This window comes from Amborella trichopoda, chromosome 5 (assembly GCF_054954075.1).
Source record: "Amborella trichopoda isolate Santa Cruz 75 chromosome 5, AtrichopodaSantaCruz75HAP2 v2.0, whole genome shotgun sequence".
Taxonomy (NCBI): Eukaryota; Viridiplantae; Streptophyta; class Magnoliopsida; order Amborellales; family Amborellaceae; genus Amborella; species Amborella trichopoda.
In genome coordinates this window covers 40,547,791-40,619,879 of record NC_142340.1, presented here as the reverse complement: position 1 = coordinate 40,619,879, position 72,089 = coordinate 40,547,791, and the positions used below count along the sequence as shown (strand labels likewise).

The window sequence follows — 72,089 nt, the reverse complement described above, 5'->3', positions numbered from 1 at the left end:
ATCAGTAAACATCATTTGCTTAGTATGGTCCATGAATGACCACACTCTCACTGAGTTAATGTTCCACTATATCATTTCACTTTAGTAGCACTCATAAGACCTTTAATGGCCACACTCACCCAACAATGATCACTGGAACCTCACTGAGAAAGGGTATGCAAAGAGAATTGCAAAAGCCTTGTTAACGTGTTATTCTCGTATATGAAGAAGGACCCTTATTATAAAGCTATAAGGAGGCTGCACATTAATTGTAGTAATGGTTACATGCACCACCAACAATTATAAGTAATATGCATCCCCTTAATGATGTTGTTACAAGCCCCCATTCATCAATAGATGACTATTGCTAATTGACCATTGAATGTCCTACAAGAGCTGGGCTCACAAAAAGATATCGAGCCTCGAGCCTGACCCATACACGTGCTCTGGAGAGGAGCGCCTCCTACGTCTATGTGAGAGTGCACCATTGAGTGCCCTTGCACCTATACTCTCATACACGCACACGCATGTGCACCTCACATGCTCGGGGGAGGGGAGCCTCTTACGTCGATGCTAAGGACAAAGTGCGCCATCAAGCATCATTGTGCTCATGCCCACGCCCTCACACGTACATCTACGAGTTACATGCAACCCCTTAAGGCTGTTGTTACAAGCCCCCATTCATCAATAGATGACGATTGCTAGTTGATCATTGGATGTCCCACACGAGCTGAGTTCACAAAAAGATATTGAGCCCGAGCTCGACCCATACACGTGCTCAGGCGAGGAGTGCCTCTTACGTCGATGCGAGCGTGCACTATTGAGTGCCCTTTCACCTATACTCTCATACACGCACGAGCACGTGCTCGGGTGAGGGGTGCCTCTTACGTCAATGCAAGCATGCACCATCGAGCACCCTTTCACCTATATTCTCGCACATGTACGCACACATACACGTCGCACGCTTCCTATACAAGTGCTCGAGGGAAGGGTGCATGTACGTCGCACGCTTCCAATACAGGTACTAGTTGACCATTAGATGTTCCACACAAGCTGAGCTCATAAAAAGATATTGAGCCCAAGCCCAACTCATACACGTGCTCAGGCGAGGAGCTCCTCTTACGTCTATGTGAGCATGCACCATCGAGCGCCCTTGCACCTATACTCTTGTACACGCACGCGCACGTGCTTGGGGGAAGGGTGCTTCCCACGCCGATGCGAAGGACAATGTGCACCATCAAGCATCCTTGTGCTCATGCCCACGCCCTCGCACTCGCACGTACAGCTACAAGTTACATGCACCCCCTTAAAGCTGATGTTACAAGCCCCCATTCATCAATAGATGACCATTGCTAGTTAACCATTGGATGTTCCACACGAGCTGGGCTCACAAAAAGATATCGAGCCTTGAGTCCAACCCATACACATGCTCGGGTGAGGGGTGTCTCTTACGACGATACAAGTGTGCACCATCGAGTGCCCTTGCACGTATACTCTCGTACATGCATGCACACTTGCACATTACACGCTTCCTATACAAGTGCTCGGAGGAAGGGTGCATGCACGCACACGTGCACGTCGCAAGCTTGCTATACAAGTGCTAGGGGGATGGGATGCGTCACACGCTTCCAATACAGGTGCATGGGGAAAGGGGGCATCCCACGCCGATGCCAAGGATAAAGTGCGCCATCAAGCATCCTTGTGCTCATGCCCATGTGCTCCGCACATGTACCATCATTCTCTCGTATGTATTAAGAGCATATAGCATGAGAATGCCTACACTTAAATACAGCTCAAATAAATCTCTCCTCTTCAAACGAAAAACCTATATCTTTCTCTCTCTACCTAATACAGCTTAGAAAAAATACAAAAATGAATGATGTTATTTTGAATGCTTACAAATACGTTTCAAAACCAAAAATACTGATATCAGACGATCACTGCCTCATGCACACAAGGGACTAGGAGGAAACTTAGATCTTGTGTATTCTAGCTGTTGCCATTTTTATGGTTTTCTAAGATCCGAAGGATGTGTCTGCCGCATGTGTCGCCCTATGTAGTCTCTTCAAAAATCCAAAGCACTAGAGACATATTGTATTAGAATAGGCCTTCAAATTCGGACCATCATGCTCTCTGTCTCCTAAAAGTTAATGGATCCTTCGATGGGAGTGGGGCGGTGAACAAAAAAAAAAGAGCATGGCCCACGTCTGAAGAAATCTTTAGCATTGGCCATAAATGGCCACACAAGTCTCCTTGCAATTTTATTTCCCCAATACCCTAAACCACCTAATGACATAGGATCGTACCCCATTTTAGGCCCTACATCACACTCCCTGTCTTCCATTGTGATGACCATCATTTCCTCCTTGTGCCCCAACAACTTCCAAGCCAGAAGGACACTTGCCCATGATGCACTCATTGATTTTAGCCAAAAGAGTATGTGGGTTCCCACATGAGCATCTCCAAGATTCAATCACTAGAGAAAATCCTTACCTAGGGGTACTTTTTGGATCCATATTGTGAGAATGTAATCTCCACAACCTAGCAACCAATCTCAAAAAACACTTAAAAAAAATATATACTTTTTACATGTGAAATAAAGTTCGAGATTGAGAGTCTGCCCAAATTTTTTATTTTTTTGGGTAAATCAATAGGGAAGAAGGCCCCCTACCCGGTTTTCAATAATCCAAGTTAGAAAAAATTACATAATACAATTTTACAACCCTACAGTAGGGTAATTGCGCCACATCATGAGGTAAATTTTGAACAGTCAAAGCTAAGTTTTTTAGAACTCCAAAACTAATATGATTTCGATGAAAAGAGCTATTTGATGATTCTATAATGACTACAAATTTTCACACTTCTACATGTGAAATAAAGTTCTAAGATTGAGAGTCTGTCCAAATTTTGAACAGTCAAAGCTAAGGTTTTCAGAACTCCAAAACTAATTTGATTTTTATGAAAGGAGCTATTTGATGGTTCTAAAAAGAACACAAATTTTCAAAAAATTTTAAAAAAAATCCTCCTAAGTAGATAATTTACTCAAAGGGTAGACACGCAATATGGTATAATGGGACTACACTTCTCTTCTTAAAATACTGTGTTTTAGGGTAACATCTCTCAAAGAGCACATTGGCTTGTTAAAAACAAAAATGATTCGACATTTTTTTGCCTTTTTTGATCGCATGATTCTACATGATCTTCCGCTTTATTTTGGGGTAACATCTCTCAGCGAGCACATTGGCTTCTGTCCAATATCTGTCTCGAATAGAAGTGGAGACATTATTGAGAATAAGTGTAGGTATATGTTACAAGCCATGAGTACTCTTTTGAAAAGCAAGTCGCATACACTTTTTGCCAAGAAATAAATAAAAAGTCATATACACTTTTACATGTTCAACAAGTTTCGGTTCCTAGACCTTAAACAAGGAGGAATGATCCAAGAGGAGTCTAGGAAGATTCAGTATCATGACAGACTTTAACATCCCATTGGCCATCTTAGAGAAGCAGGGAGCAGTGTGAGGTTCTAGGAGCGTCTCTCTCTATCTCTCAGCATCCTCTCTCTGTGTTTCCTATTCTTTCTCTCATGAGTACACGTCTGCACCGTCAGACATGCTCGATGTATCCCACTCTCTAGTTCCAGTCAATGGTCATGATATGGGATCGCCGAAGTCGCCTCAGAATTGGCAAGTGGGCGATTCTGGTTTCTTAAACCCAGTAATCGCCTAGTTCTCATGGTTACCAAAATGTTTTCTATTTTTTGTTGTGTTAGTAAAATCCGATTCAGGAAAGTTTAGTTGACTGCAAAATAGTCCCCTAGGATCTGATTCCAATGCCCTAAAACCCTTCAAATAAAAATAGACAGTTGTCAAGGCTTCCCCAAATCCAAGAGATAAGCATCGTATTTTTACCAGCATCATTTTAAGTAGAAACGAAATTTGATAAATGAATCCACAAGAATATACTTGCACCGCCCCATCAGTTTATTTGTCAAAATGATTATGAGGATTGCTTTTAAACTACCTTCAGTTAATTTGTCACAATGATTATGAGAATTGCTTAGATTTTTTTGAGGGATTGACAAATCTTATTGTTTATCATTCTCAAGTATCTCAATAATCTGCTAGGTCCTACCGCATGAATGTTTTACACTTGTTTATAGAAATGCTCCCTTTTTCTTTTAGATCTTTTATTTAGCATTAAGTTCTCTATGAATCATATGCACTTGTACCTGAATAGGAAGGGGATCGTATGGGGTCTAAGTTCGCATTGACGACCATGGAGTTGTACTGAGATTTTTAGTTTAGTGAGCGTACTCTTTCGATTATGCATGGTTGAATGCTTCTGAAGGAAAGAGGCACAGGTGATTTATTTGGGTACTTGAATTACAGTTAGACTTAGTCTCAATATCAAACTAGTGATTTATAATGAGGTTATTCGGGTGCAGAATCGCCCGAGCCACTTGAAACGGTCCCTGGCACGATCTGGGTGGATCCCAATTCGCTATAATTGCGATCTTTGACCAAGGGCTCTTCGGATATCATCTCTAGCGATTGACAACTGTACAACTTTGAAATTTTGGGGTAAGTTATTTTGGGCTAAATTTTCATTTTCTAATGCTTTAAATGACTTTTTCTTGGATATATATAGTTTGGAGCCCGCCCCTTGTGGATGTAGGGACTTCCTTGAAATTTTCTACATCCTTAGTAGTTAATGGAGAAGATGGTATTCATAGAATTACTAGACTTGTTAGTAGTGACCAAAGATAAGAGAATCCTATGACATATTGGATTTCCAATTAGGGATAAGGTTGATTTGAGATAATATTATTAAAAAGAGCTAAGATAATTTCTTGCTGGATAGGACTCCCTCATAAAATATTTTCTTTAAAAGGCATTAATAGAGAAATATAAAGATAAGAGAACTTCATGAGGTGAATGTACTTCTCAAAAAGTAATTTCTATCTCTATACCTAAAGCTCCTCTCGATCTCTCCTAGTTTTCTCTCTATAAAAGCCATAAAATGAAATCCATAGGTGATCTAAGAACTATTAAGAATTCCATCATACACTCAAGATTTGTGTTAGTAGATAATGGTTGCTAGTTCTAGTAATTCATAGTTGGCATGGGCGTGCGAGCATCAAACTTTCGAACTGGAGGAAATAGAATGAGAAAAGATCGAAGGAACACATCAATTGCACAAGAAGAGTTGGATCGGGACAAATGTACATGATTTTTATCTGATCTAGTTATTTTTGTGTATTATTATTGTTTTCAGAATTTCTCCTTCAATCCAACATTGGTATTAAAACCATTACAGTAGAAATTTGCAATTGGATCTAATAACCAATGTGATTGATGTGCGAAAATACAAAAAATGTATTTTTATAGTGTTTTTCAGTTCCTTTTTTGTGCTTTTTGTTCTTTTTATGGAGATGTTCGAAGGCCCTTGTGGGAATGGTGTGTGATTTAGGGATGTGTTGTAGACACAGGCGTGGACAGAGTGTAGGATGCACAAACAAGCCAAATGTGCACTGGGCGCACAATGGATGTCATGGTCCCTTGACAGTCCACTGTGGAAGCACACAACGGTTCCTCACAGTATGTCATGGTCCCTTGTGTCCTCCACTGTGGTCCTTTGTGGAAGGTGGTGCATGCCTACACATGTGGATGCATAGTCGATAGCACGTGCACACATGGGGACTTGCAGGTCATGTGCGGGAGTGTACCCGCACAGTAGACGCATGGTGGAAAGTGGGGTACACCAAAGTGGCATGGAATGGTGGCCCCGTGGCTGACCTGCATGGGTGCACATTCGACACATGATTGTTCTTGCACATGTACGAGTGCACACATGTGGAATCCACACTTGCAGCATTTTTATTTTTCAGCTTCTTTACCATGGAGGCTGCGCGCACATAGGTGTGACTATGGATGCATAAGTTCTTGCGTAGATTGTATTGGAATTATGTCATTTCAAGGCCTTAAATTCATTCATTTTGAATAGCTCTTAACTTGAGTGGGACTATAAGAGCAATGACTTTGGTATCTTGACGCATTAGGATCAAGAGTCATGGAACCCAAATTAGGTCATGAGGAGGATTTATATAAAAGATACGGAGAATATTGATAGTGACCTTTAAGTCAGGGTCCGTTATTGTGTTTGTGCCTCATGAGTGAGAGATAGGCTAGGGCAATACGATGGTCATATGTGCATGATGACTGAAAGTTCTGTATGAAAGGATTAGGGCCAATAGAAAGCATTGGCCCAAATCCCTAACTACTCCAAACTTTCTCTTAGCATGTGTATATACAGTCGCAATGCTTGAGAAGCCTGCCCTTCCAGCGATTCAATGGCTTGACTTTGATAGACAAATATCTTGAGCCCTTAATTTAACATTTTGGGTCATGAGTCTACTGGGTCATTTTCTAGAAGGTGGCTTTAGATTTCAGGTCTAGCCGAATAGAATGTTCTATTTTTGTAATGCAACTCCAAGGATCCTAATTTATTTTATAAATATTTTTAATCGAATCCAAAAGTATTTGTATTGATGAAAAATCATTAAAATGATTTTGTAGATTTATGGGAATTTTTTTTAGATTTGTTTACACAAGAAAATCAATTTTCTAGAATTGTTTGAATGTACTGACAATAAAAGACAATCCCCCGGGACATGCATAGGATACCCAAATGGCCATGTGTCCACGTGCCAACCCCAAGAGGCCCTACTCTCCCTCACATGTAGATGACGTGGGGATGACATCAATTCTATGGGCGACGGTCTAGTCATTTCATATAAAGTTGTTTTATGTTCTATTGATAGTACACATAACCACTTGTTTTATGTAGCACATTCTTATTGATCCCACAAGCTCTGTTAAAAAGGAGGGAATTTTAAAAGATTCGATTTTATTGGAATTTTGATTAAATGACCATTAAGGCATACCCTCTATCATGATTTTAATGTTTATAAAAAATGAAGAGCATGGGCATTTTGATAACAAGAAAATCAAAGTGAATTAAAGGTGGAAAAGGGTGTTTAAATCCATACCACACATCTTGATAACTAATGGTGGACGATGGGCTAGGATCATGCCTCTCTTTGTAGCCTTGGGTAGATGACATGAAAGGCATTGACTCATCATCTACACTTGAGGCTTGAAAAAACTATAAATATCCCCCTTGAGTTCATTTTTCACACATGAGTTTCGCTGACAAAAATTTCCCTCCGATAGTGCCTCACCCCAATCTCTCTCCTCTCTCTTTGTCACGCCTAAGTTTCTCTTTCTTTCTCTCTCTCTCTCTCTCTCTCTCTCTCTCTTCAACCTTCATCTTCATATAATGAAAGAACCACTCCTTCAAAGTCCCATCAAGCTCCGTGAATTGTGGTCTAAAGTTCGAAGCTCATGCCATGGATGAACTAGTCATGAAGCCTTCATCATTAGAGTAAGGTTTTCAATTCTTCATTAGTTTGATTGTCTTTTGTCTACTGTAAATCTAGAATTACTGCAACATATTTTCCATTTTGTTGATCATTCTTTAGTCCTTTGATTATCTATTTGATCTCTTATAATCCATGTTGTTCTAAGCTTTATTTATGTGCAAATTGAAGTAGTTCTCCATGAGCTTTGTCAATTGATTTTTTTTGAATTTTTTTAATCGATTATCTCTGAGTTTTCAAACTCATATCAGTCTCTTAGATCACTTTCTAGCCTCATTGAATGATCCATTTTCCAAATAGAGACTATATCAATTTTCTATGAGCCACTATGCGAAGAAACTCGAGCCGGTTTTGTGTTCTAAGATGATGGATCTCTCCCACGTTTTTTCCTACTTGCAAGATCATTGAATCTCTGCAAAAACCTTCCATAATTAAAGTTTGTATTAGTAGATGCTTGGCATCCCATTTTATTAGATAATGAATTGACTCTAATTTGTGAGATGTCATCTCATGTCACCCATTGGCACATAGCTAAGACCCAAGACGGTAAACCAGGCTCCCAAGAGCTCCTATTGGCTTCCCATAGTTTTGATGCACTTTACACTTGATCATATGCATGTTGTTGTAATGGAGATCATGTTGTGATGAGTTTTGTGAATTGATTGATATATAATTTTGCTATGCAAATTTGAATAGTGCTGAATTTTTAAATGCATACTATACACATGTAATTTGATTATCTCCTTTTGTGTCTTGTTTGTTCATGTGAAAGGGATTACACTTGAGTTGTATCATCTCAATTGAGTGTTTTTGGAAGTCAATAATTCATTATTATCGCAATGATCTTGCTGTAATTTGTGTTTTCAAGTTGTAATTGCAAGGGTATTGTAGAATTTTCAAGTTGTATTGGATTGTTTTCAACTACATTGTAGTCCAATTCAAATATATTGGTTTCTATATACCCACAAACTAGGATTTCTCGTCCAAGATGCAATACAGTTTGTTGTGGCAGCATCCATACATTTGTTTTGTGTGGTTTCGGAGCTATTCTCTGAGCCCGCACCCAGTTTAGTACAAGTGAACCTTACCAATTTTTGTGTGCCCTTGGTCCCTATCCCATGAGGATGCACGTGTTTTTATATGACAGCAGATGTACAGTATTAAGTGGGATTATAACCTTACTGTAGAGGCACCTTTTCAATGCGGCCTTGGCAGCGTAACTTCCGAGGGGCATAACTTTGTGTCCACACGTCCATGTTTGGTAAACTTTATATATTCTTTAGGAAACTCAAAGAGCTAGATGCAACCAGTAGGGTCGAGCCTCTTATGTTATTTGTTGTGGCCCTTCAATGCTAGTATGGCCTAAGCAATCTGATTATAGGTCATATTGGATCATAGACTCCAATTATTTGTTGTTTCTAATGAGGGATTTTACGTCTAGGATGTGACCACTTCCTTGATGACAAGGATTAGGAGCCTTGCTCTCCAGATCTAATTTGATGTTGATTACAAGCCTTGGACGCTCTAAGAGTGATAGCAGCGCCCACTTGCTTGTCAAGGTGGGTGAGCCAAAGGTTAGCTAAGCCAAAGGGTAGCTAACCTAGTGGTTGCATTCCCCATAGGAAAGACGATATGGAACTTGAGGGTATTGGTCGCACATGGAAGTGAGGAAAGCATAACTCTCTAATATTAAAAGTCAACATTTACCTAATACAATCGCGGAATAGATCCGCCTCTTCACTTGTGTATGCACTGAGTTGAAAATTACATCAACCATCTACCTCATTATTTATGCTAGTGTCTACATGGGGTATTAGATACTCATTCACTTTTTTATTAGTTGGATTAGGGAGCATCAGAAGATAGCATGGAGGAAGATGGTTCATTTAGCTTCCCTTGTGCTAGTGTGACATGTGAGCATTGGATGAGGGACATCATCGCTAGGGGTGTGGTGTGAAAAGGGTCATCACTTGTTTTGGATAGGACCATCTTGCTTTATTACATAATCTCGATCCTTGGGGAAGGTGGAATCCACTTTTTAGTGTTTAGGTACTCTTATATAGGATAATCATATTGTTTTGAATGGATAGTGTTTTGAACAATTGCATGTGCGATTACTTATTTTTTAGGGGTTTTCTCATATATGCATTGTTAAACAAAAAATGAACCTTATTTAATAGTAAAATCTGAAGATGGTAATAACATTTTGGAGTTATCTAAATTTTTATTTTTTATCCCTTGGATGGAGGCGCTGTGACAAATCTCAATATCAATACGTCTGTCATCAATCAATATACTTAATCTCACTTGAATTAGAGGCGACTTACTGTTTCAATATTTAAGTTGGAGGTTCAGAATTAGTTAGGAAAGATGATTATGATTCTCATTACTGACAAGGAGAAAATTTCATAGTTAAATTCTCTAGGATAATTTTCCCAAGATTATGGGATTGCGCAGTAGGAAATTATATCATATACTTTGTAGCAATAGGGCGTTGCAAGAGAAGGAATCGCACCGTATTAGACATCGTGAATTTCATGATAGCATAAGTTTGTCTCGATGTGAGTTCTTACAAAATGCTCTATTGACTACCACGTGAATCTCAAATAGGTTGCATTCATGCACTGTCCTTAATGAAGTTATGAACAAGTCAAACATCCTTTATCTGCCATTTACAGTAGTGTAATCTCATTTGGAAATGAATTAAAAGTAAAGTTCTATAAGATAAACTATCGTTAGATATTTTAAGAACTCTAATGGGTATGTCCTGGTTTGTGAGTCTAAAGAGGGAGACCTAAGAAAATAGATACATGTGATGTAGACTTTGCTAAGAATAAATTCGTAAGAATTAAGGGGTCTTCGATGACTATTGACTCCTCCACTAAAGGATGATAGTGGGAGCATTCCCATGGTCATTATAGATAGTGGAAGAAATCATCATTATTTCTTGAGCCTCATACGAGTGTCTCAAGTAGAGTACCTTGGAGACTTTGGGATTAAAGAGGAAAGGTTTAGCTAACATCTCCATTCATGAAAATGAATCGGGTTAAGATAAAAAAAACTTTGAGATATTTTATTACTGACAATTCAATTGCTACAAATGACTAGAAGATAAAAAGTTGCATGAAGAAAATGAGTTTAGGAACTCGTGGATCTTCCACTTTGATAGAAAAGTTGATGAGACTACAAATAGAACTCAAAACATGAACAGTCGCAAAAAGATTCGTCTAGTTGAGCATATAGACAATATTGAAGACATTCTCCCTGGTGGTGAGAATAGAGTATCATTTCGCCTCAAATTTTCCATTGCTATATGTTAGGATCTGGAAGTTCACCATATGGTTGTTCAAGTGATATTTCTTGAAAAGGATCATTCATCGAGAACTATGGGAGTTCCATGATATCATTATAGGTTGGCGAGATCCTAAAGGCAAGGAATGACAAGGAGAAGATCGAGACCATTGAAGAGCGGATGTCCTCCAATTTTCGATATCAGGAGCTAAGTGCATCACATGCTTTGTACTAAAATCAAACATAATCACTCTAAAAAGCTCCCTTATATTTGTCTTTATTGACTTGCATTTGGAAAATCTTAGGAAGATTTAGGATGCATAATGTAGGTTCGATCAATCCTTTTGCTCGGAGAAAAGTCATGTGCTTAGTCTTAATCTTTGTCTAGAGAAAGCGACTAATATATGCAAAGATGATTTGTGTACCACATATGAGTATAATAGGCAGTTTTATGATGTCATGTTATGAACTTGACGAGAGGTGTTGTAGGGCTTGTCCACTTTCTACTAGAGTAATCTAGGTCCGAAACATTAGCATGTTGTGAACTTGGCACTTCTAGGAAATGATCCCCACCATATATTACTCATAGATCTTTTAGAAAGTGATCCCAACCATAACGATAGAGTAAGGATGGTGATATGGATTGTTGATGGTTGATATTAGGAAAGGAATCCACTTCCTAAGTGAGAGCAATTTCATGGTACGACAAGTTTAATGACATGATTGACATGTCTAATATAAAAGCGAAGTTTATGGATTGATGTGTAGCATTGCAAGAAAACGTAAGGCACATGAAAAACATACAAAGCTAACGATCATAGTGCGCATTGAAGATCATGTGAGCATGTTTTGGTGATAACAAGGCAGCACAAGCTTTCGCATCGGATCTCAAGCATCTCAGTACGACATAGCATGTAGATTGGGAATCACTATATGCGAGATTTTATTGAGAGGAAAGAAACAATCATGTCATGTAATCCCACTAGCAAACGCCGTGACTGAGCCTATAGCTATAGAGAGAAGTATAGAGATTGCGTCAAGGGATTGAGACCTAAGTGCCCTTAACTGGTTTTCTAGACCATCATAATTGTTAGACTCTTTGAGAACATAGGTATTACGTTTTGTTTGCTATTTATGTGAGTACTTTTTGGTACTAAAGTTTGTTTAGAACACACACACAGTTTGATTGCACATTCACAATAGCATATTAAAATGCTTGTTCAGTGCTCGATATACTGTATATAAGCTTCATTCTCTCTCTCTCATGACGTTAGCTGCTTTCAACGTTTAGGACATTGAAGGATGAGACACACACGAGGTATGTGAGTATCACCTCGATATGTGATCCAGATGAGACTTCATAGTTGTAAATCAACATGATCTGAGTATGTCATCCCACTAGATAATGTAGCCCATATGATAGTAAGATGTGAACATTGGGATGTTTAGGTTAGTTGCTTGTGTGCGACCCAAGGGGGCATAGGATGTGACGGGATGCATGGTTGTGATTGAACTAAGACATGCCTATTATAAATCCACATAGATCCTAGTATTACTTATTATTTATACTATGACGTTTGACTCATACCATACGTGTTTAGCGAGATTGCAAGTACTATAGAGGTAGACATGTATAAGATAATCCATGTTCCCTATTATACTGTGCAAGATATAGCTAGACCCTGAGTGTCGTTAGTGACCATGTAAATATATTAGGAAGACGAGATACTTTAGCATGCTCCCCCGATTCATGTATAATTCAGTTAGGTTGGGGGCAGATTAAGAAATCAGTTACGTCAAAACGGAATAATAATAAGGTTAGGGGAAAGAGGATATTGCATATCTTTACTCTTAAGTGCTTTGTGAGAGTGAGAGAGAGAGAGAGAGAGAAATTGGGTTCTGAGAGGAAACTTGGTGTCATGAAATAGTTGTACAAGTAGGTTGAAAGCTCTACACTGTCCATTTTATTTAGTGATACATCTTTTACGATAATGTGAAAGTTACACCTTGCAAATAAGGATGGCAATCGGTCAGGCCTGGGCTAGGCGTAAGCCTTGGCCCTAGCCTTACCATAGTCCCTACTGAACTGGCATGAGCTTGGCGTAGCCCTAATAGGGCCAAAGAGGTCGTGGCCGAGGCCCTTTCAGGGCCTAGTGAAATGCAATAAAAGTAAACCAAAGGAAAGCAATAAGAAAAGAAAAACAGAATGACCATGCCAAACATAGTTGGCCCTATCATCTACTTGGCCCAAGCCCTTGGACCACATTTTATGGCCCAAGTCCTTGGACCACATTTTATGGCCCAAGTCTTTGTTTTTTAGGGCCGAGTCAACAAGGCTAGGCATTTCTCGGTTGAAGGAATTTCAGGAAGATGAAACCCTAGGAAACTTAAAGTATAGGACTAGACCCTTCGTAGAGCAATCTTGAACCAAAAACATTAAATTCACACCCTTCAAAATCTCATTTTCCAGAGTAAAACTAGACTAGGGACCATACTATGACTACACAACCTAGGAAAATTGTTTTCATACATCATAGCCCATCCCGTGCACCATAGAAGTTAATGAATTCCCTCATTCAAAACCCACTAGTTCAGCCCATTAAACAACATTAAACTTTCCTAAGATGAACTAACCCACCCTTAAACAATACCATTTAGACCTAAGCTCCTTAAAACCTTCTCAAATAAGCTTAAACCTATTTAAAACGACCTAAACACACCTAAAACTTGCCTTAGTCAAACCTTGATGGTGATTTAATCCCTATTGAACCTTAGTTTGATCATACTTTTATGACTCTTAACCCTCACTTTAAGACCATTAACTCCACTAAAATGCACACGCCATGGCTCTTTAATCTTCTAAAATGCCCCACCAAACACAACAAGATAGGTAGCACAAAACTTCCGAATTGTGGGGTTCACTACCTTTTGTGAAACATCATTTAATGCTAACATTAATGCTGTGTTTTGTAGATAATCTTTGGCTCAGATTGAGCCACCACTCAGCTAGGGCCATTATCTTATGTTTGTCCTATATATACCTCAATTTCATACCATTTGAGTGTATGTAAGGTCTCCATTTTCCCTAACCCTATAATGCCACCAAAAATACCATTCTACGCCCACGTTCTAGAAACCCTAATTTCGACTCAGACCTAGCTCTAGGCTCCTTATGTTCCCCAGTACAAATAGAGAACTCATGCTACCTCAAACAAACGCTAGAATCCTCAAAACTCTCACCTAAGGACCACCCCAAACACTTTACTCCACCAGGATCCATATAGCCCTGATGGGCCAATCTCCAACTCCGATCCATTCCAACAGTGAGTGCCTCTGGCTAAGCTCTCAAAAAGACAATGAAATGGCCCCCTCGCACCGACAGCTTGGATTCGAGATGCCAACTCCGAGCATTGGGCCTTTGGACCCGACTTCGCTCCAAGTAGGCCTACATCTTCTCTCCTCTTTATTTTGTATTTTTTTTTAGAGAAATGATCCTATAGGACCCTCCCCCACCCATGTGTGTTGGACCCCAAAGGATCACCATTAAATTTGGCACAGATCTATAGAAAAGTCAAGTCCCACATCCATGTGATAACTTTTCTAGAGATCCATGTCAACTTTAATGGTGATCCTTTGGGGTCCTACACAAATGGGTGGCGGAGGGTCCTATAGGATCATTATTCTTTTTTTTATAGTTCTGCATTGCTCACTTCTTTTCTCTATTTCTAAAATTCTCTTCAAAACCCCCACTATTTTCCCCGAGTTTTTTAAGAAATTCTCTTATTGCAGATTTTCGATTTCATTGCCTCATAAACATGCACTGTCGATGGTCCACAAGAGAGTGGTCTTTAGACTGATCTCTCTCGTGAATCACAGTTTGGCGAAACCCTATTTTCTACCACTGGTTGACAAGTTTAAACAGAAAATGAGGTGGGGAACATATCTCTCTCTGCCAAAACTCTGTGTGTAAGCACCAGACCAACCAATCCATTGCTAGCCTTACTTTCAAATAAGATGAGTAGTGTAGGTTGATGCAACCTTGCTTATATTAACATTTTTTTATAGTCTATATAGTCACGAACCAAAGGTTATACCTTTTCTATTTACAATAATTATGTACTCCTACATGTTTAAGGTATTTATCAGGTAAAACGTTTTCCAGGAGCTTTAAAGATCCATGTGGATCTAACTTTCTCGAACTTGCCAGTGTTCTCTAAAAAACAAAGATTTAACTCAATTTCAGATTTAAAAAGACTACTTAGTTGTGTACCAATATGATACAATGGGTCGATGCTATAAAGCAAACTATCCTTGCCCAGCTCTTCAACCAAAGCTTTAAATAGGGTTGATATGAATATTTAATCCAACAATGTCATTCCTACCATAAATGTTGTTTTGCTATTCCAAACTTATCCATATTACATCAAACGACCCATACAATCTTTGGGACTATAAAATGCTTTATTATATTACTATAATTGTTCATTAATTTCATAATTTCTCTAAAAGAAGCACCTTATAGAAGGTGGAATTATAATGAAACACATAAGCTATTCTTCAAATTTAATAAGTATATTAATAGGTAAACTTTGTAAAGATGGTTAGATTTTTTAAAAAGAATAGTTAGAATAGTACTATTTTATGAGCATAATTTTAAAATATCAAATTCGGTAACATTTAATTAATAAATCTAATTAAGTATAAACTAAAATTGTAACACAGCAACTTTGTAATACAAATCAATAAAATCATAGAAAGCTTATGCTAATATCCCTTTATTTCAGCAGTACTTTGAATAATTTCTCCAAAATTTTCAATTTTATGCACATGCCCTTTTTTTTGTTTCTCCAAATTGCCCTTGGTTTAGAGCTTAACCTACGTATTTCATTAAAGTTATGAGTTCTTTCGTTTTAGTTTATTCTTAACTGAATTGTTAATTCGAATTCTTAACATATTTCTTCCGTTAATGGGCATTTTGATCAAGTTTTACCCGAGTTTGGTGTGTGTAGACCTTTGTTGTTGACACATGGTTAAAAAGACCAGTTTATTGGCAATAACAATGAAAAACTAATAATAAAAAACTCATAATAATTAGTTTTTGAGGGAAGGCTTATTTCTAGTAGTTACATTGTCGCTTCCAATAAGTGACCAATATTTTATTTTAATAAACTACTTTATTTATTTTAATAAACTACTTTATTTATTTTGTAACTCAATGAAGCAAATGTATAGAGAGAGACTTTTAAATCAAGAATATATATTAACAGCATACTAGATTTTTTTAAAAAAAAATGTTATTTTGGTTCGTAAGAGAGAGAGTGAATAGTTGAAATTTGAAAGAGAAAGAAGGCAGGGGGAGGGGTGTTAAGACTCAGAGAGAGAAAAGCTGAGAATTTGGGTATGGACTTTTCCAAATTATTCCATACATATTACCCTCCTACGGATTTTAGCACTGCAGATTGCTTGCCATTATATGGAAAACCTACAAAGTATTGTTTTCCCCTGGATCGGTATAATAACGTCTTATATAATCATTTGTGTACCTTTTTTTAAAAATTACATACATTACATGTTCTATTTTGCTTTATTGCACATATTCAAGCACTAATAAAGCTTAAGGGCAAGTTTGTTTAGTGTGAAATAGTTTTCTTGTAGGGAATTAATTTCTTAAGAAATAGTTTTCTTAGATTTAAATTTTACATGTTTTTTTTCTCATGTTTGGTAATACCATCTAGATTTCTTATCAAATTATTTTCTTTCGTTTGGTAAACTATTTGGGAATCTACCCAAATCTGGAATGTAAGGTATTCTCTCTCTAAAAATCTAATCTCTCTTTCTCTCTCTAAAAATCCAATCGCTTTCTCTAAAACCCATTCTCTCTCTCTAAAAATCCAATCTCTCTTTCTCTATTTAAAAACCTATAATCTCTCTCTAGAAACACAATCACTTGCCCTGACTAAAAATCCATTATTTCTCTCTCTAAAAACCCATTCTCTTTCTCTTGAAACTCAATCTCTCTTTCTCTTTCTAAAACCCATTTTCTCTTTCTCTTTCTAAAAACCCAATCTTTCTCTCTAAAAAGTCATCCTCGGTCTCTAAAAACCTACTCTCTCTCTAAAAATCATTATCTCTCTAGAAATCCAATCTTTCTTTCTCTCTCTAAATTTCTATTCTCTCTCTAAAAACTTATTCTCTCTCTCTTTCTCTCAAAAAGCTGATTCTATCTAGAAACTCACTCTTGTTCTCTCTCTAAAAATCTATTCTCTCTCTAAAAACTTATTCTCTCTCTAAAAACTCATTTCTATTTCTCTATAAAAACCTATTTTCTCTCTAGAAAACTAATATCTCTCTCTAAAAACCCATTCTCTCTCTAGAAACTCAATCTCTCTCTATCTAAAAACCATTCTCTCGCTCTAGAAATCCAATCTCTATTTCTCTCTCTAAAAACTCATTCTCTCTAGAAACTCAATCTCTCTAAAAACCAATTCTGTCTCTCTAGAAACCTCTCTCTTTCTAAACCCAATCTCTCTTTCTCACTCTAAAACCCATTCTCTCTCTCTAGAAACCCAATCTCTCTTTCTCACTCTAAAACCCATTCTCTCTCTCTAGAAACCCAATATCTCTTTCTCTTTCTGAAAACTCAATCTCTCTTTCTCTCTCTAAAAACCCAATCTCTTTTTCTTTCTAAAACTCATTCTCTCTCTAAAAAACCAATCTCTCTTTCTCTCTCTAAAAACTATTATCTCACTCTCCCATTATCTCTTTCTCTCTCTAAAAATTTGTTCTCTCTCTAAAAATCCAAACTATTTTTCTCTCTAAAAATCCATTCTGTCTCTATCTCTATTTCTCTCTCTAGAAACCCAATCTCTATTGCTCTCTCTAAAACTCATTCTCTCTCTCTCTCTCTAGAAACCCATTCTCTCTCTCTAGAAATCCATTCTCTCTCTCTAGAAACCCATTCTCTTTCTCTATCTAAAAACCTTGTCTCTCTAGAAACCCAATCTATTTTCTCTCTCTAAAAATCCAAGGTCTCTTTCTTTATGCAAACCCAATCTCTTTTTTTCTCTCTAGAAATCAATCTCTTTCTCTTTCTTTTTCTAAAAACTCAATATCTCCTCTCTCTCTCTAAAAACCTTTTACTTCTCTATTGAAACCAATATCTATTTCTCTCTCTAAAAATCCCAATCTCTCTTTCTCCTTTTAAAAATCCAATATTTTTTCTCTCTCTAGAAACCCAATTTTTAAAAAAAAATTCTAAAAAATATTTTACAAACACGAAAACTTTGAAGAGTGATATAAAAAAAAAAAATTAAGGGGCGAGGGGACAGGGGGCTTCTTAATGGGCCGGGCCCAAGCCCAATATTCTTTCATGGTTGCGTTGGGCTTGGTCGGGCTTTGATACTGCATATTCAGGGGTGGAGTAGGATTTTCGGTATACTTTTCGGCCCGGGCCTTACAGGGGCGGGCAAAAGTATTTTCGGGCTTTTCGAGCCTTGGGCCAGCCCGGCCTGATAGCAACCTTACTTACACCGCCTCTGATTATTTTGAAAGAAATTGGAATCATACTTATATAGATATGATTCCAATTTTTTAGATTTTGGACACTTTTTATAGAAACAAATTTTATAGGTAAAAAGATTTGTTACTCTTGTGACCAACCAATACTAAAAAATTAATTATTTTCTAGAAAAATCATTTCCAAAAAAATCGTTTTCACAGAAAACGTGCCCTAAAGCGTACCTCTATGTACTAGTTCTTTATTTATGCTTGATTTCGAGGCAGCACTTTAAGCATTGGACTTGACGTCAAACCAAAACTAAGTCACTTAGAGGTGGCTTTTGGGATTCCGTTGAATTGTAGTCCATGAGATAAACTAGTTATGAGACTATCATCTTTTTGACTACTGGCAATGCCGGGATGCCTGGCAATGAAACTGAAAATTAAAAAAGAAAAAATTCAAAAAAAGAACAGGTTTGCAAATAAAAGAGAGGGAGCTTTAGAAAACATACATTGGAAAAGCAATGAAACTAATTAAATACAATAAATAAAAACAAACAATATGGAGAGTAAAGAGAGTGTGGGCCTAGGCGCGATGCCGATTCCACAGGCCCAGCACTCGAAATCGAGGGCCCGACTGAGAATAGTCAGTGCAAGAGTACCATTCTCGTTGTCTTTTGAGTATCCTGAGCTAGAGATGTTTGATTAGAAGTTACGTTGAGGGAGAATTTGATTAATAACACAAACCGTTTAACTAACCTCCCTGAAAGGATAAGGCGTGTCAATCGGTGGATCGGACGAGCCAACCGATATTGTCTCAGCTTTGCGCCATGAAAACAAGGGATAAGTAATTCTTTTCAATAGGGAAGTAGTTGTGCTCAATTTCAATCATCGTGCAACTGAGGTAATATAGGGCTACCTCATCCTTTCATCATTGTGTTGAGCCTATAGGGCTTCCAAGGATTTCCCCGGATACGTACAAAATAAGTGGTTGAACTTTTGCCGGATTGGTTTGCACAGACAGATTCATGAGGACCAGATCTATATAGACATGTATTGTTTCTGAGCCTATAATTTGGGCGACCCCACTCTCTATACTATTTCATAAATTTAACTCGGTCTGCAAGAGATTTGAGTTGATCTCGCTATGATATCGAAGCAAATCTGAGAACAAACAAGTCGTCAGTTAAAGCATATTGTAGACGCCGATGAATTATGGATGATGAGCCAAACAATTTCCAATTTGTATGCTTCTTGGACTAAAAACATGTAATGCCTTATTGGGTATATATACGCAAGGGCACACCTCATCCTGATATGATTTGATGAGGTTTTTTTATGGTCTGGCTATGAAACTCCCCTTCTTTGACAAAACGATGAATCTGAAGAGATATCATACCGTATCTTTCCAATATCGTGTGGAGAGGCATATAGAGCTTTAGGGATATATGTCCTAGAACTTGTTTTGAATTGAAATAGTTAGACAGACATTTTCTATCATTGGCCACTAGCCAAGGTATATGAGTTGATCGACGATTAGGACTCTTAACGCGTATAGAAGCCTTTATATAATGAATCCTAAGTTCATCATAACCATTGTTATATTTGGGGCATACGTATGTAAATATATTTCAGGAATTACATCCACTAGCCTTGTATGGTGGCCCATCATCTACCAAGGTACATAGGCTTAGCATCCGTTAAATACAAGTTTCCTACATTACACCCATTGGTTCGCATCCAAATTTTCCAGACTGCCTTTAGTCATGTATCATGACTAAAAATACACCCAACACCAAGGCACAAATGGAAAACATATATAAAGTCCAAAACCAGGACATTCGAGGACTAAATGACCCTATCAACGCCATGCACCTCAATAGATACTGACCTTAATGGGCTATAAAAAAAAAAAATGACAAAGAATGACAGAAATGATGAAAACCCAAAAAGGTTCACTGGTAGAAATGTCAAAATAAATGACATGCTTAAAAGCCGAGAGGGCAGCACGGGTAAGAAAGGAAACGATAGACACAATGGAAACAGTAAGGGTCACAGACATTAGGAATAAAAAGGTTCTAGTAAAAATTCAAAAAAAGCCGCTCTGACCCAACATACTGTGAAAATCCAAGAAAGGATGCTTAAGGATCAACCGAAACATGGGTAATGACAAAAAGCTTAAACCAAACATTATCTCTCTCTCCCACTCCTACGGGACCTGATCGATCTAACTTGAACCTCAATGTGGACCTTTGATGGAATGTCATTGGGAACTGAATGACAATTCAATGAAACTCAACATCTGGTGTTCTCTAAGACCTCTTAAAGACTAGAAACCGAAGAAAGCAAAGGCTTGAAGGACTAGAAACATCTCAGATACCTCCAATCCTCTGGATCTCAAGTAGAAGTTAGTAGGATTCTTGACATTTCCACCAAGGAGCCAGGTGGTTAAACTATAGAGCTCAACCCCCAAAAAAATAAAGAAAAAAACGATGATGAATAAATGACCTCTTAATCTCAGTTTTTCCAACCAAAGGGCCACATGTGGTTAAATTGTAGGGCGCACCTTAATGAAAAAAATGATGTGTTATCCAAAATGTTTTTAAAAAAATCCTTTTGTAAAACTCTTTTCAAAACATCTCCAGCAGGAGGGTCACAGGAGGTACAACTGGAAGGCCAGCTCTTGTTTTGCTCTTATTCAAAACAAGTATGTGAAAACAATTTCAACCACCTTCTTCCTAAGTTTTCGAAAACTTATGTTTAAAAGTGGTTCCCTCTATCAGTGGACGAGGTTAAACTCCTTAGGGCCTCATTTTCCCTCTCTAAGGGAAGTGAACCTCCTAAGCTTAGTATGAGGTCAAAAAAGTAGACGGGCACTTCATGATTGCATGAGCCTGAATTTCTTGACTAATTTTTCAGATTTCATTTCCAAAAATTCTTTAAACTTTTTGAAATGCTTCATGGTTGTACGAGCCTAAACTGTAAAACCGTCTTTTAATATTTGAACTTAGAATTTTTCAAAAATTCTTATGAATCATAGTTAGGCTCCACCAGTCGCAAGAACCCAAACAGCTGGACGAAAATTTTGAAATTTTAATTTTCTAAGTTTCCAAATTTAATTCTTCTAATTTTTTGAATTTTCAAGAGTGGCTCTGTGGTCACAAGAGCCTAAACTATGTGACTATTCAATTTCATTTTTAAAATTCCATTTTTAAATCCCATTCTAGGGGGTTTTCAAAAATCTATTTGTCACCTTTCAATTTCCATGTTCAAAATTCCATTTATCTCATAATTTCTAAGTTCTAAAAATTTTCAAAATGCTGCACGTGCCCCATGGTTGCAAGGTCCTAAACTGCTAACCATCCTTCAAATTTTCATCTCTTTAAAATCCATAATTTCAAAACCATCATCACTACAACTCATTCTAAATTAAAACCATTGTCATTCTATTTTTATTTCAAATTTAAAATCATTTCATCATCATTTTAAAGTTGTTTCAAAAGCATTTCTGCTAGCTCGATGCATAAGCCTAACCGTTGTCTATTTTCAAACATCATTGCAAAAGCATCTAGCCTCATATGACATAAAAGGTCAAGTATACCTCCATTTCAAGATAAAAAACATGTAGCTCCATAAGACGTTAAAATCTAGTGTATCTCATGCCATTGCCCTTGATAAGACATTAAACTCCATGGTTGTCCATTATTGCACCATACAAAACTGCTTAAAGGGTTCTATAGTGCATTAATATCTTAAGTGGATCTTGTCTTAAGAGAGAAGCTTCACCTTTATAACTGTATATGCACATGCTGCGAGAAGGCTCCAAGTTTGAGATTTGGCTTGTGTCCTCTCAAAGCCTAGCTATCTCACATAGGGCTAACCTAAATATTAAAAAACACTCAAATTCAAGGAAGTATTGAGGGATAGATATCAACACTTGGAAATTACTCATGACCTTACTAATGGTCCAAAAACCCTTTAAGCAATTAGCACTTAGAATTTGGGGTTTTATCAAAATCCCAGTTTGCTAAGATTTTGGGAGATAGATGTTTCGATTTACTCCCACTATGACCAAGAAACATCACAGAGTGATGTGGTCCAAACCTTAAAAGGACATAACTCCAACAAGGTCTACATAAATAAATGTCAGACAGCTCACAAACCCACATATAAGAAATTTATGATATGTTAACCCACATATAAGAAATTTATGATATGTTAACCCACATATAAGAAATTTATGATATGTTAACTGCACATTTAGTTCATGTGAAAATATTTTTGTGAAAGCATTTTCACATGAAAGAACTCCTCTAAGTGATTAGATATGGGAACTTTTCTTATTTTTTACACCAACTAACTGCCAATATTGTGAAAAAATACGTTGGGACCAATTGGTGTGAAAAATCTCATACACTTAATCAAATCTGAGAGTTCTTTCATGTGAAAATATTTTTACAAAACTATTTTCAAACGAATAAAACTTGCTATAAAATTGGTTATTCTTTGAGAAAAATAGGGGGATTTTGTGGCCATTTAAAGGCCTTGTCAGAGCATATAACCAATTTTACTATAGTCGAACAATGAACTCTAATAGCAGTATGGTCTAGAGGGACCAAAGTTGGCAATATTGATGTCGAGACTCAAACCAAGCTTGACGAGCTAGGCCAGTTAAGTTGTAAAACCCTGTGATACCTGGGCATATAGCATAGTCAGTAAGGGTTAGCAGGGTTAGCCCTTGATGAAGCCCGAGATGGCTAGGGTTAGCAAGGTTAACTAAGGGACAGTATGATCATTAGGTATGATTTATAGGCCCGAAGAGACGAGGGTCAAATCCTCATCATGACTATCACACAGCATGTATATATGATAGCCATATCTGAAAGCAAAATCCTATTGAGAATGTTGCATATACATGTACGAGAGATAGCCCTCATGCATCAATTGCAATGTGTGTGCACGGATCTGTGTCCCTAGTCTTGTCCCTAGAGGGGAACCTATAATCCATAGACTAGAATTATATTCTCATCACCTATTGGATGACTTTTGTAGCCTAATCATGACCCTCTATAACAGACTGTAGGTCATGGGAAATACTGAGTCAGTTTGAGAAAGTGAGTGTGGTTCATGGTCTCTAGTAGACATGAACTGCCTCAATTTTTTCACATTTTTCTCAATAAAGTTGGATCTAAATCCCATCAAATTAATTTAGAAATAAGTAATTAATTATACATGATTTTTTGAATAATAATAATAATAATAATATTAATTTTAAAATTACTAATACGCATTGGGGTCCATAATTCTCCAAAGGCCCCACCAAAAGAAAACATGTGGGAAGGTGTGTGGGGCCCACTAGTGCTCATGGGTGGCACGCCCCACTTCTAGCACCCATGCCATTGGCCATTCAATTAATTGAAATGAAAAGATTTTGAAATGAAGGAAATTTGACTTTTCAAAGAGGCATGTGTAAAGAATAAATGGAAATAAAAGGAAAGATAACTATATTTTTCATGTATTAAATATATAGTGAGATTAGGTTAAAGAAGCTGACAGATAAAGTTCGAGCACCTTCTATTAGATCTTGATTACTTATCAATGGATTGCAAGGCTAAGATCTCTCACCTCACAGGTCTCATACGGTCAATAGTCTAGATCAAATCTCTATAAGGATGATTATCCCGAGAAACCCTAACCTTACCCACAAGTCTATATATAGTCTCATTGTTGGGGCTACAAATCTCTAGAACAAGTTACATCTCTCTCTCTCTTTTCAAAAGTGGCACGCCACTCTCTTAGGAAAGAGAATTATCTTTTCCATGTATTAAATATTTGATGGGATTAGGTTAAGGAAGTTAAGGGATAAGGTATGATCAATGGTTAAGATCAAATCTACATAAAGATAGCTAACTCTAGAAACCCTAACGTTAACCACAAGTCTATATATTGTCTCATTGTGGGGGGTCCAAATTTCAAGAACACAAGCCATATCTCTCTCTCCAAAAGTGGAGTGCCACTCTCTCATCTCTATAGCCTCATCTCAACCATCGCTCTCATACTTAGAATATAATAGAAAAAAGAAAACTGGGAACACCCCATACACGTAGATCAAAGGGCCAAGGCCCTAGCTTGTTCCATTGCTCTCATATTACTTAAGGGTTTTTAGCCAAGGCTTCTCATAACTATGAGAAAAAAGACCTTGATCCCATGCACCATCAGAGAAGGAGACTCGGAGTGGAGCGTATCAAGTCCAATTGAGGTATTATTTTACCACTTTATGTTATTTACTGCAATTTGTGTTTTTTGTTCCCAAGTCTATGTTTATGTAATTTCTTTAATGCAATAAAAAGTTGTATTAAGTAGTAGCAAATGATAATCCAATTTTGTGTTCTTACTTTGTTCTTTTGATTTTAGTTTGTAATCTTTGGACCTTTGTAAGTGTTATAGCCAGTTTAGAATATATATATATATATATATATATATAGGAAAAGTTTATATAGAGCCTAGGCTCTAAACAATCAAATTAGAGCCTAACTCAAAACATTCACTAGAAGAGGTTGTTTTGATGCCCAAATATCATAAAATTGATCATTTTGATATCAAGATGCATGGACATGAGAAAAAAAATAGATTTCAAAGTTTGGAAATAATGCATCTTGTAACGCAATTTTGGACCGTCAATTTTCAAGATTTTTAAGTTTTCATAGATTTCCTCTATTTACACTATTTTTTATGCTTCAAATTTTATAACTAAAGATGAAAATGTATTTTAAGGCTATCACAAAGCTTTCTACTATTGAAACATATTTCTCAACACTATTTAAAGATGCACTCTAATTTGATTGTTATACAACTGCACCCTATATATATATATATATATATATATATATATATATATATATATATATATATATATATATATATATATATATATATATATATATATATATATATATATATATATATATATATATATATATATATTAAACTACATAAACCGTGTTAGTTCACCATGTTCAACTTTTAATGGTATGCGAATGTGGGTTTCTTGCTACCAGTGTTTTATTTTATTTTATTGTTTGAATCTTTTTATTTATTTGGGACAAGAATACATGGATGCAAGAAGATTTATATATATTAAACTACATAAACCGTGTTAGTTCACCATATCCAATTTTTAATGGTATGCGAGTGTGGGTTTCTTGCTGCCAGTGTTTTATTTTATTTTGTTGTTTGAGTCTTTTTATTTATTTGGGACAAGAATACATGGCTCCTAGAAGATTTATTGCTGAAATTTTGAAGACCAAAAGGTTTAATGGCGCAAATTATGCCTCATGGAAGCACAAGATAGGCTATGTGCTCTATTATGAGGGTTTGCATAATATCCTCACTGAAGCTCCACCATCTCGGCCTAGAGGAAATGCATCTCAGGCTATGAGAGATGCATATGCCGAGCGGAGCATAAAAATATGTTCGCAAAGCATATCCTACTTGTATCCATCCGAATATGAACCGTTCAAAACTGCAAAAGTGATGCATGAAAAACTTGAGAAGGACTTTGATGATCTTTTTCTCATGAGGAAGACTTTGGCCATAAAAAAATATAATGATCTAAAGACGGTCGAAAGTGAAAAGATAACAGAGCATGTGCTAGTTCAAGAATTGGAGGCAATTGAGATGGGGCTCTTGAACCCATCCAAGAGGTTCACCTATTAAATGCTATTTGCACCTCTTGGGAGGTATGTGTATCTTTCCTTGTTGCTAAGGAGACTACTCTTAGGCTAGAGGAGCTCATCACTTTACTTAAAGTTGAGGAGCAAAGAAAGAATGCTCGCAATGCACCGGCACCCAAAGATATGGTGCATATGGTAAACTTTAAATATTATTTTAAACCAAATAAGGGAAAAGGGAGATTCAATAACAAAGAAAGGGGTGACGAAAAGAAAAAAGCAGAGAGAGAGCGAAAAAATAAGTTTTAAGGAAAAGAGAGAGAATAAGTAATGCTATGTATGCAAAAAGGTTGAGCATATTACTAAGAATTGTAGGTTCAATAGGAATCCTAGGGGAAATGTATGTGTTGTGTTTGAGAGCATGCTATCCAACCTCGAGGGCACATCTTGGTGTCTTGACTTGGGAGTTACAGCCCACGTGTCAAATACTAAAGATGGTTTCCACAACATTTAACCTATTGGGCTGGGTGAACATATTGTTATGAGATGAAACTAAAAAACCACAGTAAAGGAAGAAGTTGTTTATGTCTCGTCTCCCACTCATGAGATTGATGATTTCCTATGGCACATGCAATTAGGACATATAAGTTATAAAAGAATTAAGAGGTCAAGAAAATATGGAATTTTAGAAAACTACAAATGTGATTTACCAAAAGTGTGTGAATCAAGTGTGCAAAGAAAATTGATAAGGACAAATTCTACTGGGGCACAAAAAGATTTTGTAACGACATGTGCAATCTTATGAATGTGGGAACCAAAAGCCGCAAAAGATATTTCATAAATGTTATTGATGATCACTCGTGATATGTCCATGTTTACCCTATACACTCAAAATTCAAAGCCTTAGAGCGTTACAAATAATACAAAGCCGATGTAGAGAACCAAAAAATAAAAGTCCTAAGAATTGATAGGGGCGGTGAGTACTCCTCACATCTCTTTATGGACTTGTGTGTAGAGCATGGTATTATTCATCAATACATCATATGCCTTACACACCAAAGCAACATTGAGAGTTATCGAAAGATGGAATAGGAACTCAGTGGAAATGGTACGAAATATGATAGGGCATGAAAACCACTCACTTTACTTTTGAGAAGAAGTACTATTGGCAGTAGGATTTATCCTAAACCGTGCACCCATTGAGGCTGCTCCTCTTACTCCTCATGATATTTTCACTAGTCATACTCTATCCCTTGACCACCTAAGAATGTGGGGTTGTTCTACCCATGTCTTAATCCCATACCACAATAGGATCAAACTTGATCCCAAGACTAGCAAATGTATCTTCCAGGCTACCCTGACTATAAAAAGGGATATCGATTCTATAACCTTGAAAAGTATGACAGTCATAGAAAGTATGGATATCTACTTCTTTGAGGATGAGTTCCTTGAAGCAAAAGCGAGCCACAAACAAGTCAATCTCTATGAGATGGCTAGTAGCAAGGTTGAGCCATGAATAATCAAACCACAACTTAGGAGAAGTAATTGTATTAGAAGACTACTTGATTTCTTCAACTACCTGAGAGAACATTATGAAAGAGTTAGGGATGATCTAGACCATGAGCCTAACACATACCAAGACAGCCATAACCTATCTTGGAAAGAACCATAGGGTAGAAGCCATAAAAGATGAGTACAAATCTATTACCAAACCTAAGTCTGGGAGTTAGTACGTTTACCTCAAAATCAAAAGGCTATCGGATGCAAATGGGTCTTCAAGAAGAAACTAATCTCAAAAGGAAAACTAAAAAAATACAAGGCTAGACTAGTAGCTAAGGGGTTCACTTGCAAAGTTTCCATCCATTAGAATCCTCATAGCCATAATTGTCCGCTTTGACTTTGAGGTCCATCATATGGATGTGAAAACTACGTTTCTAAATGGGGAATTAGATGAAGAGATATACATGAAACAACCTAAGGGTTTCAAGGAGAAAGAAAAGGGGAACCTAGTATGAAAACTTAGAAAGTCATTTATGACCTAAAACAATCATCATGTCAGTGGTACATGAAATTTCAAGAGACCTTGTCTCAAGTGGGGTTAACCTCAAATGAGGAAATATATTTCATTTATAAAAGTTAGTGGAAGGTATGTTGTATTCATATATTAATACGTGGATGATATACTAATAGTTAGTAACTCGATGGCCATGGCATTGAAAACAAAAAAATTCCTTTCACACCCTTTGATATGAAAGATCTAGGGGAAGCTTTATATGTATTGGATATCAAGATAACAAGAAATAGAAAGAATCAAACCATTCAACTTTCTTATGTGATTTACTACGAAAGAGTACTGAAAGTATTTGAAATGGACAAGTGCAAGCCCATATCGACCCCTGTCGATAAGAAGATAAAACTTAACCTGCAAATGTGCCCTAGTGAGGATGACGAGGAAAATGCCATAGAAAGTATACTATATCACATAACAGTAGGATCTCTAATATATATCATGTTAGGAACAAGACCAAACTTGTCTTTTACCATGAGTATGATCAGTTGATTCCAATGCAACCCTAGGATTGAGCATTGGAAGGCGATCAAGAGAGTTCTCAGATACTTAAAAAGAACAAAGAACTATGCACTGACATAGAGGGGTGGTTCAAAAATTGAAGTGCAACGATATACAGATGTGAGTTACCAAGGGACCTCGACGACGTAAAATCTATATCTGGATATGTGTCCATTCTTAGCGGTGGAGTTGTTTCTTGGAAATCAAAGAAACAAGATATTGTGGCATTATCCATCATGGAATCAAAATATGTAACATGTTGTCTTACAGCCAAGGAGAATGTATAGATTACGAAGTTTCTTAATCAATTATAGCTTGAGCCGATACGATGTGCATGTGTGAGAATCTTCTGCGACAACCAAGTTGCAATACACGTGGCTAAGGAGCCACGATTTCACAATAAATCCAAGCACATAAAGTCGTATTGTTCTCACATTCACAATGAGTTATAGATTAGAGAAATCGAGATCAACTACATTCCTACAGAGGCAATACATACCCTTTGAAAAGGGGCTGGTTGCAAATGTTTTTTTTAAACATATACATGGGATGGGGCTGAGAAAGAGTGAGGAAGAGATATTGTAAGGTTTTCAAAGACCAAGTGGGAGATGTTGGGTTTTGTGATTATTTAAAGGCCTTATGAGAGCATGTAACCAATATTACTATAATAGAACAATGAACTCCATTGGGCATATGGAGCAGAGGGACCAAAGTTGGCTATATTGATGCCAAGACTCAAACGAGGTTTGACGAGCTAGACCAATTGAGTTATAAAAGTCTGACAGTCAAAACTGTGGTACGCCTCATTCGAGATAAGGAGGTTGCATGCTTTGAAGTCTTACAGTTTGAACTATGATATGCCTCTTTGGGAATATTGCTTTGTAGAGGCAGTTCACAAGCTTTGAAGTCTCACCGTAAAAACTGTGGTATGCCTCTTTGGAGATATTGCTTTGTAGAGGCGATGGCATGCTTTGAAGTCACACAGTCGAGAATTGTGGTACACCTTTATTAGGGACGTGATAGGGGCTATATGTAGGAGGGTGTCATGCGGCGATCCCATGGAGACATGTAGGAACAAGGAGCAGTTTATAGTCATGCAAATGGACTGTATGTCGTGCTGTTTAACATCTTGCTACAATGACGTAAGATTATGACATGTTTTACTCATGATGACTCATGGGATAGGATTAATACGCCCGTCATTTGAGAGTGAGTACCCCGAAGGGTTTTCATCACACCCCCTTTATTTTGACAATTTTGCCCATAGCGCCGGTGTGGGTTTTCACTATGACAGTCTTTTCTCTTTCTTTTCTTTTTGACATATTTTGCCCATGGTGGCTTTTGCAGTGTACACCATGTCCGATATTTCTTTTTCTTCTTCTTCTCTTTTTACCCATGATGCCCTTACGGGTTTCGTCATGTCCATTTTTTTTGGGGGCGTGTTTAAGGTCTTGCCGCCAGGACCTGGGCTATAGTTTAGGGTCGTATTGCTTGGACCATCGTGTGAAGCAATTCAACCTCATGTGGCCAGGATGTGTGCTATATTTTAGGGTCGTATAACATGGACCATTGTCCGAAGCTTGGACAGGATGTGTGTTATAGTTTAGGTTCGTATAGCTTGGACCATTGTATGAAGCAGTTTAACATCATGTGGCCAAGACATATTCTATAGTTTAAGGCCGTATAGCTTGGATTGTTGTGAGAAGAAATTTAATGTCATGCGGCCAGGACGTACGCTATAGTTTAGGGGTGTATAGCTTGGACCTAGCCAAGTAGCGTTTGGAGTCATCACCTGTATTTGACATATAGGGGCTTTTAACGTCTTCACTCTAATTGGACGTAATCGGGGATCTTTTATCGTATGGAGACCAGAAGAGTCTTAAGAGATCATATGTTCGGTGAGGAGCAAGTGCTCATTGATGCAGTGAAACGTGAAATAGATAAGACAAGTGGTGAAAGCGCCTTACAAGGTGTAGTGGTGTAGGGTCACATAGTTTAGACAGTGGTATACCTCGGTTGGGGATATTGCATTGTAGAGGCGGTGGCATGCTTTGAAGTCTCATAGTCAAGACTGTGGTGTGCCTCTTTTAGGATATTACATTGCTGAGGTGGTGGAATGCTTTGAAGTCCAACAGTCAAAATAATGGCACGCCTCATTAGGGATAAGGTGGTTGTATGCTTTGAAGTCACACAGTCGAAAAATGTGGTACACCTCTTTAGGGATATTGCTTTGTAGAGGCGATGACACGTTTTGAAGTCACACAGTCAAGACTGTGGTATGCTCTTTGGGGATATTGCTTTGTAGAGGCAGTTTGAATGCTTTAAGAAGGGTTAGCAGGGTTACCTATTAATAAGGTCAGGGATGCCCAGAGTAGTTAACCAAGGGATTATGTGACCCTTGTGTGTGACGAGTGCCAAATTTTTATCATAACAATCACACAGCATGTACATATGATAGTCATATCAAAAGCAAAACACAATTGAGGGTGCTGCAGGTACATGTGCAAGAGATAGCCACCTGCACTAATTACGATGTGTGTGTGCACAAGTCTATGTGACTTAGACTTGTATTTAGGGGAAACCTATAATCCATATAGAAATATTATTCTCATCACCTATTGGCTAACTTTGGTTGCCTAATCATGAACCTCTATGATGGACTGCGAGTCATGGGAACTACTAAGTCAGTTTGAGAAAGTGAGTACGGTTCATGGTCTCTAGTAGAAATGGAGTGCCTCAGTATTTTCGCTTTTTTCTTAACGAAGTTGCCTCAGAAATGGAATCCCATCAAGTTAATTTAGAAATAAATCATTTGATTCTATTTTTTTATAAAATAAATTTTTAGAATGGATATTTTATTTTCTCAAAATAGATTTATAAGAAGGCTTAAATTGCATTTTCAGGTATTTAATAATTTAGAGAGAAAAATAAAATAGTTAATGTTTTCTAAATATTTTTTATTAATTTTAAAATTGTTAATACACATGGGAGCCCATTATTTTCTATGGAACCCACCAAAAGACAACATGTGGGGAGGTGTGTGGGGCCCACTAGTGCCCACGGGTGGCATGCCCCGCTTTTAGTACCCTTCTTTCTTAATTTGATGGCGTGCAAGTTTGTCATTCAATCAATTGAAATGAAATAGGAAGGTTTTTTTAAATGAAGGATATTTGACTTTTCAAATAGGCATATGTAGAGAATGAATAGAAATAAAAGAAAGAGAATTATGTTTTCCATATAATAAATATTTAATGGGATTAGGTTAAGAAAGATGAGGGATAAGATTTTAACACTTTTCATTAGAATATGGTTGTTGATCTATGGATAGTAAGGTTAAAATATCTAACCCTACAGGTCTCCTATGATCAATGGTCTAGAAAAGATCTTCATAAGGATCGTTAATAACCTTAACCACAAGTCTATATATTGTCTCATTGTGGTGGGTTCAAATCTCTAGAACACAAGTCACATCTCTCTCTTGTGCTCTCTCTCTCTTGCTCTCTCTCTCTCTCTCTCTCTAAATTGCATGCCACTCTCTCATCTCTAGCCTCATCTCAACCCTCTCTCATACTTTAAGCATTTTAGAGAAAAGAAAATTCGGGCACGCTAAACACACATAGATCAAAGGGCCAATGCCCTAGCTTGTTCCATTGCTATCATGTTGTTTAAGGGTTTCAAGCCAAGGCTTCTTGTAGTTGTGAGATCTAAAAAAAACCTTGATCCCATGCATCATCGGAGGAGGAGACCTGAGTAGGATGTATCAAATCCAATTGAGGTAACCTTTTGGCACTTTATTTTATTTATTACAGTTTGTGTTTCTTGTTCCCAAGTCTATGTTTATGTAATTTTCTTTATGCAATAAATAGTTGTATTAAGTGGTTGCAAGTGAGAATCCAATTGTGTGTTCCTACTTGTTCTTTTGAGTATATATTGTAATCTTTGGACCTTTGCAAGTGTTCTAATCGGTTAAAGCAAAAAAATTTAAACTACATAAATCGTGTTATTCTCCTTGTCCAACTTTCAAAAATATCCCTCTAAATTCCTATTGTTTAAAAAATCCCATAAATTTTTATTTTTCCATTCATATCCCATTTTTTCAATTTTTTATTTTTGACCAAATGGCACCCTCCTGAAGGTCATAAATTTTTTTTTTTTTTTTTTTTCTCTCTTCTTGTAAGCTCCTTTCGAACCTTGAATGTCCAGAGTTGTCCCAAAGATCAACTTCGGACCTTCAAGTGTACCAAGTTGTTTTTTTTTTTTTCCACCTAAATCTATCACAAATCACCTTTAGACCATGCAAGTATCCATTCTAGTTTGTTTTTTTGGTTCATTACAATGCATGGATTTTATTATTTCATACTATACAATGAATGCCATTGTATAATCTTCATACATTGTATGACATTCACATAATATAATACGAAAATCAAATCAACTTCGGACCTAGCCCCAAGTTTATTTGAGATAGATCTAGGTGGGCAAAAAATTGTACCTTAAAGGTCCGAAGTTGATCTCTTCTGCAACGTGGGACCTTCAAGTCTGAAGTAAGTTTAGAGGCAATCTGGTCAAAAAAAATAAAAAAATAGTGTATGAATGTAATTTAGAAGGGATCTTTCAAATAACGATAATTTGGAGGGATATGTGTATAAAATTCTCTTGTTCTTTTTTTGTTGTGGTTTCTCTTTATTTGGTTTTTGACATCATATATTTATCCAAAGGAAAAAGATTATGGCAGACCATTGGTTAATGGAATAGTGTAAGCCCAGATTGAATTCGGGCCAATCTGACGGTCATTAGTGCATTAGTTTGCTTAGGAGTCTGTACAAGATAATTACTAAAGTGCTAGCAGAGAGGTTACAGTTAGTGCTTCCTTTGATTATTTCAAGCCCCAATTTGCTTTTGTACGTGATAGGATTATTATCGATTACGTATTGGTGGCACAACAATGCATTTACTCTAGAGTGAGAAGTGGAATGCCAGGTATTATTCTAAAGCTAGACATAGAAAAAGTATATGATAGGGTGGAAATGGCATATCTTATTGGAGATAATGAGAAAAATGGGCTTTTGGGAGAAGTGGATCACATGGATTTTGGGGTGCTTGGTTATTAGTAATGGTTCCTTGAAGGGTTTCTTCAAGGCCTCTAGAGGTCTTCGGCAAGGGGATCCACTTTTCCCTTTTCTGTTCACATTGGTTGCAAAGGCTTTCAGCATTATGTTTTCAAGAGTGGAGATTTAATGGCTTTGGGGTAGCTGCCTCCGGATTATTAGTTTCTCATCTTTAGTATGCAGATTACACAATCCTTTTTTGTGATGTGAGCTATATTGTCAACTTTTACGATGTTGTGAAGTAGCCCTGGGCTTGAAGGTTAATTTCAGCAAAACCTCATTGATGGGGTTATGTTGTGATTCTAATATGGAGTTGTCGCTGGCATCTTTAGTTAGGTGTAAGGTAGATTCTTTCCCAATTAAGTACATGGGATTACCTTTGACTGATTCCAGACTTCTGAGATCTGTGTGGGAACTTTTCATTAAAAGGTTTCATATCAAGCTTGATTTATGGAAACCTAAATTTCTCTCTATGGGAGGTGGAATCACTATGATACTTCGTCTCTAGCAAACATTCGTATTTACCAAATGTCTCTATTGCAAATGCCTAACGATATATGGGGATAAATTGAAAAGCTGATGAGGGAGTTCCATTAGAGAAGTGAAGATCAAAAGAAGTTCCACTTAGTTAGGTGGGATAAGGTGTGTGCACCTAAAATGGAAGGAGGCCTAGGGTTAGCGGCTAGAACTGGTTAATCAAGCACCCATGGCTAAATAGTGGTGGAGGGCCCTTGATTGCGAAAATATTCTATGGAAATAAGTTATTGTTGCAAAGCGTGGGATGGATACCAATTCAATCTTAAGTAGTTATGTGAGAAGGTCAACGGACACATCTTATGTGTGGAAGGAGATTATGGGGGTGAGGGAGATAATCACCAGGAATGTTAGGGGTACAGTTGGGAGAGGTGATGAGCTTAATTTTTGTTACCACAAGTGGATGAGCGGAAGTCCTCTAAAATTATCGTACTCCTAATTGTTTAAGAGAGTTACCCGATCTGAAGCTTTGATAAGTGAGGTTTACAACCTTTATAATGGTTCAGGGAGGGTATCATGGAATGTGGAATGCACTTATAATAGACATTCATATTTGGTGATTCAGTAATTTACCTTATTATTAGCAGAGCTTCATACTGTTTATATTTCTCAAAGTTGTGATGATGAGATTATTTGGGGGCTAGAGAGGTTATTTTCGATGAAGTATGCATATAGACTATTACACCATGATAGATTGAGATGGTCTTATCCAAATCTCAAACACATTTGGAAAGTACCAATTCTATATAACGTTCGAGGTTTTCTTTGGGTTTTGTTGCAGGGCAAGGCACTTACTGTGGACAAACTCATAAAAAGGGCAAGATCTTGGTGAATGTTTGCTTATTGTGTAAATAAGAAGAGGAAAACAGTGACCGCATCTTCCTTCACTGCCTGTATACATCTTCAATTTGGGATCAGTCCTTCAATTTTCTGGAGATCCTTTCAACGTTGCTTGGCAGGCACGTAGATATCTGTGGATGCAGCTGGAAATGCCTCATCTTAATGTGGATAGGTCATTTGGCGAATTTTTCATGCGGATTTACTATGAAAAATTTGGAAAGAGAGAAATAGACTGACTTTTGATAGCATATTTTCGAAGCACAAGGCAGTGAGGGATATGATTGTGCATAATTTATGGAGTTGGTTTTCCGCCTCAAAGGAAGGTGTCCATTTAACAAAAACTGATAGTGTTAAATCTTAAAGAGATGATAAAAAATAACTCTTTTCGTGTGAAACCAAAGATGATATGGATGTCGCATTTGCTTTAAATTAAATTTTCATGGGATATCATCAGGGAACCCAGAAATTGAAATTGGTGGTGTGATTAGAAATTCAGGTGGACAAGATTTATTTTCTTTTGCTGGACCATTTGGCTTTGGCACTGTGAATAAAACAAAATTTCAGGCAGCTTTACAAGGTTTAAAGATAAATTTTTGGGGAACCATTGTTTGGTTGAAGGGAACTCGCAAAATGTCTTAAATTGGTGTACCAAAACCTTGGCAACTTTTTCCCATAAGGGTGGAGATTGTTGAGTTATGTAGAGGGATGGAGGTATCATTCAATCATGTCTATAGATATGCAAATTCGTTAGCTAAAAGGGGTATTTATTTAAGCTATTTAGTAATTGTAGAGGGTTCTATATTACAATTTGTACTCTACTCAATTTTTTAATAAAGCTTCGAAATCTTGTTAACAAAAAAAAAACGATGATCGCGACTGTATTTTGTATTTGAATTTTAAATTTTTTCTTATAAGTCTAAATCATATGAAATTTGAAGATTCCACTCTTCTCATCAAGGCACACATAATAAAAATATTAAAATAATAATTCATAAAAAAATAAATTAACAAAAATACTCCAAAAAATTTTAGGAGAATTTTGATCAATTTATTTTTCAATCATGTTTTTTATATGTTTATTGGATTTGCTTTTTTTTAATAATAAACACTTCAAATTTCAAATGATTTAAATTTGTAGATAAAACATAAAATTTAAATACAAATTACAGTTGTAAGTATTGTATCAACCCATAATCCATCTGGGCCATTGAACGTTTACTATAGCTATCAACTAGCTGGCTGACCTCATACTCTCCATTATCCAAAGGGTGCAGTTGGCATACGGATGCATCCATAGGTGTAGAGGTAAGGTGCACCTTCAAATTTTATAATGGTATATAATTTTGATGTAAAATGTTCTTAGGATTATCTCAAAATCTATTTTTATATCTACTTATAAAATTTAAAATTTAAAAAATAGTTAAAATCAAGTAGATCTATAAACATATAAAAATCTTGAAAATGGACGATGGAGATAATATGTTGTAAAATGCACTATTTTTTAGACTTAAAATCTTTTTATTTTTCATAGCTATACATCTCGATATCCAAATGATCAATCAAAGGGTTTTTCAACATTAAAACTACCTTTCCCGATTGATTTTTTGGCGGCATCCGTAGTTCTACAATATGAGTTAGCATCCTCATATAAACGTTTTCCTTATCCTAAACACTTGATACACATTAGTGCGTGGCGACACACGTAAGGATTTTCCATAGTTATAATTGCCAGTTTTAAAACCTTGAGGGGAAGCAATAAGCTACTGATCTTCCAAAATAAATTGATGATACGTGCCCAAATTTTCCTTATTCATTGCAATGAATCTATACTTCACATCAAAACCGAAAGAAAAAGTATATGGTGCATCAGAAAATGTAACATAGTAGCCAAATAATTAGATAGTGCAAATTGCCCTGGCAAATCGACGCCGGCAACTACTAGTCTCAGTCCCGTCTTACTTTATCTCTTTCTCTTTTTTTTTCTTTTTTTTGTTATATATATATATATATATATATTTTTTTTTTTTTTTTTTTTTTTGATATTATCGCTCTTTAAACTCTCTAAATCCCCAACTTCTCTCTCTTCCTCTGCAATCCTCCCATGACCGCCTAATGATCCCCAAAACTGCCTCTCTTTAAACTCTCTAAATCCCTAATTTCTCTCTCGATTTCGAGTGTTCTCGACCGAATCTCATAACAATGTTTCAACTAAAATTTCATTTATTATTTTTAACCTTGTGGCTCTAGGTTGATTTGTCTAATTCATTGCGTAAACCGATCATGAATCGGTCTTCGAATTATGCAATCTCTCTCTCACACATGTGTCCCAGGAAAGGTGGAATTCAACCACAATTCTTCTTCTAAATGTACCATGTGAACCAGATGGCATACAGATTGATTGATTGCTACACGACAAACGGCATATTTGATTGATTGATATATTGTGGATGGAACAATTCCTTTGCACGTTTTACACGGCCAATAGTAGTTCAGGGAGAGAAAAAGTTTGTATAAGGTTGCAATCTTATATTGTAGAAATGAAGTGCACCTCAATCTAATAGAGAATAGTATTTTGAAACTATAAAACTTTTTAATAGATCATCTCGACCTCAAGATGTATAGACATACAGAAACAAAAAAATTTAAATCTCAAAATTGTACATCTTATAGTAAGTTATATAGACCGTCTATTTATAAATTTTAAAATGATTATAAATCTGCCCCATCCATACCAGTTTTCAAACTTTCAATTCTATAACTATGGTTGAATACAAAAGTTCTAACCATTATGAAGTTTCTGACACCGAAACTAAATCTTCATAAAAGCACCCGTCTTTATTCTATAATATACAGAGGAAACTTTATGTAAACCTCGCCCTTTAGAGAGAGAGAGCAACAATTCTAGAGAGAAAAACAACTCTCATCCAAGAGAAGAAATGGAGTAGATTCACCATTAGCACTGCTCTTAGAACGAGGAACATTGTTTGCAAAACCACCATGATTTGGTGCCCTGGGGAGGTTCTCAGGCACTATTCTCTCTAGAGAATTCATGTGCCACTGAGGACACTTTCTTCTCTCACTCCATCTCAATGTTTTTCCCTCCCCATTAGAAATTACATTTAATCTCTCTCTTGCATAGGCTGATACATTGTCTTGACCATCTGAAAACCCTAATCCGAACCCTACCAGAGCCACACATGCTAAGCTTGAAAATGCTCTCTTTGCCCAACAGATTTCATCCTTGGACCTGTAAATCATCCAAATTATATCAAACTGTAGCTTACAATACACTTATTATGGTGAGGTACATAGAAAAATGCATATTCCAAATTTTGAAGAGGTTAAACAAGAAAGTTATGAGTATTTGAATAATAAAAATGGATTGTTAGAGCACAAAATTTTAAAATGAGATCGAGAACCCTAAGATGTAGAGTAATCTCATTAATTGGAATCAGTGTTTTACATTTTGCCAAGCCAACTAGGAATAGAGCGCAAGGAAGCTCAAGATCGGTAAGTGGACAATCCAGTTCTAGGGAAATCATGGAATTGCCGAATTTTTTAATTATTTTTATTTTTTATATATCCATACGATGATCTAATTTGGGAATCACTCAAGTTGGATCAGTTGACTCAAAATTAGAAATGAATGGGAAATGTTTTTGTATGATCTCAACAACATATGAGTGATATGTGACTCCACTTCTTAGCAGTTGATCTTTAATCGAACGGCTACGATTGTTCATACCACAATGTCATGCCGAACACAATTTTATTTTTCCTTTTTTTTACAATGAATTTTGTATCAAATTTTGGGCATCTTATAATAAATTTAGGGCGAACCATAAAAATAAAGGACCAAAATACCCCTATAATTTTCAAGGGTATTTTGGTACTTTTTCATCACCAAAAATATTTTTTATTATTTTTATCATGTGCACCCCTATCAGATCTATGCCTCAAATTTTGCTTCAAAATTATTTATAGAATAAAAATAGAAAATAAAAAACTATGAGCCGTCTAATCAAGATCTGATAGTTAGACTCAAGCTATCTTAGCCATCTACTCAAATCTATGACTGAGAACCATGGGTCATATACACTAATAAATTCCCCTAAATTATGGACTATAAAGGAAATACCAATAATTGAAACATAGTAATATCATTTGAGTACCTCAAATCGTGTGTATTTCTCGATTCGTGAGAGGGAATGGAAGGCTTGGCTTTAAGAGAAAGATAAGGTATTGAAGGGGAGACATGAAGGGCAGAATTCATCATCATGGACCTCCTCTTCCCTTTGAGTTGGGCTTATGTTTCTAGATTTGAGCTATTTATATATAATTTTTGGAAATTGGGATTCAATGGTTGGTAGGAAGTGGGTTAGCATACGCATTCTAAAGAGGGAAAGATTCATGGAGTTATACATGACGTGTTGAGGACATGAAATGGACAAGGCGGCCACATTGCCTTGCTAGCTTTCCAAAATTAGATTTTTCAAGTTGGATTCGCTCGAGTAACTCGGACTCGCCAGGGGGTAAGTCTGAGTATCCATTGACGAGTTTGAGTATCCTCGAGTTGGCTCGTCTGACTTGGGGATCTTAAAAAAGATTTAAAAAATACAAAAAAATAAGATATTTATTTATAATATGTATTATTTTATGTTTTCTATCATTGTGGCAAAGATTGGACAGTGTATTGACCATAAATACCTATCCCATACTTTTTGGATTATTTCTAAAATTATTTTCTCTATTTTTTTAAACTCATTTAGATGTGTTTTGTTTAATTTTACTTTCAACATTTTTTTCTATTTTTTAAGATTTTTTTATTTTTAAATTTTTTTGGCTTGGCCAGACTCAGCCCGAGCTACTTGAATTGGGCATGGGCGGAGTCCGGGCCCCGATTTGTGGTTTTGTACACCGATTTTGATTAATGATTCAGATTTGTCATGAGAAGAGAGAGAGACTGTGTGTGTGCGAGTGTGTTTTTTTATTGATGATTGGTATTGAAAGGAATTTGTAAATTTAAGTAATAAAAGTCAAGAATTCTTATATCTTTCGAATATTCTGAGGTCAAGCTTAGACAGCATCGTTTTGGCAGTTCCTTCGAAAATGCGAACTTTCAAGGTCTTTAACAAAAATTTGAATGAAGTTTCATTTCATTTTCAAATTATAGTCATTTGACCAATAGTCTAACCTTTTAATGGTGTTTAAAATTTAGGGCTTAGGTAAATTACGATGTGTCATAAACCAAAATTACTAAGTAACTAGTAAATTATGCCCTAAGAATACAATATATTTGGATGTATCATTTAATTTGAGCAGCTTAAGTGGCCACATTATCCAAAATACTTTCATGTATTTAAGGGGCCACATTATCCAAAATACTTTCATATATTTAGTTTGACAAAGCTCGAACGAGGATATTTTTTTAAAAAAATTAGGTAGTCTTTCAGGTCGTACTTAAATGAAAAGACTTTTGAGGTGGTCTGACCATTTTAATGATGATAATATGTTTTTGCTAAAGGCTATACATTTTGAAACACGTGAAGGCATGTTTTATTGAAGCAAATATGAGAATCAATTTTTTCTCAACTATTTGGAGTCAGCACAACTTTTAATATCTCTCATCAAATAAATTAGTACAATCTACTATAGAAATAATTTTTGAACCCGCCCATTAACTTAAAACCAACAACTTCCTTCAATGGAATCCAGAGATGCTATTTTCTAAGCAATACCTCTGATCAACCAAAACATTTTCGGAAAATATTTGGTTCCCATAGAAGTTCTCTTTTAAAAAAAACTTCAACATTAGTTGGCAAAGGGGCTATATACTTCTTTAAGAATGCCTGCTCTTTCTTATAAAATGGTATCGAAGACATAGCATTGGTAAAGTGCTAACTAATTAAGCCTCGGGTCTTTTTCAAGCAAGTATGGTTGGGTTCATGTGGCCTTTAAAGGCTTATGAGTGCTTGTAAAATGAAATGATACAGTGGGAGTGTAGTCCCTCGTAGACTATACTAAGCAAACGATGGTTTGCAAATACTGATCTGTATTTATCGATCTAGACCAGTCGATTGGGAAAAACCCATGTTACTTGGGCATGAAGAACAAATCGATGAGGGTTTATGGGTTAGCTCTTGATGAGGTAGGAGAACATGTCCAGATGAGTGAGCCGAGAGACTGTGTAACCCTTATGTGTGATGGTGGCCTACAGAGACATGGGTCAAAACCTCATCCATGTACCATCACAAGGCATGCATATCGATAGATCGTTCGAGAAAGTTAGAAATCCAACTTTTAGGGTGAAGCGTATGTATATGCGAGAGATACCCCTATGCACCATAGGAGCTATGGTCGCATTAGGTCTAGGTGACATTGACTCGTCTCTAGGGAAGGACCTGAAATCTACAGACTGGGATTGTGATCCCTTGGCTCATCGGTCGGACTTTGGTGACCCGCTAATGAGCCCTTGCTTGGATTGTGAGTCGTGGGAAATACTCGGTCAATCTAATAAAGCAAGTGTGGTCTGTAGTCCACAGTTGAAGGTGGAGTGCTCCATGATTATTGATTCCTAAACCATATGGATCTCTTTCCCATCAAATTAATTTAATTGTGTTTGTTTTATGATGGAAATTATTTTAAGATTATTATTTGAATTTTTATGAACCCCTGGATAATTTTTGGATTTATACAATTACAGATATTGATTTTACATTTGTTTAAATATTCAAATAATATTATAAAATATTTATATTAATTTTATATATATATATATATATATATATATAAATATCATGGGGGCCTATTGTGTACATGGGGCCGCCATATTTTAGAAGGTGGAGACCATGAGTGCCTCCCTTGGGTGGCACGTCCCACCTTTATTCTCTTTCCTATTTTTTGGTGATATGACATGTGGTCATATAGTTGGAAGATATTGATTAAATATTGACTTGATAGATTTTGTAGAAAGATCGAGTAGTCTTGTGCTATTTTATGGTATGTACAATTTTTTTATTAGATTTAATTTATTTAATTTCTATTGATGGGGAAATGGTTTAGAAAATGGGGATACTGGTTCATGCACCTTCCACAATGTTGATGGCCCATCTATGTAATGGATGGCTCAGATCTCTCACCCCACAAGTCATCGTTGATCGACGGTCTATGTTCAATCTCACAAGAAGAGGCAAGCCAAAGAAAACCCTAAGAAACACTAATCTTATTCAAAGCTTATAAAAATGTATTGTCTCTACCAAAAAATCTCTACACCTTATCTTTCTATCTCTCTCTCTTAAAAAAGTTTATCTCTCTCATATTGATCTCTCTCTCCCATATTGTGAAAGAACCTAAGGGTTTAGGTTATGCAGTTTTTCTCTCCTATCTCTCAAATATGAATTTGTGGCTAAGGGTTTTAGGGTTTAACAAAAAGAGAATACATCTCTCTCAAACAAGGTTGTTAAGATAATGCACTTAGGGTTTGAGTTTGTGATCAAAGGGGTTTATGTTTCATTGGTGTGACTTGGCCAAAATTTGCTTTTCTGATTCGAGATTGAAGCTAGACTGTTGATCCCGCGCTTATCGAATGGTAGCGACTCGCTGTGGGGTGTAATAAGCCAGGTTGAGGTAATCTCTAACACTCTTCCTTTTGTTTATTGCAATCTTATCTTTTATTCTCAAGCATAGTGTGTAGTTGTTTCAATGGCATCAAGTTGTTAAGATTTTTGTTTTATTGTTATGTTGATTTTATTTTGAAATTTATCTTATTATAATGGAGACCATATATAAGTGATCTTTTGCCAAAATAAAGGGGTGAAGAAAAAAAATAAAAATAAAAATTTTATATATATATATATATATTTCTTTCCGGATATATTTCTTTCCGGTACTACTTTGACATGATTGGACTCACATTCTCATGAACCAAACATGATATTTGGTAGTCCACCATGGCCGTTCTTTCTCCAAAAAAAAAACCCTTTACCTTGAGCCTAACGGCCATTTATTGGTTGATTCCAACGCTTCACACAATGCATCGATAGTTAATAAGTGAAGAGAGCATGCACTACAGTTCCTTGGAGGATAATGTGGAGTTCAACCCAGGGACATTCGATGGTCCAACCAGCATAGATGCTGGACATTGGACCCTGGAGGATATGCTCCGAGCTTACACATGAATAGACTGCACAATCCCGATGAGATCTCCACCGTCGACAATGGACGATGGATGATCTATAGGAAGTATGCAATACTATAGACCCTAAGGTGCATGGGTATGTACTTTTCATTAACATCTTTTTTGCTCTAGTTTATAGGATTTGGAACCAATCACTACTCCTTTTGTCCTAGGTGGTGCTGTGGATCATCCGTCTCACCATATTAGACAGCCTTATTGCCAATTAAAGTCATCCCACACTGGTGATATAGAAAAATCTTAAAAATATAAATAAAAAATAAAATAGGGTTTATCATTTATTTATTTATTTTTTGGGGGTTTTGGAAGGGAAGGGAAGGGAAGGGAAGGGAAGGGGGGGGGGGGGGGACGGGTGATTTAGTAGGGATCTAAAAAAGTATTAGATATGCTCAAGTAAAAAGAAAATTTCCCTTTTTTTAAAAAGGCGATTTTAGAGGAGGGCTAAGGTAAGACCAATACTAATACTTTTTTCGAAACTAATTCATTCATGCTCAATTCCCAAATCGGATCAGCGGCTCCCGATTCAAATCACCGAGTTTTGTAACACTAGTGCTAGCCTCTAGCCACTACACCAAGAGGTATCCCAATATTTCGTTGTATACGTCAAATTTCACGAATAACAAAACCCTCTCACCAAATAGACCAGGCAAAATGACGTATGGACCAGGTTCTCCCTCAATATTATAGTTTGATTCATACATCGCCATAATTTACGCGAGACCATTCCCCAGTTTGGCCGGTATTTTTTTTTTGTTTTTTCTTATTTGAAAAAATTACAAAAAACGTCAAGACCACATTTTTTATACAACTTACGACAACCTAATTTTTTTTTCTCATTTTTTTTTCAAAATGAACTATTTATGCAAATAACCCCAAGGAAAAAAATTCATTTTTTTATACGGAAATGCCCGTCCTGTAAACAAAAATCATTTTGGCTAGATTTGACGTTGACTTTTAGACCCAGTAGCACATTGTCGGAACGCATAAGTGCCGAACGACTATAAGACAACTACCGAACCAAAATTGAGTACTGCTAGATCGTCTTTTACATATTATTGGAACCCTGAAATCCAGTAACATCTACTGTCGGACCGCCGTTTGTAACTGTTGGATTGCTCTTTGCAATTGCCCGACTGCACTTTAGACAGTGTCAGAGCTCTACTGTCGAATCGCACTTTACACCGTGCTCCTACTGCCAGACCGCATTTTACACAGCGCCATAGCCCTATTACCTGACCGCACTTACAAAGTGCTAGAGCTCCTATTTTGGTGGGATAAATGAGAGAAGCGTGTGGGTAAGGTAAAAATAAAAGAGGGTAGTTTAGGTATTTTTTTTATTTTTTATTTGGTTTGGGGGTATTTGTATTGAAAGTATACTTTGGGGAAAAAAATGAGAGAATAAATTAGGCTGGGTTAAGTTTTTATAATTTCCCCTTTTTTTTTTTTTTTTTTCTAGATTCTCCCCAATCTGGTATTTCCAAAATCGGATAGTTAGGTATTTACCTAATTTTTTTTTTGTGAAATTTCTTTAGTGTAAAAAAACTTAATTTTTGTATTTATTTTCTATTTTATTTTTAAGAATTCTCTATTTATTTTTGAATTTTGTAAAAAGAATGATGCTAAAAGATTGAAAATGAATAGAGAAGTATTTTGAATTTTAAAAATGTACTATTAAAAGAATGGTGCCAAACTATTTAAAAACAAATAGAGAATCTAATTTTTTAATTTATTTTAAAAATTCAAAAAAAATTCTCTATTTATATTTGAATATTTTGACATATTTTTTTAAATTTAAAATACATATAGGATTTTTTTTAAAAATAAAAAATAAATAGAAAACAAGGCCAGGCTGGGGAGTCGTCTATGGATAAAATTTGACAAAATGTGATATAAAGAAAAAAAAAAATCTCCGTACATAATTTTGACAAGAACCACCCAGCCACCGGATCATTAGAAGACATAAAAAAGTCAAACGCAAACTCAAACTCAAACTCAAACTCAAACTCAACATGTTCACATGCCTCGTAACCCCACATTTTAAACGGTTGGTACATGGAAACACACAGCTGTTACCCAAAAAGTTCCATCTTTTTTGGGAACACCTCTCCTCTGAAAACCAAAAAAAAAAAATTAGCTGGAAAGATACAAAGAAGAGCATTTGCCGTTCACAGTTGTCAAAAGGCCCCATAAAAACCTCATCTTTCAAAACACCTATTTAGAAAAGTTGTTTTATTCTAAAAATAATTTGAATTTTAAGGTTTATGATACTTAGATATAGCTCTACAAAAATTAGACGTCCCCTATTCAATGTTGAGGTATTTTTTTATCGCTTATATAATTTATTTCGAAAAATTCTCTATTCAATCTCAAGGCATTTTTTTTACTGCATATATGGTTTATTTCGGAATTTTTTTATTGATATTAGTTTATAGCTTGTAGAGATTATATTCCTAAAATTTGAGATCTAAATCGTATTCCTAGCATGTATTATATCCGAGGGAGTAAATGCATAGTATATTATGTGGGAATAGAAATTTTTATAGCTTTTTTTATGTCCAATTTAAGTAGTAAGTGTATACAAATAATTTTTTTTTGGAAAGTCTTTCCTGATTTTAGCGGCCATTGACTCGTCTTTAAAATAAATGTTGTAAAAGACTCACAAGGTTTATATGATGCAGAAAATTTTTCAAAAAAAATCAAATTTTAGATATCAAATTTTCTTTTCATGTTCACTGTCATTTTAACCTAGATCATGGATCCCTAAAATTTTAGATTCAAAATCCATTTCTAAGATAGTTTAAGAGGGGCCCGCATATGTATAGTATGAGTCGGCTGATTCATAGAAAACCCATGTTAAATATTACATGTTCTTAAAAAATAAGTCCAAAATCCATCTCAAAATAAATTTATTATTAGGCCCGTATTTCTGCATTTGCGGGCTTGCCGACATAGAAACCGGGTTCTATGTCCCAACCTTTTTGCAGTAGGAATTTCAAGCAAGTAGATGATGCAAAAAGCAATTCTTTTGACTGTGTAAAAAATTCAAATTTTACCATTTTTATGATTGTACTCTCTCATCAAATTTGAACGAACACATCAAACCAGCCCTCCCAAAAACTACTAAAAGAGACCTAGAGAGAGAGAGTGGAGAGACAATGCCTGTTTCTTTAGAGAGAGAAAGCCCGTTGTTGACACTAGAGAGGCAAGAAACCGGAGGCAAGATTTTAGGTAAGCCCACGTGGAACACACACTGGACCACCTTCGTAGCTTGTACGTGGGTGGCAACGTGGCTGAACCCTAGCTCTGAAACCCTAGCTTGCGTGTACCTGGAGAAAAATCCCAACCCCAATTTCCTATGCACTCTCTCTCTCTACTAATGGCGTAACCCTAAAATGTGAATACTTTGTTCGGAACAGGTTCAGCTTTTTCAGGTTTTTGGTACACGGGGTCTTTCTTTTTATTGGATTTGAGCTTTTCTAGGGTTTTGGGTACTTGAGTGCTGCTTTCCTTTCATGCATTTTGAGGGTTTTGGATTGTTGGGTTCCGGAGTTATTGCTGATTTGCATTTTCTGGGGTTCCGGGTTCTGAAGTTTCTGGTTTTTTGTTGGTTTTTGAAGGTATTTGGTACTTGTTTTTTAGGATACTAGGGCACTGGTATTTTTTTTTGGCGGGGTTTTTGAGGTTTGTTTTATGAACAATGAGTTAATGTTTTTTTAGTCCTTAGGGCACTGGGTTATTGGTTTTAGGGCTTCAGGGCTCTCATTTCTGTGGTACCCTCCAGTTCCTCTCCTTGTTCTTTTAGGGCTCTGGTTTCTTGTATCGAGGGTGATTTTATGGGTGAGGATGTATTGATGATGGAAGGAAGGAAAGATGTCGGGGAAAATGGTTACTCTATTAAGGAAAACGAGAAACCGCCTAATCCTCTTTCAAGTTCATATACACAAGGCTTTGGCCATGGCCATTTGACGCCTCCTTGTAGGCCCTCTCTCGTTCGCCATGCTTCGCTAGTAAGTTAATTTTCCTTTGCCTCTCTTTGTCTCTCTCTCTTCCTTTTCCTCTTTCCCTCCCTCTCTATTATAGTCCATGGATATTGCGATGCCATTTTTTTTTTTTTATTGTTTATTCCTTTTTTCCTGAACAATTGTACTGTTTCCCAAGAAATATGGTCCTTTTTGGAAGTTATTAGTTATATATTTATTGATTTGTTCTGTATGTCTGTTGACATTCTAATTTTTAATTTCTTTCAATTGAAACTGTACCTCTTTAATTAATGTTATAATAACAGTGCAGGCGTTTTGTGATAGTGGGGTGAACCTTTTTTTTGTTTTCTGAATATTCTAATTTTATCGTACTTTTTTTTGACTGATTAAAGGACCATTTCTAGCAATTGTTTGATCTTCTTAATCTACTCATGTATAATGAAGAGGCACACTTTTTGAACGTTCATTTGTTTATTATTGGCGCTAATTGATTTGGCTTGGAACCCCGGTCCTGGCAGCAAGGTTTTATCTGACTAGCTGAGGGAGAATTATCCTTTTCCTTTTCTGTTTTAATGTTTATGATGATGATGTGTAACTTATTGGAGTGATTTGGGGTGTGTTGGATTCGGGGTGTGAGTTTCAAAGTCTGATTTTATACTGACATTTTGTTTATTTTAATTTATTTTGAGTTTTTTCCGGGTCTGGTGGATATGTGGCGTTATGGTGAAGCTGGCCTTAATTTTGTTTTGTTTTTTTTGTTTTCTGTTACTTATTGGAAATATTTGGTTGTGGTGCGATGGGTTGGTTATGCTGATTAAGTCCTGCATGGTTGGTAGATCTCAGCTTCACATTGTTACTATTCAATGTTACTATTCCCGGAAGGCTGTAGTCATTAAATTTGCCATTTTATTGGGAGGTTGCATTACTGCTCAGTGTCAGTGAAACTGGATGAAAGACTACTGTCACTGAAATCGTCTATTTGCTGAGCCCTTTGGACCAACCAATTAAGTCTAATTTCAGTCATCTCTTAGTAACTATTCTTTTCATGTAAAGTAATTGTGCTGGCGTGTAGAAGTGTACAAAGCCTTGCTTGCAAATCATGTTACCCTGACACCAAACAAAATGATTTTAGGCATGTTTCTCATGACATGGCACTCTCAAATTCAAAAAAGGGAGAAGGGGCCTCCCCCTTTTTGGGTGGGTGGTGTGATGACGAATTGTATAATGTTCTTTATGAAATAAAAATATTTGAAAAATGAAAGTTGAAACAAAAAGAATATGAAAGCCTACATTAGAAGATGTAAAAAGCATGGGATTGAACCCATGTCATGAGATTGACAAGTTCAATGGCATTACCAATAGGCCAATGTTCAAGATATGTTCAAAACACTCTTGGAAGTGCTCTCATCACATGGTCTTAATATGGCTTTATGTTTGCTCCTTCTGTATTTAAGTCATGTATTTTCCTTTTCAGGTTCACTGGCTTCTGTAAAACATTGAATACAATCAATGGTATAGACTTGATAAAACTACATCAATCTAATATAAAGAATAGGGCACACCCACACACCTATGCATCATAAATGAAGCAATATACTTGGGCTTTCAAGTTTTATTTTCTAAACCTTTTAAAGTTGATATTCTCCACTCCCATGTCGCTCTTGCCGTGCTGTTGTTTGCTCATCTAGTTTCTGCTAGATTTGGCTGAAATTGCTTGCAATTGAAGAGGGTAGATATGCATATGTAATATATTTATGTCCCTATACTGGATTGTTGAAGAAAATGGGGAGCTTGGAAATTGATGACAGCAGGGGAGATCTAAGTAACTGTTAGATGCGGATCATGTGCTTGAGAACAGTGTGATATTTGAAGTAGGTGGGGGCAAGAATATGGTGAAAACGTGTACAGAAAGAATTGATCTTGCGCTTGGGATTATTCAGTGTTGATTAACATTCAAAGGGGTGTTTCTATAGTTTAGTCTTGCTGCATGTACATGCATGCAAAACAAGAGGCATGGTGACTGGTTGCTAGGGGATAAGCTATGAAGTATGGAATGGATTATGGGAAAGGCTTTTCCGTTTTACCCAGTACATATCATTTTACTTTAATCAATTCTCTGTGTCTTACATTAATGGGTGGCCTCTGCATCAATTTGACATGAAAACTTTTGTTTTGCATGGGAACTTGAAGTAGTAACTTCATATGTCCCTACCCCCATCAAAAAAAAAAAAAACTATCACTCCGGAGTTTTGCAATACAGAAGTTCATGCAACTCCTTGTGCTTGCTATGTTTTGTGTTGGGTGCAATGCATGAAATTCACTGTATAAAATATCTGGTGCACGAATTTAATGACAGGTTACTTCAATTAATCTCTCCTCCACAATGTATGGGGTTCTTGTGGTTACCTCCACACATATGGGCTGCTTGAGCTTCATAGGCGAAGTGGGTTTTCATTGGCATGATGATTATTTCTTTAGTTGATATGAATTGGATAATAGCTCCATTGGTACAAATAAGTTTCTTCAATTCATTGTATTAAAGTTTGGCTCTTGGCTCCATGTCAATACTTAACGGTTGACCTATCCTTGTATTAATTTTTTTAATTGTAGGTGCATATCCCTTTTATTTGGGCCACCCATAGTGAACAGTAGGCATCACATGCTAGTCAACTGCATGTTGCAGTACTTTGTCCTACTAGTAATGTATGGAGTAGCAAAGAATCATGAGTATAACATTTACACTCCTCCAGGGGAATACTGTCCTTTTATTCCCTGGGTAAAACCTAGTCTAAGAGTAATTTTAGGACCCCAAATGTTGCAGATGTGACCTCTTCAACCTAGCAATCTAACTGGAAATTTTTTTTTTTTTTCAATTGCACTTGTATGTGGCCAATTTTTTTTTTTTTTTTCGAAATCCAGATTAATGTAGTGAATAGAAAAAATGCAGATTTTTTTATTTTAGAAAATATTATGTGGTATTCTTAGGTGGAATCCAAAATTTCAGATTGGAAAAATCCTCCCAAGTAGCTCTTTTGCTTGAGGGAGTAATTTTACAGTCTGCTCTTTTGCCTGAGGGAATAACTGTACAGTATGCACCTGCAGGAGCATAGTATAAATGCCATAATTAATTAATTATCTAAGAAACTTGAATTTACTCCATTATTCTATTCTAGCATGACATACTGTTCTAATTTGCATTTCTTTTGATGTGTATGATTTTAATTTTACAGATCAAGATTAGAGAGGACTCCGGAGAGAGTAGAGGAGCCTCGAAAAGCGAATTCATCCCCATTGTTCGTTCTGGTGGTTGGGCTGACATAGGGTCCAGGCAGAGCATGGAGGATGTACATGTATGTGTGGATGATTTCCTGCATGATTATGATGGACGTGAGCATTTTGGAGAGGGGCCTGGTGCATTCTATGGGGTAAGTCAAATCTTGCTTTTTACTCCAAATCAATATCATTGCTAACTATGAGAAATTTCTGGTGATGGTCCAATGGAAAGGAGATGATTTTCTTGACTGCAATAAATGTTCCCGTTATGGAAATTTCCTTAGTTGTACTTTTTTAATTGTCCCTTGCAATGGGCTCAAATCGCTTATCTTTTCTGTACATTTAGTATCTGTGTTAAAAGAAGATTGATATGTAGATCAGACATAGCTCATAAAAAATAGTCACATTGGACACATCCATGCAGTGTAAACATGTATGGACATGGTATATTCATATATTTACATATAGGGTGTGGTTTCTATAAGGTTGCAGCCCTAAACAATCCAATTAAGGCGCACCTCCAAATTATATCATAACATGTAATTTTGGTGAAAAAAATTATTAGGATTATCTCAAAATCTATTTTCATACCTAATTATAAAATTTTGAACTTCAAAAATGGTTAAAATCAAGTAGATCTATAAACATATGAAAATCTTGAAAATGGATGGTCTAGATAATGTATTGCAAGATGCACTATTTTTTAGATTCAAAATCCTTTTTTTTCCATATTCATACATCTCGATGTTGGGATGACCAATTAAAGGCTTTTTCAATATTAAAACAACCTTTGCCGATGGATTTTTGAGGTGCATCTGTAATTCTACATTTTAAGGTTGCAACCTTATATAAACTTTTTCCTTACATATATAGTCAATATATAAATTAAATAGATTAAGAAACAAATTTGTTTCCTCAAAATTGGGACATGTGCTTTCAATTTAGGGGACTTGTCTAAGTTTTGGATAGAATATCCAGATGTACATGTTTAAAACCTGGGCCTGCCAATTCCCGTTAGGGCATTTTGAAGGACATGTTTTTTGGGAGTGTATCCGTTTATAGTTTATTGGTGCTTGAGCTCAGAAGTCATGATATGCTTGTTCAAGTCAAAAGGTTGTGTGGGGTTGATAAGTGGCATGAGACCAAAGAGTAGAAAAGCTGGAATCTATTATTGTACTTCTATATGTCATGATTAATTGAAATGTTCTTATTTAATTTAAAGTTGTAGAATAACTGTATTTTTTAATAAACTGTGAATGAGTGAACATACAAGGGGTTTTGGTTTTTTTTTTGGTTGGGATTTTAAGCCTAAGGTCTCTTTTGGATATTGGCATAATTGTTAAGAATCCTTTTGGTAAGACTGGAAGATTATTGGTGAATGATAGATAGAAGTCCCACCTTAAGAATAGAAGGGCTACATGATAGGATGGTTTATTAAAGCTCCATTTTGAGAATAGTTCCCAAGTAGGCCCCTTGAGTTGGCAGCCTTGGTTGGCCAATGTTAGCAGAATCATCTGGATCTTTGTGAGGCCTTTGGTTATTTGTAACTCTAATAAGGGATTAACAAAAGCCATGAAACCTGTTTCTATTTTTTCTATCTCGGCTTCATTTATTGCATATTTGCTTTATTTCATTAGGTGGATCTCTGGAGTTATGCAATATGCATTACCTTTTGCGATCTGTTAATCGAGAAAAATTTCGAAAGATAGAATGTGGTGTCTATCTTACATTTCTTTATCCTCAGAATAGCTACTTCCTGTGTGGACATGCTTGCTTCAAAGGCAGTTTTGGGTACTTGCTGTTGGTTTGGATACTTTCTTTTGCTATGAGCATTTATCTTGTGTTCCTTTGATTAATAACAAGGATTTATGTCAAGTTATGCAAGGATATAAGCATGAACCCAAAGAAGGGAAAGGAGAAGGGGTTAAAGAACAGGATGATAAAGGTGATGTGCACATAAACAAATCCCAAGATGGATGAGGAACTCCTCTTAACCAAGCAATTCCACCTTGCACCTGGCCTGTCTGAGAATATGGTTGCAGGAAATGGGCACCTCCTCCCATGTTGTGGGGATCTCCTTAAATATTAGCTGATCTCCAAGGTTCTCCTACATGTGGTTCCATCTATAAACATTGGGAAAATCACATTCCATATTCAGGGGGTCAAGAAAAAGGGGGAGCTGACTTTAATCATGATGAAAAGTATCTCTCTTTAGTTTGAGTGGGAATCATGCATCCAAAACTAAAGAGAGACTGTGTTGTTCCTATTTGAGTTACTATATTTGGCAGCCCTAGGTTCCCTTGGGAGCTATCATCCAAAATTCAGGTTGCTGCAACAAAATGTCCTATTTCTAGTCTTAGGGATGAGGCTTTTCACCATCGCCCATTCACAGGTCAAGTCAGTTATTCAGAAGCCAAATATTCTTTGAGGCTTAAGCCCATGAGATTACAAAACCTAGTATCTTACCAGAATATCATGTTATTTCTTTTACTTAAAAAAACAGCCATTGGTTACATCTTCTGGAGCAACTGGTGTATACTAGCAGTTGAGTGCAGGACCAAGGTCCTGTGCATATGTGAAGTAGATTTATAAGGCTTCTTTAGCCTCTTCCCTTGAACGTGGTTCATAGTGAGGGCCTTACTAGAGTTTGTATACCTCTTACTGATGTTTACATTTATACTAGTGATTCTCATTGCTAGGGCTGAGAATTTACCTGATTCGGATCCAAAACCCGAATTTCGGATGCGGGTATGGATCCAAGAATTGGATCTAAAATTCGGATCCGGATCCAAATTTTAGATCTAAATAAAAATCCGGATTGGATTCGGGTATAGGTGGATCCGATCCTGATCCGGATCCAACTCGATTTTGTTAAAATAGTATATTTTTAAAAATAATATACTTTTTTTAGTGAGAAATCAGCCCAAACTCTCTCTCCTCTTTTTCTCTTCACTCTACTTCGCTCTTCCTCTTTCTCTCTCTTCATTTGGCTCTACTTCTGCCCCTACATTTAGCCAATCATCTCTCTCTTCCTATCTCTTCACTTACCAAAGCTCTCGCCCCTTTCTTTCTCCTCATTTTCTTTCTACTTCTTGGCTATATTTTTCCAAAAGAGACTTTCTCCATTCTCTCTAAAGGTTAGAGTTTGCCAGCAAAAGAGAGGGGTTTTTCCGCAGTTGAGTAGGATTTTCTGGCAGTTGACGCCTTGCCTTTGAACATCCGACCGCCGTTAGAGGGGGAGGAGTTGCAGGTCAAGAGAGAAAAAGAGAATAGGAGGAGGTCAAAAATTGGACGAGAACTACTCTAGTATTGTTGGTCCAATTGGTGCAATAATCTTCCTGCAATTTCCAGAGTTAAAGGAAACAATAAAACATTCAACAACATTAATTGACTACTCCAGTATCCTTACCTAAACGATAGTCATGAACCCTAATTGCCAGATACCAAGTAAATAGATCTATAAATCCACATACTTGGATTACAAACACAAACAATCAAGCTGCAGCATTATCGAGGTTTTGAGTTCAAAAGAACCCTAATTCACCAAGAAATAAAACCCAGTTTACCATTTTAGCAAGAGTAAGAGCGGATTGCCGTGCCACTATCAAACTACCCTAATTTTATAGAACCAGAAGGAAAGTCACATAGAGGAAACCCTAATTTAAGCACTAAAATGAACATTAGAAGTAAAAGAAACCCTAATTTATCATTTTTGGTAAGGATCGTGATTAGATCTGAAGTGGAAAGGGATGATAGATCTAGTGAGATGGCTCTACATTTAAAATGTATCTGAAGTTGCAGTCTGCCTTCATGGTTTTTGGGATTTGGGTCTACTTAAATTTTAATTGGGTTTTAGAGAGTAAGAATAGGTGTGGTTTTGAAATACCTAGAAGCCATTAGCAAGACCTAGTGTTTTTCTCTTTCTCTCTCTAGAACTTCTTTGAGGAGACAATTTGGGTTGTTGGGTTTTGTTCGAGATGAGAGAGGAAACAGAGAATCACGTCGTTTTGAGGAACCAGATGCCATTAACAAGTATTCAGAACAAGAAAAAAGCTCATGAACCCCTTTCTCAGGTCAAGATCAAAAGGAGAAGAAGGCATTGGGGTAGAGCGAGAAAGGAAGGAAAACTCACAACAACAGAGTAATTCGGATCCCGATCCGGATCCAAATATCCAGGATCTGGTCAGATCCGGATTTGGATCCGATGTGTACTATTCGGATCTGGATCCAGATCTGGGTGGATCTGGACCCAATCTGGAAAATTCTCACCCCAAGTCACTTCAGCCAGCAAAAGGTTCACTCCATTTGTTTTTTGTTTGGGATAAACTTGAAGGATTGAGCCCTTGACCTTCCTCATGTGAGCTGGATGTATTACCAGTTGGCGAATATTTAAGGACAACACTCGTGACTTATTCTTTATAGAAACTCTCTCGGAATCCTCTAATCCTCTTCTGGTTGGGATTTGAAGAGAGTCCGGAAGTAGGAATATTGTTGACTTAGTCTTAATGAGGGTAATTTTCTTTTCAAGAGAGTGATTTTGGACTAAGATGCATGGCTCCTACACAAGTAGGTAAAAGGGGTGAGAGGCATGAAGCAAGGATGTTATCCTTGCTTGCCTTAATGATGAAGGTAGCTTTGTTTTCTAGCTAAAGTGATTAGGGCCGAGAAACTTGGCTCCTTCACATATAAAGTGGGCGATGGGCTAGGTTTGTGATTTTTTTTTTTTTTTGTGGGTAGTTCTGTGGCGTACGGGTTTCATTCCTACAATGGTAGGAATGAAATTCAAGACGTCACACTGTGGCGCCCGCCACTTGACCACCTTGCCTATTAGATTATGGTTGGGAACTTAGAGTTGGGGTTTGTGGAAGTATGCTTGGATTAATGGATTGTAAGGGCATGCTTGGATTAATGGATTGTAAGGGTTTGAAGCTTAGCCTAAGAACCATTGTTAGAGTTTGCAGATATTGGAAGGGAATCAGAAGGAATTTTGGTGAGAATTTAAGGTTTAATATAGTTAGTGGGTTCAATTGGTTTAGGTTAGGTTGATAACGGAGTGGGGCATTGGTGGAAGATGAAGTGTGTGAGAAAGGTGAAGAAGGGCCATAAATTCGAGAGGAATCTCTCTAATCAAATGTTAAAGCTTGTCACAGGTCACCACAAAGGAGGATAGGGCAATGTCTCCTGTAAAATTGACCTCTTACAACTAGTTCAAGAGAATGGTCTAAGAAGGGGACTTTAAACTTTCCCCAATGTCATCCCAAGCCCAGGTAAAGGAGGTGGGTTGTTTTAGATAGGCAGCCACCGTAAAATTTTATCAAAACATTCTATGAATTCGGAATCTACGTTAGATTGAGGAAGATGTCACAGACAAAATTAGAGCTGGATGGGCGAAGTGGAGATGTGCAACTGGAGTTATGTGATTGTCGCATACTACTGAAGTTGAAGGGGAAGTTCTATAGGATAATTGTTAGATCAGCTTTACTTTATGGGGGGAATGTTGGGCTGCCAAGCAACAATGTACTTATAGGATGATGTAGATAAGATGAGGATGTTGAGATGGATGAGTGGTGAGATTAGAAGGGATAGAGCTTGAATTGAATACATTCGGTAGAACTTAGGTATGGCTCTAATAGGTGATAAGATAAGAGAAAGTAGACTTAGGTTGGCTGGCCATAGCACAGACCTAGTATGATACCTGTTAGGAGGTGTGAGTTGGTTCAAGTGGAAGGCTCAAAATTGGTGAGGGGTAAGCCCAAAAGGACATGGTTGGGAGAAATGAGAAAAGATATGGGACTTATGGCCTCATGAAGGGTATGGCCTTTGATAGAGCAGAATGGCGGATCAGGATTCATGTACCCGACTCCAAATAGTTGGAAAAAGGATATGATGATTGTGATGATGATGACAAAAACCAGTTCAAGAGAAACATTGTTTGTGTTATGTCAGGAAACTTGTTTGGTTTGACCATAAGCCTAGTAGGGGTATGTATGGTGCCTAAATCCTTTAATCCTACCAAATTTTGGCTTCAAGTCATTTGGTTACTTGGACATCAGTCTTAATAAAAAAGGTGAGCATGACATAATTAGAAAAAAAGACGTTTAGAAATAAGATCTGGTAAATATCTAAACAAACTCATAACAAATAAAGAATGTTCAAATCTACCGGGTACCACCATGTAGGCTAGATTTAGACTTCTAAAGAAACTTGTTAACTTGTTGGCGCGTATTTTTGATGCACCTTTACCCCCATGCAAGTAAAAGAGGAGGTGGCTGCAGCCAGAACTTTTAGGTGCTGGATATGCCCTAGGGACTACAGAAACCCGTGCAGAATAAGCCCAGATTTTGAAGTTATTGCGAGGAGATCATCTCAGCCTCAAAAGGTGTGTAAGAGTGGCCTTTGACATCCCAAAGTCATCCCCCAAATTTTGCCCCAATCGGGCAAAGATGCAAAAAGACAAGAAGAAGATACGGTTATGAGGATTGTGCTCTATGCGTGTACAATGTGCACCATGGCAAAACTCCATGAAGGTGATCTCAGATGGTCTCCAGACCATTGCAGACAGCTTTAGAAGGCTAAAAATCCTTGACTACCAAGTTTCATGCCAAACAGATCTCTCTAGGTCCTACTTTCCTACGGGCAGGCCATTTACTATTCAAGGACGGGCTAGCGAATCCAATTTCCTAAAATAGTAAAAAACTGATACCCTCTCCCAAAAATAAGGCAAACTTGCCACACTCATATCTCATGATCCGTAAGGCGGATCAAGCCCAAATTCAAAGATGTCATCCTCGGCGAGCATTAAATTTTGACATACGCCATAGACAAAGCCGAAAATCGGAGCGAGAGAAATCTTAGAGAGAAGGTCGCATGAAAACGGTTTATGCAAAAAATCTGTGTGTGTGACCTACCCTCGCTCCAATGATTGTAATGCGAAGCTTGGAGGCCGGATCGACCCAAAAACGGATGCGTTTCCATCGTAGCTCGATAAGCTTCGTTTTGAGATAGAAATGCGAAGATTAAGATCCGAGAAGATGCCCTTCTGGGCTTGCAAGTCGTCACGAATTTTGAGATGTCAGAAAAGTGGAAGCCCAAAATGGCCAATTGGAAGCTATTTTGCATAGTTCTTGATGCAAAACAACCGTGACGATGTCCCCTTCAATTTGTTGGCAAAAAACAAAGCATTAAACGCAACATTTTTGACAAGATCGAGCGGTAAAGAAGAAACAAGTTTGAACGAAGACTAGGAAAGTGAAAAATTGCAAGAACACCATCAAAACTCTAAGATACCCGGCAAATCTTAAACCAACGTGATCACCTTGGCACGATCTACGTTTTCAAGGCGATAGATCTTCTGAAATGTTGCTGAAATAGCTGAAAAGAAGGCCCCAAGCAATGTGGATGGGAAGAGGTCCCTTTTTGGGGACCTATGTGGCATTTGTATGTTTTGTTGATGTCCTTTTTGGGTCATTTTTCCATCATTTGGAATTTTCTTGTTATTTTTCTTAGTTATATTTTATAAGAATTATTATGGATTTTGAGTGTACACCCTTGTTTCAAGGTGACCTGTATACAAAACCATGGTATGTAATGTTAAAAAGGTTGGACAAAGTTGGACCATCATGCAAAATGGGCTTAAACTTAGGAGAAAGAAAGAGAGTGAGTTTCTTTTTGCATTATGCTTTCTTGAAAATTCTTTACCCTTGAGAGCGGAGAGAGAAATTTTCTGCAAAAGTGAGACTACCCCTCCCCTATCCATACTCCCTACCTAGACCATACTCCCCCTCTCCATACTCCATCACTATCCATACTCCCTACCTAGACCATACTGCCCCCCATCCATACTCCCTACCTAGACCATACTGCCCCCATCCATACTTCATACTTATCCATACTCCCTACCTAAACCATACTCCATACCTAGACCATATTCCCCCAAATATTCCCCCACGTAGACCACTCTCTAAGGAGGCTTTCGCCTAAGGTTACATTGATTGGTTCCATCTTGGGTAATTACCTTGGCCAAGTCTCTGAGGTACTTAGGTCGTGTGCCTAATACCTTTCCTCCATCATCGGAATTACCTCCAAGGGGAGGTGACGTCGGAGGGCCGTTGGATTTTGGTCATCTCATCCTGACACCAACCCTACCCCTAACCAAGCTCACCCAACCTACACCCAATGAAGCCTACACTTGAGTTTTTCCAAACCGAAATGACAAGCCTAGGAGTTTATAGGAGACCCGGACTACATGTGTGCCTCAAAGGAGAATATCGAGCCAAGGAGAGCAAAGGGGTTGAGTCCAAACCGTTTTGATGGACGACCGAGGGGCTTTTTGCAGGCGCATACAAGCACTGAAATTTAAGAGGGCAATCCACCGGGTGCATCTGACCCTTCACCTCGAGGTAAGCCTTACCTCGTTCTTTTGTTTTGTTGGTTTGAACCGCTCACTGTGCCTCCCACCCTTATCCTCACGGGCACACATACTGGGGACGCCCGCATGCGCACACACGCACGCCCTCAAAGGGCATTGTTCAAAAAAGCAAACCGCCCAGCGCTTAGGCGGTACAGAAATTGCTTACGCGGCCGCCCAGCTCCTAGGCAGTACGGAAACCGCCTAGGCGGCCGCCCAGCTCCTAGGCGGTACAGAAACCGCCTAGGCGGCCGCTCAGCGCTCGGCCTTGGGCCTGCCCAGGGCTTGAGCCCCGCCTAGAGGTGGAAAAATATTTGTTTTTTTTTTTTTTCTCCTTTTTTGCAAGATATAAAAGTTTAGAAAGATGGGTGTTAGGTTCATTTGAAACCTAAACCCCCAAGAAACCCTTTTAGAGAGAAAGAAACCTCCAAAAAATTACATTTCATTGGATCGAATCATCGAAGTGTTTCTTAAAGTTTGGAGTTAGAGCAATCAAAGTAAGTGTAACTTTTAGATTGCTTGTTTTATTTTGAGATGTCTTCTTCAGGAGTTAGTCGGAGTGAAGATCCGGGTTGGAAATGTGGATACAACTCGAATCCAAATGACAAAAATTGCGTTAAATGCATTTTTTGTGAAAAAGATACAAAAGGAGGCATAAACCGGTTTAAGAAACATCTTGCCGGTATTAAGGGGGATGTTGCCCCTTGTAAAAATTTTCTTGAAGCTATCAAAGAGGAGATTAAACAATTTATAAGTTATGTAAAACAAAAACAAGAACAAAATTCTTGTCATAGATCTATTTCGGCAAATCTTAAAAAAAGTGATCCGGGTTGGAAGTATGGTTACAACCCAAAACCAAATGATAAAATTGTATAAGGTGTAATTTTTGTGAAAAAGATACCAATGAGGGTATCAGCCGATTCAAAAAACACCTTGCTAGTGTTAGAGGTAATGTTGCTTCTTGTACAAAGGTTCCTGAAGCAGTTCGGGAAGAGATTAGACATCTTCTGAATTTTGAAGAACCAGAAAAGGATGAAAATAAGCCTTGTTCTATGGAAGTATCTTCTTCAGGTTGTAGACGGAGTGGTGATCCGGGTTGGAAGTATGGTTATACCCGAATTCAAGTGATAAAAATGTAATTCTTGTGGACAAGATATTAATGGGGGCATTTATCGGTTTAAAAAACACCTTACCGGTATTAAGGGGATGTTGCCCCTTGTAAAATGTTCCTAAGGCTACCAAGGAGGAAATTATACAATATTTGAGTTCAGATAAGCACAAAGAAAACGGTAGAGTAGCCAAGACTCCTAGGGCCTCATCTGCACAGACAAGTAAGAGGAAGGTAGAAGAAGAGGAGGAAGAAGATGCAGATTCAGAAGAAACAGAGGAGGACGAGCGTTATATTGAAGAGGGAGATGACTCTGATGATGGCCTCGACTCTGATGTATATGATGAGGCTTGCTCTATTGATATTCCTTCTGATAATGATGATGATGATGATGACGCTGACTGAAGACTCTTGCCTCTAGGTGCTGAGTGTTGAGTCTATTGACTGTTGAGTTGAGTCATGAGTGTTGACTTTTGTTATACTGTATATTTTCTAAATTTTTGTTGTGTTGAATATTGACTTTCATATCCTACTTACACATGTATGGTTTTACAGTTTACTGTTTTAACAATATGGATTATCAAAATTCTCTTCTCAACGTCTATCTTTTTTTATTTTCAACTTGGAATATGGTATTATATTAGTATTTAGTCATAATTTGGTATGCTTTTTATTTTTTTTCAAATTTCAACTGGCAACCGCCCATGTTCTAGGTGCCCGCCTAGGCGTTGGCGACCTGGATCCCCTAGGCCGCCTAGGACCCGCCTAACGCTTTTTGATACACTACCAAAGGGCACATAACATTTCTAAAAATTGCGGGTAGCCGACCAAAACTAAAACCTTGGGGCCTTTTTGGATGATAATTAATCTTATCAAGATTAGACAATCTTATTGGAGTGGACTATCTTATTTGCATAATATTATTTTTGTTATATGTTTGGTATATACCTTGGATAATATGTAATGTTATTTAATTACTTATTTTTTTGTAATTTTTTGCTATTTTTAGTTGTTTTTGACTAAAACATGTGATTTTCAGTAAATTACTTTGAATAAAGTGAAACCAACATTTTAGAAAGATGAACTTATTTCTAAAACTGATATTGATGATGATGAATTTTGTGAGGGACACTACCAAACAACTGACAATTCATTTTCGGGAATTTGTTTTTTTGTGAAACAAGTGAATTATCAGTGATAGCACATACATTCAAACAAACCCTTATTAAACCTAAAATTCGGTACTAATTTTGCCACTAGGCTTTTAGCTGAGATTGAAGCCCAAAACAAACGATTATGAAAAAATAAATATTATTGTTGTAGCCCCTGAAATGATCTTAGAAGTGAGTTTTGGATCAAACCAAATGAACATAGGGCTGAAAAGTTGGATGGTTGTGCCTTATGGAAGTGGTTTGCATCAAAAAGCGACACATTCTTCTTTTGCCTAAGCCTTTCTTAGCTTCTTGAGGACTGCAGTGTATAGTTACGCGAATTGCCTATGAGGGTATCGATTCCATTTTGGAATCTTGATTCAGCGTTTCCCCGGGCGAAAGTCAATTCTAAAAGAAAGGAATCACGTTTCCATTTTTTGCGAAATGCGATTCCACCTAGTTTAGGAATCTTGATTCATGGATTGCCAGAATTAAGATTCCATGTCGAGGACTTTATGATTCTTAGCTACACAAAAGTGCGATTTGCTTGTGAGAAATGTTGATTCCAAATTTTTTGGAATTTTGAATCCATGTTGTTTGGAATCAAGTTTTTATATTGCAGACATCGTGATTCCTTGCTATCAACAATGCGATTCTATTTATGCTAAAAGTTGATTCAACGTATTAAGGAATTGTGAATCCATGTTGCCAGGAAGCAATGTGAGCATAGGGAGAGCAGAAACCCTTCGATGTGTGTTCAATCATGAGTGAGCGCGACATGTATGAGAGCGTGAGAATATTAAGTTGTTGCACACAGCAATAAAATCAAACTTTAAAATATGAGTAATATGAGCATAGGGAGAGCAGAAACCCTTCGATGTGTGCTCAATCATGAGTGAGCACGACATGTATGAGAGCGTGAGAGAATTTGAAGTTGTTGCACACGACAATAAAATCAAAATTTTAAATATAAGTAACGTGTTAAATTTTTTATTTTCTTATATAGTAATTTCCATCCTTCACTCCATGTTACTTTTTAAGAACTCTTACCAAGAATAAATAATACTAAAAAAATATGTTATTTCAAATTTAATAATGTTTGGTAAATGGTGTGGGTACTAAACTGCTAATGTAATAATGTTTAATATATGATCGGCACCGTCATTTCGTCAAGTTGAATAAGACGATAAACATGCTTTTCTTTAAGTAAAATAAGAAGATAATAAGGATATGAACGAAGTGACATGTGTGGTGTTGTAGGTTAAATTAATCATTAAATATAAGAGAGATAGACTAAAAATTGAATAACTCAATTTTCAAAAGTTAAAAGACTCAAAACTACATGCTTAACAAAGAAGAATTACTATTTCATGAACTTGTTTTATAATTCAAGGAAAGGAGATAAAGGGAGCTTGCCCCGGTTCTCACTCCTTGTATGCCATAGACTAGCTCGAGACCTTGTAGGCATAATACGGTTATCGGTCGACCGAGTCTATTGTATGAGATTGTTCACAAAGATATCATAAATGTTGACATTAGTACTTGGAGTCTTGGATTGAGTATATACCGACTAAAATTCGATCTTGTAGTAATGGGTAAATTTATATATTTTCTGAATACTTCTCTCATTTATTGTAGGGAATTGGTTCGCAATTCTAGTAAGGAGAGAATCTCGATTTCAATATGGGGAGAATCATGATTCTAGAATTGTGAGAATGTTGATTCCAAGTTGATGGGGACAACGATTCTAGAATTTTAAGAATCATGATTCCTTATTTTTAGGAATCACGATTTTAGCAACCACCGGAACAAGTGGGGTCATGTGTGATTCTATATAGGTATGAAACACGATTCCAACATGAAGGGACATCGATTCTTGCAAATAGGAAACACAATTCTTAATTTTTTGAATCGCAATTCCGAAATAGTGAGAATCATTTTTCTCAAATCCGAATCGTACGGACAACGATTCCTAGATTCCGAAACTTTTGATACATGAGATTCCGTGATTCCGATTCCAGAAACGATTCGGAATCAAGACGTTTCCATCAACTATACTTAGTGTAAAGTTTTCTCTTGAGTTTGCCTAGACATAGGAGCGGTCTGTGGTAACCTTCTTGACCTTGTAACTCATGTCGATTGACAATCCTTTGACTATTTAAGTATTACACCTGATGCCAAGTATTGCATTTCTGCCCATTTTGATCCTTGATTGGAGTGATCCTTCTTAAATTAGAGGCTTGTAAACATTTTTCTAGTAATCTTTAAATGCTTACTTGAATGGGACCAGAACACTAACGATAATTAGCAAATGAGAGGTGGGGGACGCAATTTGTCTCCCTCTCTTCTTCTGGACTCTGTCCCTTGGTTGCATTTATCCTGTGTAATATGTTGCCATGTAATTTTTCTATTTAAATAACTCTCCCTATGTGCGAGGAAATAAAATACTGTATGATGCTTTCAAGTGTGAAACCAAAGCTTACTAAACATGAATATTGGGTTTCTTATCATTAGCTAAAAGTACATAGGCTTTTGACCTGATATTTTGAATTTTGTTTTGAGATTCACATCTAACATGATTTCCTTTGATCCTTTTTTTTTTCTGGTTAAAATGCAATATCTTGTAATCTTGTTTGTCATCTTGACTCGGCCTTTTAGCTTTACATCTGTTTTTCATATCCTGGCTTGCTCTTCCAAAAGTAATATTTATTTTACATCAGTTTTTTGTTCAGACTTTGTCAATGCTTATTAGAAAAGATAAACTATAAACAAATGATAATGAAGGACGCATTTTTTTGTATTTTAAAATGTCAAACTTTCCATGTGGCATATTGCTTTTCTGTAGCATATCCGCAAACTAATGATTAGTTTACAACATGTTCCAATTTGGATTGTCAGGTTAATTTTTGTTTGCTTCTACATCATATTTTATGATTATCTTCTCTAGAAAAAAAAAGAAAATATCTTTTTCTTTCTTAAGAATATCTCATGAAATATCAATCATTTGTGAATCATCTTGTCCCTCTTTCCTTTGTGAAACTTACAGTTGTGGGCTACTGACTTTTGCTATAACTGAGATTTGCTATAACTGAGATTTTGTTGCTTACTACTACAATCTCCACCATCAACTTGATTTTTGAACTCACAGATGTTTCGGGTTTCTCTTCTACAGAGCGAAGGAATTTTTACCATTTCCATTTTCTTTCATAGTTCCATGTTGATGCACTTGTATGATTCTCTTATAAATTAATTTCGTTTTCACTCTTTGCACCAATTTTCTTGACCATATTTCTTGGCCAGGTTTTCGATGGTCATGGAGGGAAACATGCTGCTGATTTTGTGTGCAAAAATCTGCCAAGGTTAATATTGGAAGAAACAGAGTTCCCAAGAGAGATAGAGAAGGCACTCACATCTGCCTTTTTGCAAACTGACAATGCTTTCGCAGAAGCTTGTGCTCTTGACAGCGCTCTCGCTTCTGGTACAACAGCACTGGCTGCGCTTGTTCTTGGAAGGTGATTATTTTTTGTGCTTTATTGTTAGTAGTTTGTGACCATTTTATATTTCAGAAAACCAAATTAGAAATGGCGGTGATGGGAATGAAATCCCTCGTTTCCAAAATGGGAAACTTTACGGTAATCAGATGAGCTATTGGAAGAATATAGTCCATCGTCATTCAATGGAATGATGAATGGTGATGGAGTGTGGGACCCATTAAGACAAGATACATCCTTGGTTATGGGTCCTGTTCTCTCATTTGACTTTGATGGCTTTGTAGAATTTGTTTTATCCATATTTTCTGGTATAACTTAAGACTTGATTAATCTATAATCTCTTGGATTATGGTGTCCTTCTGCTTGGCATTTGGCTTCCTCGCATTTGTCAGCCGTGGGTTATGTTGAAGCTAAGATTTTGGTAAGATTGGTGAGCTCCAATTATACCTGTGAGATGAGGATCTCTCTCTCACTGTAGGTCACTAGTAGTAAATCACTTGAAATTCCTGAATTTCAGGCATCTCTCTCTCGCTCTCTGGGCACTTGTAAATGACTTGAAATTCCTGAATTTCAGACTGATCTCTCTCTCTCTTTCTCTAACAGGTCCCTTGTGGTCGCCAATGCCGGTGACTGCCGCGCGGTCCTCTCACACCGTGGCAAGGCCATCGACCTGTCGCGTGACCACAAGCCGGGGTGTGCCCACGAGCGCTGCCGCATCGAGGCATCTGGTGGCTTTGTCTCGGATGATGGATACCTCAATGCCCAACTCAATGTGGCCCGCGCTCTTGGTGATTGGCACTTGGGTGATGACATCAAAAGAAGAAGACCTAGACTATTGTGCCCATCCTCTTCTTATGATTCCGGATCACCATTTTCGTGTGGTCCCTTGAGTGCTGAGCCTGAGACCAGTTCGACACTTCTTACCGAGGAAGATGAGTTTTTAATCATTGGTTGTGACGGAATTTGGGAAGTTTTTAGGAGTCAGAATGCCGTTGATTTTGCAAGGCGGCGGCTTATGGAGCACAATGACCCCAGAGCCTGCTCCAGAGAGCTTGTGGTAGAAGCTCTTAAGCGGAGGAGTGGGGATAATTTGTCAGTGGTAGTTGTATGCTTCCATCATACTCCACCACCAAGCCTTGTGGCGGGGCCGGTGAGGTCAAGGGTGCAGAGGAGCATCTCGGCAGAGGGGTTGAGGGAGTTGCAGAGCTGTTTGGATGCCTTAGGGAGTTAGATAAGAGTTAGATAAAAGACATGTCACTTTGAGGAGTCATTCCTCTCTCTCTCTCTCTCTCTCTCTCTCTCTCTCTCTTATGAGCCTTTAATCAAAAGCTTTCGGTGATTGTCCTGAGGGTTGAGCTTTTTAGCGCACTTGCGGCTTGGGGGTCTTGGTTGCAAGGCACTTCAAGTGACTGAGGTATCTCTCTCTCTCTCTCTCTAGCTTCTCCAAGTACTTGCTGTCGACTCTGTGCTTCCTTTTTCTTTTTTTCCCCATTTTTTTTAGTTTGCTCCTTCATTGTTCTCTTTGTTGGTGGTTCTTTATTCTCTGTCTGCAGTTTTCTCTTGTATCAGTCTTTTTTTTCCCCCTGCCCACAAGCTTGAGTTTGTGAGGCGAGAGCGCACTTGTGGAGCAAGTTTCCAATTGTAACATATGCGGCTAATTTTGGTATTATGATAATCGTCTTCGGTTTTTATAAAGGATCTCTCTCTGTCACCCCCAACTCCTTTTGTATGGCTAGAACCATGTAGTTCTTGTGGGTTTAGCCGTGAATTGGTATTGTGTGCTTGCAAGTTTCTTGAAAAATCTTTGAATGGTATTTTATCCTGAAAAACACGTGCAAAGTTGCAACCTATGGAGCTCGCTTGGATTGGAGGCACTGTGAAATTTATGAATGTTTAAAATTTGCAGGTTTTCATAGTCAATAATTTCTGACTTGTAATGTCTTCTCTTGGTGAATTGAGTTGGGAGTTTCTAGATTGTTTCCAAGCTGTTATTTTCACTTCCATTATTTGGTGATCGAATAGATTCTTATTAAATCTTTGTTGGGCATACCACAAATAAATTTAAGTTTTTTTTGGCTTTCATAATGTCTTATTCATTTAAAACAGGTACGAAATGCTCATTACACATGGATCTACCTTCTTTTTTCTCACCCAAAGATAGCTGTTGATGGATACGTAACATCGATCGGTTGGCATGGGTTTTTTTTCGTGGCAGAAACTATGGGTATTTTTGGTACATGTGAATATTTTTGTGAAAGTATTTTCATATGAAAGAATTCTTTCATGTTATTTTTTCACACTAATTGGTGTAAAAAACCTTCCAGATCACTTTGGGAGTCTTTCATATGAAAATATTTTCATGAAAATAGTTTCACGAGCAGCAAACATGCCCTAAATTAGCGGCCATAGGTTTTTTATCGAAGAAATTTGACTTGCGCAAAGAGGGTTAAAGGGCCATGTCAAAACCTAAGGTAACAAAGATTATTACAGCTGATTTCGGTTATATGACCTCCGTTTTTAAACATAATCTTCAAACTGAAGCTTCCCCACATTGTAATCTGCAACCACACGCTCCTTCGATTTAGAGATGGAGGGAGGTTAAAAAAGATTAATGTCGATTTAGAGATGGAGGGAGGTTAAAAAAGATTAATGTGTGTGTGAGAGAGAGAGAGAGAGAGAGAGAGAGAGCATGCACCTTTGTAGCTAGAATCTGAGTCTCAGATTTGAAATATCTTGGTTATAGCTTATAAGTCACTGGATGATGTGCTTATAATCATAGTTGGACAACGGATGAGAGGCGTGGATGGTGGGATTACATTTTATAAGAAAAGTTTTTGAATATCATAAAAGAATTGATAGTGAAGGAAGTTAAAGAGAGGTGATTATCGTATCAAAATAGAGGAAACCTTGAGTTAGCTGGTAGATTTGGACATGGAAAAATTAAATTCAGGGGTCTTTTAAGTATGGAAAATGGTTTGATAGGTCTGCAGCCTTATCAAAATAATTAAATTCTCACCTCGTAACTTATTGAAAAGTACAAGTCAAGCATTGGAAAACTTTTATATCGATCATCTCAACTTAAACATTATGGGTGTGAAAAAAAAAAGCATTTTACGCTCTAAAAATAGTGAATGTTATATCTAAACTGTCCATTTTGTCTTAAAAATAAGTGTTTAGAAATGCACAATATCTACACCATTATTGTTGGTGTTGGAAACTGATTTTAAAGGCATCATAGAGAGTTCCATCGCTGAAAGGACTTTTGAGGTGAGGTTTTATTTATATTCCATAAAGGTTAAGCCTTATAGAACCTTATCCCTTAAATATTTTACTTAGGTCAACTCGGAGTTGCTGATGAGGTATACCAGAGGCAGGGATCCAGGATTAGGTGTTGAATGAGGGTGATATTAATACAAATTTCTTTCTTTCGATCGCAAATTCTAGGAAAAGGATTAATAGCGATCGGGGTTTAAAGATTCCTGCAATAGTAGATGATGGGAAAATACAATGGTGAAGCATTATCAAGATGCTCTTTCCGCAGCATTCTACCTAAAACTTACTTCGGTGAAAACCCTTTTAGTAAATTGCCTGGGGAATGGAGCGCATATAAAAGAGCTTAGCTGGTTGTCCTTGGGGTTTCTTTGACAATTTCTTAGATACTGTCAAAGTAGACATCTTTCATATGATGAATAAATTTCATAATAGGGGTGTGATGAGTTTTGGGGGGTAGATGGATCAAATGGATGAGAGGTTGCTATCCTCGACATAGTTTTCTATTTTAATAAATGGTAGTAGGAGGTATCATGGTGTATGTTGTTTGTGGACATCATAGTTTTGGTTGATAAGACTCGAAGAGGCATCAACACAAAGTTCGAACTTTGGATGGATACTTTAGAATCTAAAGGTTTTAAATTAGCCGGACTAAGGCGGAGTATATAGAAAAATGAAGAGATTGAGGAAGATTACACACATAGAATTAGAGCTGGATGGATGAAATGGAGATGTGCAACTAGAGTTTTATAAGATTGCCGCAAACCAATGAAGTTGAATGTTAAGTTCTATTAGACAATTGTGAAACCAACATTGCTTTATCGGGCAAAATATTGGGTGGTCAAGAGCGTATAGAATTCGAAATGAATACATTCGAGAGAATTTAGGTGTTGTATCAATAGACAATAAGATGAAAGAAAACACACCTTAGTGGGTTAGTTATGTGCAACGCAGGCTCAGTACAACACCTGTTAGGAGGTATGAGTTATTTCAAGTGGAAGGCTAAAAAAAGACAAGAGGTAGGCCTAAAAGAACATGGTTGGAAGTTAAAATATATGGGAACTTATGGCGTCACATATGGTATGACCTTTAATAGAGTATAATAACGGATCAGGATTTGTGTAGCTGACCCCAAACCTTTATGTTTGGATGAAAAAGGTAGATCATCCAAGCCTTTAGGTTTCAATAAAATAGGCACAATAATGTGCAAAATCATAAAGAGTACCGTTCTATGATAGATGTGGAAAGAAAGAAGCATAAGTTGTTTTGAGAATGCATTTAGAGAGAGAGAGGTGATATATGTGAAAAAATTCGGATTACATATGCAGAATGGTTGTCAATAAGAGTGGAGCCGCAGGTCAAGCTGGTATTGGAGGGGTAATAAGAGAACATAATGGAACAACTTTAAAGAAATATTGTGGCTCGTTCGGTAAGGCCCCAGCAAATGAAGCAGATTTAAGCTTTGCCCTAAGGAAGTCAAGCTAGTAAAAAAACATAAATAAGGAAGTGTTGGTGGAAGGTGATTCTTTGAATCGAATTGATTCACTACAGTTTTTAAGTTGGATATTGGAGGAGTTGAAGTAAGGCTATGCTGATATGGAGTCATGTTTTCTTCATGTGTACATGGAGAAAATTTTATAGTGGATAACTTAGCTAAAATGGGTGTAAGTGCTAATATGCTACAATTTTTTTAAGAGATTTGACACTTTTGTATTTTATTTTTTAGTACTTTGTATGTAGGAAGGATGGGTTTCTGTTAAAGTTATCATTTAGCTATTCCTGGAAGGATTGTAATAGTAATTTCTTTGTGAAATAAATTTGCTAACTACTGTAAAAAAAAGAAGAAAAAACAAAAGAGTAAAGGATTGCTTGTGAAAGTTACACAGATCAAACCGCAAAGTTGGGCTTGTAATTTTTATAAGAAAAGGGATATAGAGGGAGAAGGGAATTGTGGAGCATTTTCAAATAGCTTTTACCTGTGACCATAAATTTGGGGTGTGGTTGGGGGTGTTCCTTTTCAAAAGTTGACACCCAATTTGGTCGAACACTTGGAAGTGGACGTCAGAGAGGAGGAATTAAGATGGAGAGTTTGGTATTAGGACCAGATGGTTTCCTTTTAATGTTCTTTCGAAAGTTTTGATGGCTACTAAAGATGAGCTTTTAATGATGGTGAGAGAATTCTTTCAAAGGTTAGAGGTTTTTAAGGGAATAAACTCAACTTATATTGGTATTATTCTGAAGAAGAATGCCATTTCTAAGTTGGGAGATACTAGGCCAATTGGCTTAATAACAGGCTTATACGCAATTATTGCTAAGTTTTTGGCTGAGGGATTGAGGGTTGTGTTGCCAATGTTGATTTTCGGTACTCATTTGTCATTTATTCAGAGACTAAGAACTAATAGTTCCCTTATAGCCTAAGAGTATATTCGTTGACCTTGTTGGGGAATCTGGTGAAGTTAGTAAGCAGATATAGAGAAAGCATATGATAGAGTGGATTGGTCAGTATATATTTTCTTTGATGGAATGGATTAGTCAGTATATTAATGAGTGAATTTCTAGAGTATATCACTCATGATGCATCACTATCCTTATGTTGAATAACCATAATTATTTGATATTATTTGAATTTTAATAGATTTTTTTATAAATTAGATTAACCTCAAATTTTGAGGATGTGTGTTTCAAAGTGAGGTGCACTTATTAAAATATAGAAATAATAATTTAAATAATAAAAATAAATGAATATTTCAGGAATATTTTGGTCGTTTTTTTTAAAAAAAACTATTTTTTTGAAATTTTATTTTTTGTGTGAGATGTTTAGATGTACACACACCAAACTAAAGATAGAGTAAAATTCAAACATTATTGGATAATTATGGTAGCTTGATGGATTTTAGATGGTAATAAGTCATAAGAAAAGTAAAATAAAAATTCACTCATGGATGTTTATAAGTATTTTCCTTTAGAAAAGTTAGATTCACAAGACAAACTTGAGAAAGAAATTCACGTCTCCGTGAATCGGAAAGTGACCAAAAGATATTATGCCACTGCAAGAGTATATTATCCATTTACTCCTTTGGGTAAAACCCATCTAGAATTAAATTTAAGACCCCAGATTTTGTGGATATAACCGATTCAACCCATAGACTAACCTCAGTAAACGAAAATTCCTAATTGTACCCTCTATACACTTGAAAAAACAAAAATTAACGCCACAAGATCGAATAAAGGTAGTCCGATTTTCAAAGGGTGAAATCTAAGTGTTATAGAACTCAACGTTCAAAATTTCCTTTTGATAACGACCATCTAGTGATTGTTAGGTGGTTTCTAAAACTTCAGATTGAAAAACTCCTCCCAAAATAGGTCTTCTGCCAAGGTAGTAGATATCCCGCATAGTATGCACAGTCTTGGAAAGTTAAAAGAGAAGAGCGTGTATACTATGCTCCTGCACCTTACTTCCTCAGTTAGAGGACTAAAATTGGGAAGATCTTTCTGATCCAAAATTATGGGAACTAAAAGAAAAAAAATTTGAATTTTGAGTTTTCCAACACTAAACCTTTCAAGAATTGGACAATTTCTATTCAATCTTGAGCTATTAAATTTTTTCAAGCCTATAGAGTGCAATTTAGAAATTCTTTTTATTGAGCATAACGTATAGTTTGAAGAGGTCATTTTCTGGAAATTTAGGGTCTTAAAATACTCCAAGATTGAGGTTTTCCTGTGGGAATAATGGACAGTATGCAGGCTTGGGAGTATGAATATTTCGGCAAAAGAGAAACTCTGATATCCAAGAATTAGAAAGTCAAAAGAGAAACTAGGAACTCTATGAATCAGAAAAATTTACTAATTACATGCAAGTTGAATGCACTTTAAGGACAATTGCGTTTATATATATATATATATATATATATATATATATATATATATATATATATATATATATATATATATATATATATATCTATATAAAACTCTTAAAAATGCCTATAGGCGAAGTGCTACAGTGTTTGACGGTTTTGTCTAAAAACCACCACGAACTTATGGGAGCCGTAGCTGTCCCTCCATATATATTGCTTCAAATTTACGTGAAAAAAATCCTATCATCTGTGATGGACAGTCATGGACAAGTTAAGTCCGTAACAGTCTTTAATCCACATCGTTTGAAAAAGTCGAATGGTGCAGAGCCTATGGGCAAAAAGACTTTTCATTTTCACCCATAGGTATTTTGTAGTCACTTTCATATATATATATATATATATATATATATATATATATATATATATATA

General features: G+C 36.8%; 2 protein-coding genes across 2 annotated transcripts; both read left to right on the top strand.

Moving 5' to 3' along the window:
• The first annotated feature begins 25,474 nt into the window (after window positions 1-25,474).
• LOC148782097 (uncharacterized) lies at window positions 25,475-25,924 on the top strand. The gene has a single exon (XM_088866284.1). The coding sequence runs from the start codon at window positions 25,475-25,477 to the stop codon at window positions 25,922-25,924; it is 450 nt and encodes a 149-aa protein (XP_088722410.1).
• Window positions 25,925-46,677: 20,753 nt separating this feature from the next.
• Window positions 46,678-66,228, top strand: DBP1 (DNA-binding protein phosphatase 1). The gene is made up of 4 exons (XM_006829586.4): window positions 46,678-47,130; window positions 50,334-50,528; window positions 64,343-64,554; window positions 65,137-66,228. Exons 1-4 carry the CDS (start codon window positions 46,957-46,959, stop codon window positions 65,762-65,764), a joined length of 1,209 nt encoding a protein of 402 aa, XP_006829649.1. The 5' UTR covers window positions 46,678-46,956; the 3' UTR covers window positions 65,765-66,228.
• Window positions 66,229-72,089: the final 5,861 nt, after the last annotated feature.

Coding starts and splice junctions, on each gene's coding strand:
- LOC148782097 (XM_088866284.1), top strand. CDS start 25,475: ATGGCTCCTAGAAGATTTATTGCTGAAATTTTGAAGACCAAAAGGTTT.
- DBP1 (XM_006829586.4), top strand. CDS start 46,957: ATGGGTGAGGATGTATTGATGATGGAAGGAAGGAAAGATGTCGGGGAA. Junction 50,529..64,342: donor GGCCTGGTGCATTCTATGGG/GTAAGTCAAATC, acceptor TTTCTTGGCCAG/GTTTTCGATGGTCATGGAGG. Junction 64,555..65,136: donor GCTGCGCTTGTTCTTGGAAG/GTGATTATTTTT, acceptor TTTCTCTAACAG/GTCCCTTGTGGTCGCCAATG.